Consider the following 72089-nt stretch of genomic DNA (forward strand, 5'->3'; position numbering starts at 1 on the left):
GAGGGGGACCTTACTTGTGTATGTGCAAGTATACCAGTCAAATGCCTCTTAAATGAAAGAAAGATGCTCATCCAAATTAGAGAAAGTTACCACATGTCTGGGTTTTACTGCCAGCTCATGCCTTTCAAAATCCTAAATGGGAGACTTGATTAAAATTGAAATGAAATGTTTGTTTGTTTGAATGTGGTAGAGTAGTAAAAATATCTCTCTATAGAGATAAGCTATGTCTATCTACTGTATAAAAGATTTGACTTTAGCTGGCTTGTATGAGGCCCAAGCTTGAGGCTTTTTGATTGATTAATTAATATTATTGACTCTGGGAGATGACTCCACTGGGGATTAATTACAGGGTATTTTTGTGTTCTGTACAAAGCCCAGAATTGAGGCTGACTCTACTTAGGGAGACTCTATTTGTGTGCCTTGTACAAAGCCCAAGGTTGTGGCTAACTGCTGAGGATAATTGAATGAATGACTCTATTTTATGTGCCTTGTACAAAGCCCAAGGTTGTGGCTGACTCTAGCTAGGGAAAACATTATTTTCTGCCTTGTACAAAGCCCAAGGTTGTGGCAGACTCTAAAATAAACTGAGTATGGATGACTCTATGGGGAAAAGATCCTAGGTGTTAGGAATCTTTGACACATGAAAATATAGTTTATCTGCCTTGTACAAAGCCCAAGGTTGTGGCTACTAAATGATGAAGAACTCACTGGGGAGACTCTATTATCTGCCTTGTACAATGCCCAAGGTTGAGGCTGACTCTTAACAGGGGAGTTTTATTGTTTGGGTGCCTTGTATGAAGCCCAAGGTTGAGGCTAACTGTTTTTGTTGGTTTTGACTCTACTGAGGAGGTTTTATTTATTAAAAGACTGTTTTTTCTTTGGAAGCTAACCCTTTCCAGGGATTTTGACTCAGCTGGAGAAATTATTTGGTAAAAGACTGATTTTATCATGTTTTTTTTTGGAGGCTGACCCTTTCCAGGGATTTTGACTCTTTTGGGGAAATTATCTCCTAAGAGAAATGAATCTTTATTTTTTGACATTTTTATTAATTGACTTTGGAGGCTAACCCTTTCCAGGGATTTATTGAAAATGAAAGAATGTGTGGAAGCTAACCCTTTCCAGGGATTTTGTTAAAATGAATGGCAGAAAGATTATCTAATGGAGACTTCTTGTTTAAAGCCCAAGATGAAGGCTGACACATGCTGAGGAGAAAATAAACATAGATCCTAGACTCTGCTAAGGAAGATTGATGAAGATAAGGGTGACAGAGACTGTCCATGTCTCTCATTCCAAAAATGTACTCAATGCAGAATTGAGACAAACTTAGCTTGTTTAAGGTCTGGTTTAAATTGGAAGAAACTCACCAGGGTAGGCTAAAAGGTGACTAAAGACCTGTTCCTATGTTTATAAGAAACCTGATGGGTCCTTGTATACAAGCTCAAGAGGAAGCTGGAAATGCTTTTAAGAAGCCTGTGGGTCCTTGTACAAAGCCCAAGAGGAGGCTAATCGAGGGTCCTTGTTATAGCACAAGAGAAAGCTTATGTAGTTTTGAACTTATTTTGGCTCTAAGCAAATGGGTAAGAGGTTTCACCGGGAATAATTCCTCTTTGGGTGGATGTGTCCTATTATTTGGATTCTAAGGTTTTTACCAAGATGTTTCACCGGGAATAATTCATCTTGGGGGTTTGAACTACAGATCTCTAATTAAGAAAGAGCCTTCACCGGGAAGACATTCTCAATCCTAGGCCATATTCCTATAATATATATATAGTTTAACTGTCCTAGGGTTTATACTCAAACGTAGTTCTAAACTAATATATATGCACAGTTTATATTTGACAGTAATTTAAATAAAGACTGTAAATTGAAAGCTTGTAAAGCCTAACCTGGATGGAGTGGAGGCCATTGAAGAAGTATGTACAGAGCCTCAATAGTAATTTTTGTTGTTTTGTTGATAACAGTTGAATATATATATGATAAACAGTTAATGGTTTTTGAAAACAGAAGAAGTGAAGATGGACAAAGGTCACATAGGTATCTGAAGAGTTTCACCGGGAATAATGCCCTTCAAATACCAGAAGAATGTTTTGAAAACAGAAAGAAGATTTTGAAAATACAGTTTTGAAAACAAGCTAAGAAGAGAAGGTTTTTGGGACTTACACTATATTAGAGGCCCAGTACTTTACAGTACTGGTGTAAAAGCAATTTGAAAAATGATTTGGAATGATGCAAGGTTTTGTTGTTTGAAAACCTTAATCATCCGTTTAATCAGAGATTGAAAATAGTTTTGAATATTGACAAAAGTCAACTTAATTAAGGCAAAGATGAAATCTATACCCAATTAAGACCTAAATAATTAGGGTTTTATCATAAAATTATTCACAAAGTAATTAGGTTAAAACAAAATGAAAATATATATTTTAAAGTATTTAAGAAAATATTTAAAACATACTATTTTAAACCTAATTAAAATACATGAAATAAATAATATTTTTATGATTTTTTTGATTATTCACAAAGTAGGTATATTAAATAGCAAGTGTGTGAAAAATGAAGTGAAAATGATTTAATTTGATAAGTTTATTAATTGTGTGAAGTTTGTATAAAAAAAAGAATGAAAATGGATGCTAAAAAAATTGGTTTGGCCCTAGAGAGGTTCGAACCCACGCCCTTCATGATCACATTTCAAAACTTAACCAACTGAGCTGCGCGCGCAGCTTGTTAACTATATACACTCAATATATTATATTTTCAGATAAGCCAGGAAATTCAAATTTTACGCGCGCCATGTTCATCTTCTTCCTCGAGCTTCAGATTTTTCAAATTCCTAACTCTCTGGTTTCTCAACTAAATGGCATGATGTAAACATCAATCTCACTCGTTTTTGGACAAGGAACATGATTATGGGCTCAGAATTCATTTATTCTAAGTGTAACTAACGAATTTCATTATGAACACGAAGAACACATAAACCCTAATTTTAAAATTAAATGATGCACAAGATGAATAAATGAATGATGATAGAGGGTTTTCAATCCTCTGATGATGCTGAACAAGATAGAATCGAGCTTTACCACAAAGAGTGCTTAAATTAAAGAGGTGGAGTTCAGAAACTTACCTCTGAAAATGGAGGTCGTGAGGATGATGGAGAGCACCTGGGCTTGAATGAATGATCTCAATAGCTTCCTTGAGACTCAATGATGCTAACTGAATGCTTATTGGAGCTTGAATCCTCCTGAATTGCTCTATGGACCTCCCTCGATTTCAGCTTCAAGTGAACATGGAGGTTGTTGAATTTGGAGTTACAGATGAGCTGCAGCCATCTGGTTAGCTTCACTATGACCTGAGGAATGTGCCTGGATGATTGGCTTGGCTCAGAACCTCCTGAATTACTCCATGGACCTCCAACTGCAAATGCTCCAAAGTGAGAGCAACAATGGTGTTCCTCCACTTACAGAAGTGATCCAGGTGCTTGGATCACCTCAAATGACCTCCCTTGAGATGTTAGAATGTTCACTTCCCAAAGATGAGCTCTGGTTTGAAGAAATCGATTCTTCTTGCCAAAGAACTTTGAAAAACAATGAACATGAGAAGAGAAAGAGAAAGCAAGGAATATGGTTGCTTTGGTGTGTTTTTCTACTGAAGTATGCTCTCCTATTTATAGGCAAATGTCTCAGTACTGAGTGAGAGTGTGAGCTTGCTTAATGGGAGAGTTTTGGTTTCTTAGCCATGAAGAAATTCAAAGAATCTCCAAAATGCAATGATGCATTTTCGGGCTAGCTTCCCCTATCCATTGATTCCATCTGATCTTAGGGGACATTTCAGATGCAAAGTGAGCTCCAATTGGTTGATGAGAAGATTCCTTGGGTGATTCATCAATTTGCCATAAATTCACAAAAGTAATCATTACATAATCACATGTTCTTGTTATTAGAATCTTCTTCAATTCTTATGGCATGGTGAAAATGAATGCATGGCATGGTTTCAGATGTGTTATGGGTCGTGTAGCATCCATAAGAGAGGTTATTTGCACAAAATTTGCAAAGTCCAAAAGTGTCCATGACCTATAATTTTACTTTATGAGGCCAACTTTGAACAAGCATAACTCTTAGCTCAAATTGAATTTGGAGAAGGTTGAACACAATTTGGAAAGCCCTAAACATCTACTTCAAATCATTAGTTTATGTCTTCTTCAGAATCATTTGGGAAATTTGTGAAAAATGAGCCCAAAGTTGGATGAAAACTAGGTTAAAACACTAAGAAAAATTTCTAAGTGTTTATGACCTAAACTTCAAAATTTCCAAAACTTCATAAATGATTGATCTTTTGAAAAAAGTTCCTTTGTAAGATGTTGTTTTATTTTGCAAGATCTACAACTTTCATGTTGGAAGTTTTTTGAGTTGTGTAGGTGAAATTTTGAGTTCTCACTATGCCCTCAAAAACCCTAATTCCCGACTTTTTGCTCCTTGATGAATTTCTTTGAATTTCTTTGGTCAAATGACTTTGACATCCATATATTGATGATATTGATCTTTGAAAGTCATTTTTTGACCAAAAATCTTAAAAGTCAATGATGATCCCACACAGTTGACTTTTCCTGACAAAGTGAATTTTTGGGCTTTTGTGTAGAAACAAGATCTTTTCCTCAAATGAATGATGTAAATGGATTATATTGAGGTAGTAGAGATTCTTGAATCATGTCTTGAGTTTTGGATCCATGCCCTGATTAAAAGTCAACTATCTTGGTGAATTAGGTCAAAAACCCTAATTGTCGACCAGAGGACAATGATGAGTGTAGACTTTGAACTGAGGTGTAATGTCCAGTGGATCTTGTCATAAGAGTTATTTGAAGATGATTAATGTCTTTGAATGGTCTCTTGGGGCTTTTTTAGGGTTTCCCAAAGGTGATCCCTGATTTTAGTCCTTGATAGGCTCTAAACCCTAGTCTGTTGATCTGAGTAATCCTGTACTTAGATGACTGGGTGTCTTAATCAATCATAGGTGTAATAATGAGGCTTTTGAGTCTTATGATTGTATTAGAGACTAATCCCACTATTGATTGATCCTTTGCCTGAGTTTTCTTGTTTTTGAACACCCTCGATTGAATGCCAGACTGCCCTGGGTACTTACTTTGACTTGATGAAAATCCTGAAGATATGTCATCTCAGGGGGGTCAAAAATTAGGGTATGACACAGTAGGCTGTCTAGTTGGGTTTTTAATAAAAGTATCTTAGAGTGAATTATATATAATCTTAATGTCAAAACACTTTATTCAGCAGAGTCATAAAAGAGAAGGTTTTAGAAGGATCTGACCGTTTTGAAGATCTACTTTTCTTTCTGTCTTTTCTAAGAAGAACCTTCTTTGCATGTTGTAATTTTGTCTATCGTTTCTTTACTGCTTTAGAACCTCCATTCTAACGAGTCTTTTTGAATTTTTATCTGATGTCTTGAGCATCCTCAAGGTTTCTTGTTGATCCACAAGTTTTTCTTGTGAAATTTGGACAATGTCTTTGTTCCACTTAGTTTCTGATAACACTGAGAGTAGGAGTATGGATTTGTTTTCTACTCAGTATGATTTTTCTCCTTCTGGATTGTCATACCCCAAAATTTTCCCATCATATTTTGGCTCACATGACTTTCAACTGCTCAAGACTATGCAAGAATCGGGCACAATTACCTGTCTCCTAAACAACAAGCCTCCAACTAAGGTTTTCTCTCTCTTCAGGTAAAATCAACTTCTGATATCTCAAGTGGACTTCATGGTCTCTCACATGCCTCAAAGAATCCTCATGCCAACTTTCAAGCTCTGATTCACAAGATTGCTCAGTCAACTGCTCAAGTAAACAACGGTCGACTAGTTTGACCTAAAAGTCAATTGTGGTCAAAATACAGTCAAAATTCTTGATTTTTGGTAAACATCCTTATTTTGAAGTAACATTAATCATTTGATCAAGGATTGATCATGATTCATCAAGGAAAGCTCAAAAATCAACAAAACTAATAGTTGCTAAATTAGGGTTTTGTAACAGAAAGTCAACTGAACTTTGACTGATCATATCTCCCAAATGCTTTATCAGAAATTCCCCAACCAAAGCTCATTCTCAAGTAAATTCAATTCTATATAACTTTGATGTTGGGCCCAAGGTCAAGAAATGCTTCCACATAAGCGATATAAGCCAAAACATTACAGGTCCTTCTAGAAGATCGCATAAAGCAGTGTTTTGTCAGGAGCCATATCTTCGAAATAAAATCCTCAAATGCAAAATATGTTCCAAAGTGGATTTTAGAGGAAATCTTGGAATTTCCCAAAAGTCCTAGAACACTTCCATACAATAAAAAATGAGAGAGATATGCTTGGTACAAGTTGGGTAAAATTCAAGAGATGCACAAAAACCTAATTGAGTAATTTTGGATTTTTGAACCAATGGGCCTAAGTTTTGGATTTCAAGCAAGCATATGACCCAAATAAGGACCTATAAAACCATTCTCATATTTTTGGCATTTTTATTTTTATTTATTTAAATTTTATTCATTTAAATGCAAAATAAATAAGATAAAATATCAAAGATAATGAATTAAATTGTGGGGCTTTATTTTGGATCATATAAAGGCCCAAAAAACACCTTGAAGACCATGGAATTTCGTTGGTACTTGGTTTGGAATTTTTATTTTATTATTTGTTGATTTTTATTCAAATTAAATCAAGGAAAAATAAAATAAAATCAAATTAATGCATGATTTGATTTTTCCAATCATAAGATCATTCTTGGGGCTCAAGCAAATCAAATATATTGATTGGAAAGAGATTGAACCAAATATAGTATGATCTTATGCAAAATTTAATCAAATTTTTTCTCAATATTTTCTCCAATCAAAGATTTGATTTTTCTCCAAACTTTCAACCCTAGTTGGTCCATTATTTATATTCCATACCATTCACATGAAAAGAGGACGAAATTTGGCAAGGCATTAGGGTTTACAAGTCACAAAAAAATCAAAGAAAGAAGGAGAAACTCGTGTGCACTATCCAAGCAAGTTCCAGAGGCAACCAGTCATTCTAATCCACTCTAAAGGTAATAGAGAGTAAGTATACATTGTTGGTTAAGCCATGTAACGTTTGGAGCATTCATATCATACTTTACATATTCATCAAAGTTCTGATTTTTATATCTCATAAACCATCATGCTTTAATGCGATTTAACGATTTGCTTGAGTTTATGGAGTGTTTTAGTGAAGAATAGAACCGTCATCCACGGAATTTGAAGCCAAAACCGTGAGACACCATTACTATGGCAAAAGAAGGTTTTGACTTTGTTTTCTATGTTCCACGCGTTTTCAAGCCAAACTAATGCCACCAATGAATTCAGAGCGTGATTTTACATGGATCTAGGCAGCCTTGTTTTTTGTTTTATGTTGATTTTTGCAGGTTTTAAAAGTGCAGAATTTTCCATGGGAAAATTCGCAGCAAAATTCACAACAAAATCCGCATGAGAGAGGGAGGAAGATGATGAACAATAACGCTGACTAGGTTGACTTCACGTGTGGCGCCTTCACGCGTTTTGATTCGCCCATCCTTTCCAATGCTGGGGCCTACGGTTGACTACTTTGAAATCCAAATAGATACGTACGATGATGATATAATTGTATGGCTTCAGTTTATTATCAGCAACATGGATACGACGCAATTGGCAAAACAATGTTACTGGTAACCCTTAGGACCTAGGTTCAATACCCAGCGTCCCTTACTTTTTTTTTTCACTTTTTTCTTTCAACTATCTTTCTAAATTTAAGACGAGGGTTTTAATTAACCAATTATTTTTTTCAACATTTATTTTAATTTTAATTTTAATTTGATTAGAACTAATTTTCTTCACTTAATTATTTTCATTAAAAATCACTAAAAATACAAATATAATTGTTTTCTTTTTATGTATTTAATTTTTGACATAGTTTTTATTAACTTTAATAAATTAGGATTGAAACAAATTTTAGGGTAAAATTGGTTAGACATTAGGATTAGATAATTGTTTTAGTTAATTAATTAAGTAGAATTAATTTTAATATTAACTTAGAATTAGGTTATTTTAATAAATAATTTTATTTAGGTTTCAATTAATCAAAATCTTTTACTAACCCTAATTTCCTCACCGTGATTCTCTTCTCACCTCAAACTCACTATGAATGTCGCATGGTTTTTCAATTTCCGCCTTTTTATTTTAAGTATTTATTTTAGTATTTATTTAAATTCTAGAAGGTGTATAGGTTGCAAATTTTTGGATGTAATAGTAATTAGGGATTTACTTTCCCGCACTTTAAATTTCCGCATCGCCTTACAGGTTTTTATTGTAATCCCCTAATCCCGAAGCCCTGTAATAGCGTAGGACATTTACATTTTCGCACTTTATTTTTCTATATGATATTAACTACGTGGTTAGTAAAGTAGGGAGTGACAACAAGTAATCGAATTTAGTTCACTAAACTGCAAGATAAAATACTCGAACTGAATCACATGATTGCTGCACACACACACCTTTAGGGTAATCCCTCTTATTGCTGCCTTTCGAATAAAATAGTCAAGTCCCTCGAGCGTAGGGATACCTTAGCTTGCTGCCTTCGATTCAAAATTACCATGTCCCTCCGATAAAAGATCATAGTCCCTTCGAGTTGCATACGATAAATATGATCTCCTCCCTCGATTAAATGGTGATAGTCCCTTCGATTGCTAAGGTATCGTTACTGTTGCCTAAATGACTATTATATCCTTCCCCGAGACTACCTGCCCTCTTTATGGTAGGGACAGTCTTATGGCGAACGATAATCCTCGATGACCCTTTTCAAATCCAATAAAAGGACTACCTGCCATCTTTATGGTATGTATAGTCCTTTCAAACGAAGAACTTAAAAAACAAGAAAGATCCTTTCTTAGGGTAGGCGCTCTTGATTGCTTGCTCAAATATTCAAAACTTCAAAATTATTTTTCACACCTCTTTTCAAATTACTTTCAAAACAAGGCTACACTTATTTACAAGCTAAAGTCCTTAACAAAGTTTTTCAATTCACACACGACACTTTTCAAACAATTCAAACAAACAAGTGAGCTAAGCAATTAAGAGCCCATGGATAACCATGGATACAAAGGTTGCTTACACCTTCCCTTTGCATAACCTACCCCCCGAACTCAAAATCTTTCAAAGGTCTTTCCTGTTATTTTTGCCTTTCCTAGTTGGATAAAATAAAAGTCGGTGGCGACTCTTGCTTAACCGCGACTGAAAATTCTAGTAACACACGGTCGATGTCAAACTAGATGTTATGACATCCATAAATATGCAGCACAAACAGTAATAACAAAACAGCATAAAGCAGTAAAGAACACAGAATTGTTTACCCAGTTCGGTTCAAACAACCTACTCTGGGGGCTATCAAGCCAGGGATGAAGTCCACTATCATTAGTATCAATTTAAAGATAAACTCCCCCGTTTACAACTTCTCACTTAATCACTACCCAATGACCCTTCTACCTAGGTTCTACCTAGATATGGAATATCTCCATTCCACTCCCCCTCAATCACAACAGTGATTACACATAAACAATAAACAATTACAGATAAAAGACACATTTCAAAAACACACATTGATCTGCTTAAAAGCTTCAATCAAGAGACACATATTCGTGCTTAAAAGCTTAGAGTGACACAAAAAAAACACACACTAATTCCAACGCAATCATCAAAGATAATAGCGTGAATCACACGAGACAGTTACAGAACAATAGTTCTTCACAATACACAATCTTCAGTCTGCGTTCCAAATTAGGATTGCAGTTCTTTTTATATGCAGTCTTGGGCCTTGGGCTTTTTAAGAAACACATTAGGATTAACATAGTTAACCTAATTCACACGCCAACTGTCTGTTACACAATGTGCTGTCAGTAGGATCTTTTGAAGGAAATTTGCAGCACTCAATAAAAAGTTTCCTAAACAGATAAAAGTGATAAATCAGGAAACACAATTAATAAACAATAACAGCTCCTGCTGTCACACATGGATGTCATGACATCGATCATGATATTCACTACAAAACCTGTATTAGCTCCTCACATATATGCAACCTGCATATACACAATCAACCAGGTATGTTTTACCAATAATGCAGCCAACATGCAAACACCTTCAATCTCCCCCTTTGGCAATTTTTTGGCTAAAACATCCTGTCACACCATACCAGAGAAAAACTTGTAGCGGATAACCAAAACACAAAAACACAAGCTAATACAAACAAATAACATACATCACCAGTATGCACACAGTGCTCAGACAAAAATAGACAGACAGCCACAAGAGTAGCACAAGCACAAACAGATCAACACAAAGATAAGCAACTAGAATTGTTGATCACACACAACCACCATTCTTGTTGTTCTGGGGTGACACATAATACTTCTCCCCTTGTTTGGCCACAAATGTTGCCAAAACCAACAGAAGTGTCTTCTCCACCTGTATTTTTTTATGACTCTATGGTTCTTCAAGGATGCAGAGTCCCGACTTGCTTTGCAAGTTCTCAAAGTGTGTAGCATCAAGAGCTTTTGTGAAGATGTCATTGATTTTGTTAGAATCATTCTCGTCACTCTTGTTAGAATCATCTTCAATATGCATCATATGTACCATTTGCATACTTGCGTCATTCAGAGTTCTTTCAGGGTTACCCCCTTCTGAGTGAGTGTGTGGGCAAGGTATTGTTTCAAGAGAGATGAACCGAGATTGTTGAGGCATCTCAACATTGTGAGTTATCTCTAAACCTGTTTCTGAGGTAAAATTGCACTCTGTGATCATACTAGGGATATTATGGTGGGATGTCATATGATAGTTCTCCTGGATATCTAGCTTGTTGGCAATATCTGGATCAGTAGTTGAATTTTGTACGAGGTTCCTTTTGTCCTCCACCTTGATTTTGATGTAGTAAGGCATAGTTACGACATTCCACTCTATATTCTGGTGAGTTACACCAAGGTATGTCCAGCTTAATTTAAACCAAATCAACAGATTAGTAGAAATCATACCTGTCATCAGCTCAGCATCTTCAACTGTGATTACAAGAATCCTGCTCTCCTTGCTTACTTGATCTTTCAAGTGTGACTGTGAGTCTAGAGCTCTTTCCATCGAGAATCTTGAGAATTAGTCTATCTCTAGAATATTCTTTCTCAGGGGATCCTGACTGTTGATGGATACCTTCCTTGGGGCAATATTTGGAGCAGTGATATCCCTTTGAATGATTCTTTGAATATTTACTGAGGAACATTCATCAATCTCGGATGCTTTGTTCGTCTCAATTTGCACAATTGAGCTCTTAGCCAATTTTGATGCTAAGACATCTGTATTAACATTGACATGATCTGCTGAGTGAGTCAACTCACTTCCTTCTACAATATCCTTTATGACTATTTTGTTCTTGTTTGTGGCTGAGAAACCTACATCCTTTTTGTGATATTTGTTTCGCCTGGATTTCCTTTTTCAGGAGTTTCCTGCTTTCTTTACAGCCTTCTCTTCAGGTATGTGATGGCTTGAGTGATTAGCTTTCACCCATGGCTTTTGTTGCGATGGCTTCTCTTTAGTCAAGTTTTCTTGATGAGGTGTACTTCTATAGGAAGATTCCTGAGTCTCAGGGCAAGTGAACCTCAGGTGACCTAAATTACCACATTGATAGCACCTTTTGGTTGAGATAGGAGTGTGTTGAGCCTCTTGTTTTGCCTTCTTTCCCCTTTTTGTGTCTTGCACCTCTCCTTCTAGATCAACAATGTTCATCATGAGTTTTACTCTTTCTTCTTGTAACAGTGCATAATCATTTTCATACATTGTTAATCTCTTGCTCAATTCTCCATTTAGTACACACATCTCAGAGTATCCAGTAGCTAGTTCTTCGCTGGTGAGTTTTTCAATGAAGATCTCATCATCAGACTCATCCATTTCTTCTATCAGGACTCTTGTTCTGGGAGTAGGAGCTTCCGATTTAATGGTCCTTTCTTGATCTTTTTCTTCATTGATCCTTTTGATCATGGGATAAGTAGTTAGAGACTTGGAATTTGTTGGCTCCCATAGATAACAATTATTTTCAGGCCTGACTCCTTTCATGACTTCTTCATTTTCTTTGTTGGTAACAATGCACTCTTCTTTAGTGAATCTGACATACATTCCTTCATCACACAGATGGCTGATGCTTATAAGGTTTGTGGCCAGTCCTTGCACAAGTAGAACATTATGTAAGTAAGGAACACCCTGACCTTCTATCATGCCAATACCTTTGATTTCCCTTACATCTCCATCACCAAGAGTCACATAGTTGGATCCCTCAGGTTTGAGGTTTACTAGTGAGTTCGTGCTACCAGTCATATGGTTTGAGCAGCCACTGTCAAGGTACCAATCTTCTTTGGTGGGCATTCTTAGAGCGGTGTGTGCTATTAGAGCAACATTCTTAGCTATCCCAGATTGCTTCCTGATACAAGTATCATGATCATGTTTGACTTGTTAAGTTTGGTCTGGATATCCAAATAGTCTGAAACAAAATGGCTTTATGTGACCAAATCTTCCACAGTGATGAAACCTCCATTTCTGGAACCTTTTCTGTTAGTGCGTCCTTCTTATGTTTCCTTGATGTTGTGACATTTGGATTGACATCTGGTTAGTCACACACGTCTTGGATTCTATCCTCCTGAGTTCAGAGATTAATTCCTCTTTAGCCATAAATCCCACTCCAGGTATGTCTCCTGATCTTTGTCCAGATTCCAAAATTTCTTCTAGAGTATCAGATCCTTTGTTTAGCATTTTGAATGACTTGGTCATTTGATCAAGTTTGTGGTTCAACATGCTTACTTCACTACTGAGGGAGTCTATGGTTGCAAGATGTTTAATCTTCTCAGTTTCTAGCTCTCTTATGATCACCTCTTGCTTCTCCACTTGTTTGCAGACTTCAACATTCTCCCTACACAAATTCTTGTACGAGGCAGCTAGTTCATCAAAGGTTAGCTCATCATCACTGGACTCATCATCAGATTCATAGATTCTTGTTGAAACTGTGACATGCTTTGCAGTTTCTTTTTCTGAATCTGAATCTGAGTCCTTTCTTTTGCTCCTTGTGGTAGGTAGGACATTCAGCTCTAATGTGTCCGAATCCTTCACATCCATGACATTGAACCCCTTTCCCTAGATAGGGCTTCTCCTCAGTTTTGAACCTTTTGCTTGAGTCATATGTCTGACTGATGTCATAGGAAGTGTTCATGACATTGGGTCTGGACTTCTGATCAACCCTTTTAATAAGTCTGTCGAATTGTTTTCCAAGCATGGCTATGGCGTCTGATAAATTCTCATCACTTACACCATTGCTTTCTTTTGAATTATCACCTGTGTTGGTGATAAATGCAATGCTTTTTTTCTTCTTTTCAATAGGCTCACAGATGCTTGACTCAAAGGTTTGGAGAGAACCAAGAAGTTCGTCCAGCTTCATGTTGCTGATGTCTTGAGCTTCCTCTATGGCAGTTACCTTCATATCAAATCGCTTAGGCAGTGATATGAGGATCTTCCTTACCAGTTTTTCTTCAGTCATTTTCTCACCTAAGGCTGCAGAGTTGTTTGAAATCTTGCGGACATTCATGTAAAACTCATAAATGGTTTCATCCTCTTTCATCTTGAGATTTTCAAACTTAGTGGTAAGTATTTGAAGTCTCGACATCTTTACCTTGGACGTGCCTTCATGTGCTGTTTTAAGAATATCCCAAGCTTCTTTAGCCAGCTCACAGTGTTGTACAAGTCTGAAGATGTTTTTGTCAATACCATTGAACAGTGCACTTAGGGCCTTGGAATTGCCCAACGCTAACTCTTCTTCAGATTTGCTCCATTGAGTTTCAGGAATTAGAACAGTGGTTCCTTCTTCCAGAATTTTCTCAGGATGTTTCCATCCACTTTCAACAGCTCTTCAGGCCTTGCTGTCTACTTAATGACTGCTACCATACGAGGTTTCCAGTGGTCATAGTTAGATCCATTCAGGATAGGTGGTCTATTTCCAAACACTAACAGTTCCTTCTCCATAGTACTAGAATTTTGTTATCCCTAGATCTCACCCAGATGTAAACAAGCAGAGTGCCTGCTCTGATGCCAATTGAAAATTCTAGTAACACACGCTCGATGTCAAACTGGATGTTATGACATCCATAAATACGCATCACAGACAGTAATAACAAAACAACATAAAATAGTAAAGAACATACAGAATTGTTTACCCAGTTCGGTTCAAATAACCTACTCTAGGGGCTACCAAGCCAGGGATGAAGTCCAATATCAGTAGTATCAATTCAAAGCTAAACTCCCCCGTTTACAACTTCTCACTTAATCAATACCCAATGACCCTTCTACCTAGGTTCTACCTAGATATGGAATATCTCCATTCCACTCCCCCTCAATCACAACAGTGATTACACATAAACAATAAACAATTACAGATAGAAGACACACTTCAAAAACAAACCTTGATCTGCTTAAAAGCTGAAATCAAGAGACACACACTCTTGCTTAAAAGCTTAGAGTGACACAACAAAAACACAAACTAATTCCAACGCAATCATCAAAGTTAATAGCGTGGATCGCACGAGACAGTTACAGAACATTAGTTCTTCATAATACACAATCTTCTATCTGCGTTCCAAATTAGGATTGCAGTTCTTTTTATATGCAGTCTTGGGCCTTGGGCTTTTTAAGAAACACATTAGGGTTAACAAAGTTAACCTAATTCACACGCCAACTGTCTGTTACACAATGTGCTGTCAGTAGGATCTTGTGGTTGTCGTTTTTTTTAGCTCCCCGTTTCACTTGGGAGGACGGCACGCTAGACCCTTCACGCGAAGTTTGGAAGGAGAATGCGCCCGTGGTGGGATGAATTTTGTTTCAGTTCTTCCGACGATATCACACGAACTTTCTTATTTGTCCTACGAGTAGGAAAGGGGAAAAAAGATCTCAACTAAACCCTAGGAGTTTGCTAAGTGTGGGAATTCACCTAGACTAGAAATTCTGGAGTCCGGGGGGTCGGTTATACATAGGGAAGTGTTTAAACACCCTACATATCTGTAGTACTCTACAAGAACCTTCTCTGTGTCTAAATGTGTTTGTGCTGCTAATGATTATTGGGAAAGTTTCTCCTTTGTATTAGGAGAAGGAATTGAATTGAATAAAAGAAAGACAGACAGACTGACTGACTATTTTTGGTATTTTATTAGCTCGCTGAGATTCCTTGTGAACCTCATGCCTACATATCCCTAATGGAAGTCAGAGTTTAATGTAGTTCGGGGAACTAATTAATTATTAATTATTTTTGGGTGCCTTGCTTGAAGCTCAAAGTTGAAGCTTGAATTAAATCTCTGTTTACAGTAAAGAGGCATGAAGTCATCTTTATAGAGAGGTATTTCTACTATTCCACCACAAACATTAAAAGAGTGACAGAATAACTGAATTCATTTCATTCAAGAGGGGGACCTTACTTGTGTATGTGCAAGTATACCGGTCAAGTGCCTCTTAAATGAAAGAAAAATGCTCATCCAAATTAGGGAAAGTTACCACATGTCTGGGTTTTACTGCCAGCTCATGCCTTTCAAAATCCTAAATGGGAGACTTGATTAAAATGGAATGTAATGTTTGTTTGTTTGAATGTGGTGAGATAGAGGAAATATCTCTCTATAGAGATAAGCTATGTCTATCTACTGTATAAAAGATTTGATTTTTAACTAGCTTGTATGAGGCCCAAGCTTGAGGCTTTTTGATTAATGATTATGATTATGACTCTGGGAGAAAACTCCATTGGGGATTAATTTACAAGGGATTTTTATGTTCTGTACAAAGCCCAGAATTGAGGCTGACTCTACTTAGGGAAAATCTATTTTGATGGGTTTTATTTGGTGTTCTGTACAAAGCCCATAATTGAGGCTGACTCTAACTAGGGGAAATATTATTTTCTGCCTTGTATGAAGCCCAAGGCTGTGGCGGACTCTTAAATAAACTGAGTATGGATGACTCTATGGGAAAAGATCCTAGATGTTAGGAATCTTTGACACACGACATATGGTTTATCTGCCTTGTACAAAGCCCAAGGTTGTGGCTACTGAACAATGAAGGACTCACTGGGGAGACTCTATTATCTTCCTTGCACAATGCCCAAGGTTGAGGCTGACTATTAACAGGGGAGTTTTATTGTTTTGGTACCTTGTATGAAGCCCAAGGTTGAGGCTAACTGTTTTTGTTGGGTTTTGACTCTACTGAAGGATTTATTTATTAAAAGACTGATTTTTTGGAAGCTAACCCTTTCTAGGGATTTTGACTCAGCTGGTGAGTTTATCTTTTGAAAAGAATGATTTTTGGAAGCTAACCCTTTCCAGGGGTTTTATTCTTTTAAACAGGTTTTTATTAATTGACTTTGGAGGCTAACCCTTTCCAGGGGTTTTGACTCAGCTGGTGAGTTTATCTTTTGAAAAGAATGATTTTTGGAAGCTAACCCTTTCCAGGGATTTTATTCTTTTGGGGAAATTATCTCCTAAGAGAAATGAATCTTTGGTTTTTGAAGAAGTGATTTTGGAGGCTAACCCTTTCCAGGGGTTTTTATTAAGATGAAAGAATGATTTGGAGGCTAACCCTTTCCAGGGGTTTTTGTTAAAATGATTGGCAGAAAGATTATCTAGTGGAGACTTCTTGTTTAAAGCCCAAGATGAAGGCTGACTCTTGCTGAGGATAAGCAAACATGGATCCTAGACTCTGCTAAGGAAAATTGATGAAGATAAGGGTGACAGAGACTGTCCATGTCTCTCATTCCAAAAGGTGTACTCAATGTAAAATTGAGACAAACTTAGCTTGTTTAAAGTCTGGTTTAGATTGGAAGAAACTCACCAGGGTAGGTTAAAAGGTGACTAAAGACCTGTTCCTATGTTTATAAGAAACCTGGTGGGTCCTTGTATACAAGCTCAAGAGGAAGCTGGAAATGCTTTTAAGAAGCCTGTGGGTCCTTGTAAAAAGCCCACGAGGAGGCTAATCGAGGGTCCTTGTTATAGCACAAGAGAAAGCTATGTGGTTTTGAACTTATTATGGCTTTAAGCAAATGGGTAAGAGGTTTCACCGGGAATAATTCCTCTTTGGGTGGATGTGTCCTATTTTTTGGATTCTAAGGTTTTTGCCAAGATGTTTCACCGGGAATAATTCATCTTGGGGGTTTGAACTACAGATCTCTAATTAGGAAAGAGCCTTCACCGGGAAGACATTCTCAATCCTAGGTCATATTCCTATAATATATATATAGTTTAACTGTCCTAGGTTTTACACTCAAACGTAGTTCTAAACAAATATATGAACAGTTCTATATTTGACAGTAATTTAAATAAAGACTGTAAATTGAAAGCTTGTAAAGCCTAACCTGGATGGAGTGGAGGCCTTTGAAGAAGTATGTACAAAGCCTTACCAGTAATTGATGGATAACAGTTGAATATATAGGATAAACAGTTAATGGTTTTTGAAAACAGAAGAAGTGAAGATGGACATAGGTCACATAGGTATCTGAAGAGTTTCACCGGGAATAATGCCCTTCAAATACCAGAAGAATGTTTTGAAAAAAACAGGAAGAAGATTTTGAAAATACAGTTTTGAAAAACAAGCTAATAAGAGAAGAAGGTGTTGGGACTTACACTCTATTAGAGGCCCACTTAAAAATGATTTACTGTTTATGAGAAACAGTTGAAAACGATTGAAATGATATAAGGTTTTGTTGTTTGAAAACCTTAATCATCCGTTTAATTGGAGACTGAAAACAGTTTTGAACATTGACAAAAGTCAACTTAATTAAGGCAAATATGAAATCTATACCTAATTAAGACCTAAATAATTAGGGTTTTATCATAAAATTATTCACAAAGTAATTAGGTTAAAAATGAATATATATATATATATATATATATATATATATATATATATATATATTTTCAAAGCATTTAAGAAAACACTTAAAACATACTATTTTAAACCTAATAAAAATATATGAAATAAATAATATTTTTATGATTTTTTTTGATTATTCACAAAATAGATATATTAAATAGCAAGTGTGTGAAAAATGAGGTGAAAATGGATATTTTTGATAGGTTAGATAATTGTGTGAAGTTTGTGAATAAAACAAAGAAAAATAGTGGTAAAAAATTGGGTTTGTCTCCTCCAAGTTTTGAACACACGCCCTCTAAGTCACCAGCTCAAAATAACACCACTGGGCCAACGCGCACTTGGTGTTTATGATACACATCCAGTTCATTATATTTTCAAACAAGTGGCAAATCATGGAAAAATAAAAGAACCAAAAAGTCTGGGGCGAGGGGGATTCGAACCCCAGACTTGAGGCATGAGGAGACTAAGAGCGCATGTGAGGCCACTAGGGCAAGTTATTCATTCGTTTAGAAAACGCATATCATTAAAAATAAAATAAACTTTGCCCAGAGATTTGAATTTTGCGCGCCATGGCCATAGTCGTCTTCTTCCTCGAGCTCAAAGATTTTCAAATTCCTAACTCTCTGGTTTCTCAACTAAATGGCATGATGTAAACATCAATCTTGTTCTAAATTTCCTCACGAATCCAGATATGTAACTAACATTTATTTATATTAACTATAGCTACCTAATTTCTCAGAGAACTCTAAGAACACATGAACCCTAAATTTGAAATTAAATGACAAACAAGATGAATAAATGAATGATGATAGAGGGTTTTCAATCCTCTGATGATGCTGAACAAGATAGAATCGAGCTTTATCACAAAGAGTACTTAAATTAAAGAGATGGAGTTCAGAAACTTACCTCTGAAAATGGAGGTCGTGAGGATGATAGAGAGCACCTGGGCTTGTATGAATAATCCCAAAAGCTTCCTTGGGACTCAGTGATGCTAACTGAATGCTTATTGTAACTTCAATTCTCCTAAATTATTCTATGGACCTCCCTCGATTTGAGCTTCAAGTGGACATGGAGAGTGATGAATCTTGAGTTACAGATGAGCTGCAGCCATCTGAACAGCTTCACTATGACCTGAGGAACACGTCTGGATGCTTGGCTTTGTTGGAAACCTTCTGAATTGCTCTATGGACCTCCAACTACAACAGCTCCAAAGTGAGAGCAACAATGGCGTTCCTCCAATTACAGAAGTGATCCAGGTGCTTGGATCACCTCAAATGAACCCCTTTGAGATGTTAGAATGCTTACTTTCCAAAGATAAGCTCTGGTTTGAAGAAAACGATTCTTCTTGCCAAAGAACTTTGAAAAACCATAAGCATGAGAAGAGAAAGAGAAAGCAAGGAATATGGTTACTTTGGTGTGTTTTCTGAATGAGAAAGAGCCCTCTATTTATAGGCAATTGATTCAGAGCAATTGTGTATTGTGAGCTTGCTTAGTGAAGTGAGTTTGGTTTCTTAGCCATGAAGAAATTTCAAGGAATATCCAAGAGTGATCATTGCAATTTCGAGCCAGCCTCCCCATCCATTGATCCTATCTGATCTTAGGGAACATTTCTGATGCAGAGTGAGCTCTAATTGGTTGGTGAGAAGATTCCTTGGGTGATTCATCAATTTGCCATAAATTCCCAAATGTAATCATTACATAATCACATGTTTTTGTTTTGGGAATCTTCCTCAATTCTCATGTCATGATGGAAATGAATGCATGGCATGTTTTCAGATGTGTTATGGGTCGTGTAGCATCCATAAGTGAGGTCATGTGCACAAAATTTCAAAGTTCAAAAATGAGGCAAGACCTATAATTTCACTTCATGAGGCCAACTTTGAACAAGCATAACTCCTAGCTCAAAATGAATTTGGAGAAGGTTGAGCACAATTTGGAAAGCCCTAAACATCTACTTCAAATCATTAGTTTGGGAAAATTGTGAAAAATGAGCTCAAAGTTGGATGAAAACTAGGTTAAAACACTTAGAAAAATTTCTAAGTTTTTATAACCTAAAGCTTGAAAATTCCAAATCTCTTAAATGGTTGATCTTTTGAAAAAAGTTCCTATGTAAGATGTTGTTTTATTTTTCAAGATCTACAACTTTCATGTTGGAAGTTTTTTGAGTTGTGTAGGTGAAATTTTGAGTTCCCACAATGCCCTCAAAAACCCTAATTCCCGACTTTTTGCTCCTTGATGATTCTTCTTGAATTTCTTTGGTCAAATGACTTTAATATCCATATATTGATGATATTGATCTTTGAAAGTCATGGTTTGACCAAGAATCTTAAAAGTCAAAGGTGATCTCATACAGTTGACTTTTTCCAGATAAAGTGAGATTTTGGACTTTTGTGTGGAATTAAGATCTTCTCCTCAAATTAGTGATTTAAATGGGTTATATTGAGTTAGTAGAGGTTCTTGAATCATGTCTTGAGTTTTGGATCCATGCCCTGATTAAAAGTCAACCATCCTGGTGAATTAGGTCAAAAACCCTAATTGTCGACCAGATGAAAATGATGACTGTAGGCTTTGAATTGAGGTGTGATGTCCAGTGGATCTTGTCATATGAGCTATTTGAAGATGATTTATGTCTTTGAATGATCCCCTGGGGCTTTTTAGGGTTTCCCAAAGGTGATCCCTGATTTTAGTCCTTGATAGGCTCAAAAACCCTAGTCTTGTAACCTGAGTAAACCTGTACTCAGATGACTGGGTGTCTAATCAATCATAGGTGAATATAAAAATGAAGCTTTTGAGTCCTATGGTTGCGTTAGAGACTAATCCTTCTATTGATTGATCCTTTGCCTGAGTTTTCTTGTCTTTGAACATCCTTGATTGAATGCCAGATGAAGAAATGACTGCTCTGGGTACTTGTTTTGACCTGATGAAAATTCTGAAGATATGTCATCTCAAGGGGGTCAAAAATTAGGGTATGACAGATCTTCTGAAGGAAATTTGCAGCACTCAATAAATAGTTTCCTAAACACATAAAAGTGATAAATCAGGAAACACAATTAATAAACACTAACAGCTCCTGCTGTCACACATGGATGTCATGCCATCGATCATGACATTCACTACAAAACTTGTATTAGCTCCACACATATATGCAACCTGCATATACACAATCAACCAGGTATGTTTTACCAATAATGCAGCCAACATGCTGTAGCAACCTGCCCTAAAATTGAGACTTAGAGTCGCCACCTATTCTGAAGGGCGAATAGGAAACCCTACGCAGTTTAGAGATCGGGGTAAGTTATTATAATCAGGTTGAGGGAAGGTGTTAGGCACCCTCAACCCTTTCCTAAGGTTTGTTCTAAGGTAAAGGTTTTATGGCTAAAATTTAGAGGTTTAATAGCTAAGGAAATGAATAGGGCGAAAATTGAGATTTGAAAGTGAATTGAAATTGTGAGGGGGGAGACTCGCCTTGTTGCCAAGTGCCAACGTATCTCCTTAAGGAGAATCAGAGTCAACATAGTTCGGGCACAGGGTTGTACGCCGTGGAATTTGATATGAAATGGATTTAAGGCTTTTTGAATGGCCTATCGTAGTTTTGAGTTTTTTACAATTTGCAAGGCATTTTGAGTTGCCTTATTCGCATAATTGAAGGGATGAAAATCCGTAGTTTGACTTGAAGTGTTTTTGAAGTTTGGCGTACAACCCTGACTTTGATATGTCACCGTTAGATGCGATGGTCAATAGATTTAACCACTATAGTTAACGGATTAATGGGTATTGCTGGTTACTCTGATCGATAGATTCGATCGTCGCGGGCAGCAAATAAAAATGTATTTTAAAATTTGTATATTTTTTATCTCTTGTCTAATGCGACTAATAGATTTAGTCGGGTCGAGAAGAGAATTAAACAAAGGATTTTATCATTTTCATCTCTCGTCGTTGTGACTAATAGCTTTAGTCGGGTCGAGGAAAGAATTATTCGAGAGCTAATGCGACTAATAGATATAGTCGGTTCGAGGAGAAAATTAAATTAACAAAGAACAAACAATTAAATAATTTAAAGTTTTCAAAATTAATTAATTAAAATTTATTTATAAACTACAGGGGGGTGTATGTTGTAAAAGGTAGAAATTTGGGGTGTGCGAAGAGCAAGAGGCCAGACACATTAAGGTTTTGGTCCGTGTGATTGGCTGTAGCGATGGTGCATGGGATGTGGTGGGGTAGAGAGATCCAAGCCATGGATCTAGATCTAACGGCCTGCATGTGGCCTGGGAATGAGGGAGTATGGGAGGGACCACGCACTGGATCATGTCCGAGTGCGCCAACAGATGGCCATAGATTGGCCACGTGTTTATCATCCTACGGCGAGGGACCAATTAACCACCAAAACCCCACTTTCCTCTTTCATTTTTTTCAGATCTCTCTCTCTCTCTCCTCGTTTCTCACTCTTTTTTTTCTCTCTTCCATTCTCAACACACGCCCAGAACTCCCCTCAACAACTATTGTACCCCACCACGCCACTGCCCCTGAAGCCACCATCAAACCCAGTTTCCAGTTGAATATTCAACCGGTGAACTCATACTCGCCACCTTGTTAACCCAAAAAACCCAGATAATGATGAAGATCTTCAAGATCTTCATCTTCCCCAACCGCACCCTTCATCCTTAAACCCAGAAAAACAAACCTAAACACAAATCGTAGCCCAAACGGATGAAACATAACCCTAATCCTCATCCAAACCCTTAGAAAACCTAACCCTCGCCCTTAAATTTCCAGAAAAGCATGACATTCAAGCACGGAGAAAACACACGAGTTAGAGTAAAAACTAAGCTAAGTTTCGATCTCACCTTATTTCTTGTATTCAGGAACGTGTTAGCCCCTTCTGTTTGAGGGGCTAATGACTTTGCTTGAAAGCAGACGAACTGTTTTCGGGGTGAAAACCCACATTTATCGACTTGTGCCAGGGAACCAACAAACTTTTTTCCTAAGAGGAGAACCGCCATTTGTCGACTCTGAAGGGGATGAAACATCCCAGAAACAGACAAACTGTTTAAAGAAACTGCCATTTGTCGATCTCTTTAATGTTTTAACAGACAAACTGTCTTTCCTTGGGGAAAGACTGCCATTTGCCAATTGCTAGGGGAACAAACTGTCTTCTACCTGGAGAGACTGCCATTTGTTGACCCTGCCGTGAAAGAAAGTGAGCAAACTGTCTTCTGTCGAAAGAGACTGCCATTTGCTGACTTTGTTGAGGAATCTTTTAAGCGAAACGAACTGTCTTCATGAAGAAGGCTGCCATTCGTTATTTCTGTCCGAAAAAGTGAGTGAACTGTCTTTTGCTGAAAGAGACTGTCATTCATTGACTCCGCTGGGGATCATTTGTCGATCTGCTGGGGAGATTCCAAATTATTTTCTTTGACGAAAAGTGGCATCTCTTGACCCTGCTGGGGAAATACCAAACTGTTTTCTTTGACGAAGAGTGGCATCTCTTGACCCTGCTGGGGAAATACCAAACTGTTTTCCAGGAGGAAAAACTACCACTTGTCAATTATGTCGGGGAATCCACACTTCCTGGATAAGAGAACCGCTCATCGACCCTGTGGGGAATTCCAAAATGCAAAATAGACTATCTCATCTGAAGAAGACTGTCGAGTGTCGCTCTGCGGGAGAATCTCAATTGGGGAATTCCAAAAGTGAACAAACTATCTCTTTGAGGGAGACTACCATTTGTTGACTTGCTTGGGGAATTTGGGTGTATGAACCTTCTTCATGAAGAAGAAAACCCTTTCACAACTTTGCAGGGGAATCTTAAGTATATGCCCAAGTAATTTGGGTATTAACATGATCAAAACCTGGCTCGACTCTCTCATTACGCAAATATGGTGTGAGACAAAATGCATGAATACTACGATGATTTATGAAATGCAAAGTGAATGTGAATAGAATTGTCGTGGATGTAAAATCCTATGACTCGAATCTTGTTGATCAGAAGATGTCTTCTTCTTGTAGTTCGAACTCTGTTGGGGATACCTGGTTATCAGTTGTCCGCTGTCCGAAGTGAGTAATATGAATTGAAGTGAAGATCCGTCATCGGGAGATGTTCGCAAAGCGACCTCATGGGGAAATCTTGGTTTCCGGAGTCTCAACCGTTCTCGGAGTAGCTGTTTGCATTCTTCCTTTTGTTTGTAAACCTTAGAAAGAAATTTTCACCTCTATTTTTGCAAGTAAATTCATTTTATTTTATGAAAACATTTGTTTCAAGAAAATGACTGTTTAAACTTAAAATGCATTTCAAGAAACTGAATAAGACTCGATTACAAAGAAAAGCACAAGGCTCAAATCATTATTTATGAAATGGTAATCAGCCAAATGCTTGATTCCATGGAGTATTTACAAAGTTGGAAATTGGTAATTTTTCAGGAAAAGGGCTACGATGAAACGTGACGACCGTTATCTTTCCCTTCCACTCCGAGTTGCGCTATATTCGTGCTTCGTAGAAGATGACCTACTGCTGATGAATACTCCGCTATGGATCTTTGAATGATCAAGTTTGTCCTGAACACAGTTACTTGCCATATATCCCTAACTTTTGCGTAAACTACCCCTCTCGGGTTTTAAGTCTACCGGGATTGATTATTTATTTTTTATGTCTCTAACTTTTGCCTGAATCGCCCTTTCGGGTTTTCGATTCACCGAGACGCTCTTTTTTGCCTAAGTCGCTCTTTGCGAGTTTTCAACTTAGCGAGCTGTTCTTTTGTTTTTTATTTAGGCGAAGTATTTCTTGACTGCGTCGACGTTCACAGGACGGGTGAATTCTTCTCCATCCATAGTCGTGAGTATTAAGGCTCCTCCTGAGAAAGCTCCCTTGACCACGTAGGGGCCGTCATAATTGGGAGTCCATTTCCCTCTCGAATCTGTGAGAAAAGATTGAATCTTTTTGAGTACAAGGTCGCCTTCTTTGATCGTGCGAGGTCGCACCTTTTTGTCGAAAGCTTTCTTCATTCTTTGTTGATATAGCTGATCGTGGCATAAAGTTGTCATGCGCTTTTCTTCGATCAAGTTCAATTCATCGAATCTGCTTTGACACCACTCGGCTTCTGTTAATTTCGCCTCCATCAAGACTCTCATTGATGGAATCTCAACCTCTATAGGTAGGACTGCCTCCATGCCATATACAAGGGAGAAAGGAGTTGCTCCAGTCGAAGTACGTACTGATGTACGCTAACCATGAAGAGCATACGGGAGCATTTCATGCCAATCTTTGTAAGTGATGACCATCTTCTGAACGATTTTCTTGATGTTTTTGTTAGCTGCTTCTACAGCTCCATTCATCTTTGGTCTGTAAGGAGATGAGTTGTTATGCTCAATCTTGAATTCTTCACAAAGTTCCTTCATCATTTTGTTATTCAAATTTGACCCATTGTCAGTGATTATCTTGCTAGGAATGCCGTAGCGACAGATGATGTGATTCTTGATAAACCTGACGACAACTTGTCTTGTAACGTTTGCATATGAAGCTGCTTCAACCCATTTGGTGAAATAGTCTATGGCTACCAAGATGAAGCGATGTCCGTTGGACGCTTTTGGCTCGATCATGAAGGATAGAAAAACACTTAGAAAGGGGGGGTTTGAATAAGTGTATCTTTAAAAACTTGACAGATAAAAATAAATTGCACAGTTATTTTTATCCTGGTTCGTTGTTAACTAAACTACTCCAGTCCACCCCCACAGAGATGATTTACCTCAACTGAGGATTTAATCCACTAATCGCACGGATTACAATGGTTTTCCACTTAGTCAGCAACTAAGTCTTCCAGAGTCTTCTGATCACACACTGATCACTCCAGGAACAACTGCTTAGATACCCTCTAAGACTTTTCTAGAGTCTACTGATCAACACGATCACTCTAGTTACAATCTGCTTAGTTCACTCCTAAGACTTCCTAGAGTATTCTGATCCACACGATCACTCTAGTTCCTTACAACTTAATGTAATCAATCTAAGAGTATTACAAATGCTTCTTAAAAGCGATAATCACAACTGTGATATTTCTCTTAATCGTTTAAGCTTAATCTCACTAATATATTACAACAGCAATGTAGTGAGCTTTGATGAAGATGAAGATTCTGAGTTTTGATTTGAACAGAGTTTCAGCAAGTTAATTTGAATTATATTGTTCAGAATCGTTAACCTTGCTTCTCATCAGAACTTCATATTTATAGGCGTTGGAGAAGATGACCGTTGAATGCATTTAATGCTTTGCGTGTTCCGTACAGCATCGCATTTAATGTTATACGCTTTTGTCAACTACCTCGAGCCTTGTTCACGCTGTGTCTACTGACGTAGCCTTTAGTAGCTTTTAACGTTCCTTTTGTCAGTCAGCGTAGCTTGCCACTTGTACTTTCTTCTGATCTGATGTTTGTGAATACGACGTTTGAATATCATCAGAGTCAAACAGCTTGGTGCATAGCATCTTCTGATCTTCTGACCTTGAAGTGCTTCTGAGCGTGATACCATCAGAACTTCAGTGCTTCTGTTCTCTTGTTCTTCTGATGCTTCCATAGACCCATGTTCTGACTCTTTATATATATATTTCCTGAAAAGGAAATTGCATTGGATTAGAGTACCATATTATCTTAAGCAAAATTCATATTATTGTTATCATCAAAACTAAGATAATTGATCAGAACAAATCTTGTTCTAACAATCTCCCCCTTTTTGATGATGACAAAAACATATATAAATGATATGAATTTGCGATCAGAAAGAATAGACGGCAAAAGACAAATTACACAGCTATAGCATAAGCATATGAATATGTCTCCCCCTGAGATTAACAATCTCCCCCTGAGATAAATAATCTCCCCAGAAATAAATACTCGAAGAACTTTAATAAAAGACTTCCCTGATTATTTCGGTAGAGACGATCATATAAGCTTCTGTCTTTAGAGAATTCATAGCTTCTGACTTCTGCTTCCATAGGACAGCTTCAGAACTAGAATTTCTTTAGATCCCTAGAACACTCACAGCTTCTGATTCCTGCTTCCATCTAGGACAGCTTCAGAACTTGAATTTCTTTGATCTTCTGAACATTCACAGCTTCTGATTTCTGCTTCCATTCAGGACAGCTTCAGAACTTGAATTTCTTTGATCTTCTGAACATTCACAGCTTCTGATTTCTGCTTCCATCTAGGACAGCTTCAGAACTTGAGTTTTCTGGATCTTTAGAACATTCGCAGCTTTGAATTTCTACCAACCTCACTTCATGCTAGATTTGTATCAGAACATTGTTGAATGTACCAGAGCATCATCTGAGCATCTCTACATCCTGAAATGTTACAGAACAAAAAAACTAAACGACAAAAGTCAGCATGAACGAGTTAGAACATAAAATATATGTTTGAACACATTATATGTATCAGAGCCATAACATTATATGTATCAGAGCAAACAATATATCAGAGCAAATAGAATTTTGTTAAATCAGATAGACAAATATGGATCAAATTCTATTATCAGTGCTTCTGATTCATTCTTCCTTCTTGCTTCTGATCTCTGAAGCTTGACAGCACTCGGCTTGCTTCAGTTTCCATGGTTTTGCTTCTTGTGTTTGCTTTGAAGATTCTCTTCACTTCTTTATACCTGCAAAACACTTAAACCATATAGAACTTGCAGTTCTTGTTAGTAAATGTGTGGGAGCTTTACCCAGCAACTGATAGATTTAATCAAATCATTTATCATTTATCTTCTCCCCCTTTTTGTCATAACATCAAAAAGAATATTTCAAAAGATTTAGATGCAAAAAACGACAAATAAAATCACTGGAATGTAAAAGCAAAGAAACTTTTCATTGATAACCAAAAGATATTACAAGAAGTTCCTATGTTTAACAAGATGAGAAACATTCCTAGCAAATACATAAAAAGTCATCCCAAGAGGAAATGACTACAAAAATTAAAAACAGCACCCTAGCAGGACACGCTCTGTGTCAACCCATCAAGAATCCCTGTGGACTCTTGTCTTCCAGACTAGAACCTCCACTGTAGGAGAGATCCAAGTGACCAAAGAGGAAGAGAGGGACAGTTCACAGACAGAGAGCTAATGTTGCAAACGGGGCTTTCCCTTAACATAGAAGTTAAGAATATCATTCTTAACCTCCTCCCATAACTCAAGAAAGTCTTCTGTCTTTGGGTGAAAGTTGATAACAACATCAAAGAAGAGTTCTGACTTGAGAGGTATTAGGAGAGCCATCCCGAGATATGCAGAGATCTGTCGCCTTTGAGTCATAGATCTTCAACAGGCTTAGGGTGAACGCTAGGTTTGAGCTAGGATTTTTTATTTTTTTTTTAAAAAAAATTTGAGCAAGAGACGAAAACGGAAGAGAGAGAGAGAAAAACTCGATGAAGAAAGCAAAGAGATAGAGAGAGATGAGAGGGAAAGAGAAGAGTTTGAAGAGTATTTAAAAGAAAATAATATGAAACGAATGATGAATAGCATTTAATGTTACGTGACGTGAGGAGAGATAATAAAGACAAATGAGGTGACTAGCACAGTTACCTATGGTCGGTGTCCCTTCAACTGCACGCACGTTTATCCACGAATAGTAACGACAGGTTTACCATCCCGAGATAAAACGTAACAGCTGTTTTGCTTTAGAAGAGGTTCTGAATCAACTTAGACAATGAAACGTTAGTAATAACCGAATCATAATTTCTAAAAGATTTCAATCAGAACTTCTGATATAAAAAATAATCCATTTTCATTTCAGAAGATACTCATACATGAGAACTTCTCATCTTCTCATTCTGGGCATAAATCCATACTAATGTTCTTCAGAATGAACTTAAACCTATCTTCAGCCAGGGGTTTTGTAAAGATATCAGCCCATTGATGGTCTGTATCAACAAAGTTCAAAGATATAACACCCTTCTGAACATAGTCCCTTATGAAATGATGTTTAATCTCAATATGTTTAGCTTTTGAATGAAGAATAGGATTCTTAGATAAACATATAGCAGAAGTATTATCACAGAATATAGGAATGTTACTCTCAAATATCTGATAATCTTCTAACTGACTCTTCATCCAGAGCATCTGTGTACTACAACCAGCAGCAGCGACATATTCTGCTTCTGTTGTTGATAGAGCAATAGTCGCTTGCTTCTTGCTATACCAAGAGATCAAATGACTTCCAAGAAATTGGCAACTTCCTGAAGTACTTTTTCGTTCAATTCTGTCTCCAGCATAGTCAGCATCGCAGAATCCTACTAAGTTGTATTCTTTAGATTTTCTGTAAACTAAGCCAACATTAGTAGTACCTTTCAGATACCTTAGAATTCTCTTAACAGCAGTTAAATGAGATTCTCTAGGATCTGATTGGAATCTAGCACACAAACAAACACTGAACAGAATGTCAGGTCTAGAAGCAGTCAGATATAGAAGAGATCCAATCATACCTCTGTATAACTTCTGATCTACCTTCTTACTTACCTCATCCTTACCTAGGATGCATGTTGGATGCATAGGAGTTTTGGCTTCTTTGCAGTCTAGAAGATTAAACTTCTTCAGAAGTTCCTTCACATACTTGGTTTGATGAACATACGTTCCTTCTGATGTTTGATTTATTTGTATTCCAAGGAAATACTTGAGTTCTCCCATCATGCTCATTTCAAACTCAGCCTGCATAGACTTAGCAAACTCCTTTCCAAGTGTAGCAATAGATGTTCCAAAAATAATATCATCTACATATATTTGACAAATTAAAATATCCCTTTTAAAGGTTTTACAAAAGAGAGTAGTGTCCACTTTTCCTCTAGTGAAACCATTATCCAGAAGGAAAGAACTTAAGCGTTCATACCAAGCTCTGGGAGCCTGTTTCAATCCATACAATGATTTCTTAAGTTTAAAAACATGATTAGGAGACATAGAGTCTTCAAAACCAGGAGGTTGATGGACATAAACTTCTTCATCTATATAACCATTTAAGAAGGCACTCTTGACATCCATCTGATAAAGAGTGATGTTATGTTGAGTGGCAAATGAAATTAATAGACGAATAGATTCTAACCTGGCCACTGGTGCAAAGGTTTCTGTACAATCAATCCCTTCTTGATGACTATAACCCTGAGCCACCAGTCTGGCTTTGTTCCTTACCACTTCACCTTTCTCACTGAGCTTGTTTCTGAAGACCCATTTTGTACCAATTATATTGAATCCATCTGGTCTAGGAACAAGATCCCAAACATCATTCCTTGTAAACTGATTCAGTTCTTCTTGCATAGCAATTATCCAGTCTGGATCTTCTAGAGCATGATCAACAGAAGTTGGCTCGATCAAAGATACAAGACCTAATTGACAGTCTGCATTGTTCTTAAGGAATGCTCTTGTTCTGATTGGATCATCCTTCTTTCCAAGAATGACATCTTCTGAATGACCAGAGATGAGTCTGGATGATCTTCTGACAGATGGTTCTTCAGAAATACTTAGATCCTCCAGAGAAGCTGATACTTGATCTTCAGATTCTTTGCTTCTGAGAAGCTCTGCTTCTGATGCGTTGCTTCTTGGCTCAACAACTTCTGATATATCAATATCACAATCTGCAAAATTATCAAACTGCTTTGGTTTTTCAGAACCAAGCTTATCATCAAACCTGATATTGATTGATTCTTCTACAATCAATGTTTCAGTATTGTATACTCTGTAGCCTTTTGAGCGTTCAGAATATCCAAGAAGGAAACATTTTTGTGCTTTGGAATCAAACTTACCAAGATGATCTTTAGTGTTCAGAATAAAGCATACACATCCAAAAGGATGGAAATATGAAATGTTGGGCTTTCTATTCTTCCACAATTCATAAGGAGTCTTATTTAGAATAGGTCTGATAGAGATTCTATTCTGAATATAGCATGCAGTGTTTATTGCTTCTGCCCAGAAATGCTTAGCCATATTGGTTTCATTGATCATGGTTCTGGCCATTTCTTGCAGAGTCCTATTCTTTCGTTCTACAACCCCATTTTGCTGTGGAGTTCTAGGACAAGAGAAATCATGGGCAATACCATTTTCTTTGAAGAATTCTTCAAAGGATCTGTTCTCAAATTCACCACCATGATCACTTCTGACCTTTATGATTTTACACTCTTTTTCAGATTGAATCTGAATGCAGAAATCAAAGAACACTGAATGAGTCTCATCCTTGTGTTTCAAGAATTTTACCCATGTCCAGCGACTATAATCATCTACGATGACTAATCCATATTTCTTCCCTCTGACAGATGCTGTTTTGACTGGGCCAAACAGATCAATGTGCAAGAGTTCTAAAGGCCTTGAGGTAGAAACAACATTCTTGGACTTGAATGCAGGTTTGGAGAACTTGCCCTTCTGACATGCTTCACAAAGAGCATCTGATTTGAATTTCAGATTAGGGAGTCCTCTGACCAGATTCAGTTTGTTAATCTGAGAGATCTTTCTCAAACTAGCATGACCTAATCTTCTGTGCCAGACCCACTGCTCTTCAGAAACAGACATAAGACAAGTCACCTTCTGACTCATAAGATCTTGCAGATCTGTCTTATAAATGTTGTTCTTCCTCTTGCCTGTAAATAGGATTGAACCATCCTTCTGATTTACAGCCTTGCAAGACTCTTGATTAAAGATTATATCATAACCATTGTCACTCAATTGACTGATAGATAAGAGGTTATGTGTTAATCCTTCTACAAGAAGTACATTAGAAATGGAAGGAGAGTTACCAGACTTTATAGTTCCAGAGCCAATTATCTTGCCCTTCTGATCTCCTCCAAACTTGACTTCTCCTCCAGACTTAAGCACCAGGTCTTGGAACATAGACCTTCTTCCTGTCATGTGTCGCGAGCATCCAGAGTCCAGGTACCATGACATGTTGTGCTTTGTCCTTTTTGCAGTCAAGGATATCTGCAATAGGAATAATCTTATCCTTAGGTACCCACATTTTCTTGGGTCCTTTCTTGTTAGATTTTCTCAAGTTCTGATTGAACTTGGGTTTAACATTGTAAGCAATAGGAGGAACAGCATGATAATTTTTAATGTGAGTTTCATGATATTTCCTAGGTTGTGTCACATGCTGTTTGGTGTGTGTTAAGTGAAAACTTTGAGCATGTGAAGTGTGCCTAATATCATGGGAGTGGCCATACTTGAACTGATCATACAATGGCTTGTATGTGAGTTTCATTTCATCAACAGGTTCAAGTTTGTATGGGGTTTTACCCTCAAAACCAATGCCAACTCTTTTGTTTCCAGACACAGCATATATCATAGAAGCTAGCTGACTTCTGCCAATACTTCTAGATAAGAACTTCCTGAAACTTAAATCATATTCTTTCAGAATATGGTTTAGACTAGGAGTGGATTTTTCTGAATCAGAAGGAGATCCAACATTATTGGATAATTTTAAAAGTTTTTCTTTTAATTCAGAATTTTCCAACTCAAGCTTCTTTGTTTCAAATTCAAATAGCTTTTTCAGCTTTTTGTATTTGAGACTAATCTGAGACTTGAGTTCCAGAAGTTCAGTTAGACCGGAAACTAACTCATCTCTAGTAAGTTCAGAAAATACCTCTTCAGAATCTGATTCTGATGTAGATTCTGATTCGTCATCTTCTGTCGCCATCAGCGCACAGTTAGCCTGCTCATCTTCAGAGTCTGAATCATCTTCTGACTCATCCCAGGTTGCCATAAGACTTTTCTTCTTATGAAACTTCTTCTTGGGATTTTCCTTCTGAAGATTTGGACATTCATTCTTGTAGTGTCCAGGCTCATTGCATTCATAGCACATGACTTTCTTCTTGTCAAATCTTCTGTCATCAGAAGATTCTCCACGTTCAAATTTCTTTGAACTTCTGAAGCCTCTGAACTTCCTTTGCTTGGTCTTCCAGAGTTGATTCAGCCTTCTGGAGATTAAGGACAGTTCATCTTCTTCTTCAGATTCTGATTCTTCAGGATCTTCTTCTCTAGCCTGAAAAGCGTTAATGCATTTCTTGATATTGGATTTTAATGCAATAGACTTACCTTTCTTTTGAGGCTCATTTGCGTCCAGCTCTATTTCATGACTTCTCAAGGCACTGATAAGCTCTTCCAGAGAAACTTCATTCAGATTCTTTGCAATCTTGAATGCAGTCACCATAGGACCCCATCTTCTGGGTAAGCTTCTGATGATCTTCTTTACATGATCAGCCTTGGTGTATCCCTTGTCAAGAACTCTCAATCCAGCAGTAAGAGTTTGAAATCTTGAAAACATCTTTTCAATGTCTTCATCATCCTCCATCTTGAAGGCTTCATACTTCTGGATTAAAGCTAGAGCTTTAGTCTCCTTGACTTGAGCATTTCCTTCATGAGTCATTTTCAAGGACTCATATATGTCATAAGCCGTTTCCCTGTTAGATATCTTCTTATATTCAGCATGAGAGATAGCATTCAGCAAAACAGTTCTGCATTTATGATGATTCCTGAAAAGCTTTTTCTGATCATCATCCATTTCTTGCCTTGTCAGCTTTACGCCTCTGGCATTTACTGGATGTTTGTAACCATCCATCAGAAGATCCCATAGATCACCATCTAGACCAAGAAAGTAACTTTCCAGTTTATCTTTCCAGTATTCAAAGTTTTCACCATCAAATACCGGCGGTCTAGTATAACCATTGTTACCGTTGTATTGCTCAGCAGAGCCAGATGTAGATGCAGGTGTAGGTGTAGACTTTTCACTTTCATCAACCATCTTTTACTGAAGCGTTTTTCTCTTCCTGAATCTTTTCTAAACACGGTTAAGTGCTTGCACCTTAGAACCGGCGCTCTGATGCCAATTGAAGGATAGAAAAACACTTAGAAAGGGGGGGTTTGAATAAGTGTATCTTTAAAAACTTGACAGATAAAAATAAATTGCACAGTTATTTTTATCCTGGTTCGTTGTTAACTAAACTACTCCAGTCCACCCCCGCAGAGATGATTTACCTCAACTGAGGATTTAATCCACTAATCGCACGGATTACAATGGTTTTCCACTTAGTCAGCAACTAAGTCTTCCAGAGTCTTCTGATCACACACTGATCACTCCAGGAACAACTGCTTAGATACCCTCTAAGACTTTTCTAGAGTCTACTGATCAACACGATCACTCTAGTTACAATCTGCTTAGTTCACTCCTAAGACTTCCTAGAGTATTCTGATCCACACGATCACTCTAGTTCCTTACAACTTAATGTAATCAATCTAAGAGTATTACAAATGCTTCTTAAAAGCGATAATCACAACTGTGATATTTCTCTTAATCGTTTAAGCTTAATCTCACTAATATATTACAACAGCAATGTAGTGAGCTTTGATGAAGATGAAGATTCTGAGTTTTGATTTGAACAGAGTTTCAGCAAGTTAATTTGAATTATATTGTTCAGAATCGTTAACCTTGCTTCTCATCAGAACTTCATATTTATAGGCGTTGGAGAAGATGACCGTTGAATGCATTTAATGCTTTGCGTGTTCCGTACAGCATCGCATTTAATGTTATACGCTTTTGTCAACTACCTCGAGCCTTGTTCACGCTGTGTCTACTGACGTAGCCTTTAGTAGCTTTTAACGTTCCTTTTGTCAGTCAGCGTAGCTTGCCACTTGTACTTTCTTCTGATCTGATGTTTGTGAATACGACGTTTGAATATCATCAGAGTCAAACAGCTTGGTGCATAGCATCTTCTGATCTTCTGACCTTGAAGTGCTTCTGAGCGTGATACCATCAGAACTTCAGTGCTTCTGTTCTCTTGTTCTTCTGATGCTTCCATAGACCCATGTTCTGATTCTGCTTCGACCATCTTCTGATGTCTTGCCAGACCATGTTCTGATGTTGCATGCTGAACCCTTTGAGACAAAGCTTCTGAGCGCTGAATTATGCGTACTCTTTATATATATATTTCCTGAAAGGGAAATTGCATTGGATTAGAGTACCATATTATCTTAAGCAAATTCATATTATTGTTATCATCAAAACTAAGATAATTGATCAGAACAAATCTTGTTCTAACAGATCATTCCAATCATGTCGATTCCCCACATGGAGAAAGGCCAAGGGGAAGAGAGTATGTTGAGAAGAGATGGTGGCACATGAATTCTATCGGCGTAGATCTGACATTTGTGACACCTCTTTGCGTACTGGTAGCAATCTGACTCCATCGTCACCCAATAATATCCTGCTCTCAGTATTTTCCTTGTCATGGTATGCCCATTAGTGTGAGTACCGAAGGAACCTTCATGTATTTCTCTCATGAGTACTTCTGCTTCTTTTTTGTCAACGCATCTGAGCAGAACCATGTCGAAGTTTCTCTTGTATAGAACATCTTCATTCAGGAAGAATCTACAAGCTAACCTTCTCAAAGTCTTTCTATCTTTCTTTGACGCCCCAATAGGGTACTCTTGCTTTTGAAGAAAGTTCTTGATGTCGTGATACCACGGTTTGTCGTGGAAAAGCGTAGTCATGGCTCTTTGATAAGTTGCCCCTGCGTTCATTAGTCCAAAAGGCATAACACGATAGCAGAACGTGCCCCAGGGGGTGATGAAAGTTGTTTTCTCCATGTCTTCAGGTGTCATTTTGATTTGGTTGTATCCTGAAAATCCGTCCATGAATGAGAAAACTTTGGATTCTGCTGTACTGTCTACCAACATATCAATATGTGGTAAAGGAAAATCATCCTTAGGGCTAGCTTTGTTCAAATCTCTGTAGTCGACGCACATGCGGACTTTTCCGTCTTTCTTAGGAACGGGAACAATGTTAGCTAGCCACTGAGGGTATTTTGAAGTGACGAGGAAACCTGCGTTGATCTGCTTTTGAACTTCCTCTTTGATTTTCATGGCCATCTCCGGATGAGTTCTTCTTAATTTTTGCTTGACCGGAGGGCATTCTGCTTTTAATGGCAAGTGATGCTCCACTATACTGGTATCTAACCCTGGCATATCTTGATAAGACCAAGCGAAGACATCTGAGAATTCTTTGAGCAGTTGTATCAAACTCTCTCTGATCTCTGAACTGAGCGAAGCTCCAATCTTAACTTCTTTTCTGTTTCCATCGGAACCAAGGTTAATGATCTCTAGAGGCTCAATGTATGGCTGAATGGCCTCTTCCTTTTGTTGAAGTAATCGTGAAACTTCCTTTGATATTTCTTCGTCTTCTTCTTCCTCTACCTCGAATACAGGAAACTCAAAGCTTGGAGAAGTCATACGATCGCACGTTTCAACGGGGTATTTTATGATTAATCTGCATATGTGTGATGATTTTATTTAGACAACGAGGGAAGACTCGGTGTATGCAGTTAATGGAATTTTTTATGTTTTTTAAGGGTGTTTTTTAGGATTACCAATTTCCGAAAAAAAAGAAAAGGAAAAACTAACGACGGAACAAAATGACATTTTTATTTATTGCTAGTCATTTCTTGAAACAAAGACCCTATAAAACAAAACTCTATTGCTTTGGGCGAAGCAAAGAGGGACATTTTCCTAAGAAATAGTAAAATGCAAAGCCCTATGAAACATCTCTTCACCCTGGGCTATGGTGAGAGGACAAAATAACGGTGAAAGTTCCTACTTAGGAGTGCGAACAACAGTTGTAACTTCAACAGCTGTACAATAGTGGCGAACCCCATTGTGCACTAAGTAATCTGGAACCTTAGGCTTAAGCTGGCCTGTGGTAGGTCTTGATTTACCAACCACTGTCTTTGCAACACTCAGACGATCTTCTTCTACTTCAGCAGACTGAGCGGTGTGAGCATACCCATTTCCAAGTGGAGTATGTCGGACTTTCTTTTGAGGAAACTTCCAATCTTCTGAATGGAGAGACTCGTTGTCGGAGACACTTTCGAGATCATCCTCTTCTGTATTTTGGTCTTGCTCTTCTCCCAAGATGGCATTGACTAGATATGTGAACTCTAAATCAGTAGCCTCGGAAGGTGATTTGGGGATATAATCCTCAATGATGACTTCACCAGATGCTGATGATGAATAGCAAGGGTTATATATCTCTTTTGGCTGAGTAAGGTACTCGTGATCAATGTTCCATCCCGTTGGAACAATATCTTCCAAAGAGGTTTTTGAACTTTCAGGAGCGGAGTATTTCACCATGTAGTCGAATTTTCCGCTTGGTTCTCCTAATGTATCCCAGGTTTCTTCAGGGATAGGAGGAACTTCTTCTGATGAACCATGACTTTTGGTGGTGAAGCTGCTAGTAACTTCATCACTGCTTGGTTGAGTCTTACTTTCAGATCCTTTAGTCGGATAACAGCAAGGTAAATCAGACTCTGATAGGGCTATGTATCCTGCCTCGTTAAGGTAGGACATACATTCCACTTCAAAATTCTCATCGGTGTCTTCCGTACCGATGGTATTGACTGCTTGTTGAACAGGTTGAAGAAAACCTCCACTATGGAAAGTTTCTTGAATTGGAAGAACTACCTCAATTCCTGGAATAGTCTTCGATGATGTTGGAAAGATTCCAACTCCTGTTTTGTTCTTGTTATTGGTAGGAATGTTAATGTGCCCCCAACCACTGGTAGTGCCATCCTTTATAACTTGGATTGCATCTTTGTAGGAAGAAATAGACGCTGCTTTCTCCTTTCCTTTTTCCTTATCCAAGGAAAGTGCTTGGAACTTAGTTCCAACGACTTCTTTTGGTTCTATGTCGGAGAATGATGACAGGTTGCTGACGATCAGAGCTCGTTCTCCACATACGGTTACCAATTTGTCATTTCTTATGAACTTCAGTTTCTGATGAAGTGTTGAAGTAATTGCCCCAGCCTCATGAATCCACGGGCGACCTAGCAAATAACTGTATTGTGTTGGAATGTCCATGACCTGGAAAGTGATTTTGAACGTCTGAGGTCCAATAGTTATGGGAAGATCTACTTCTCCAAAAACTGACTTCCTTGATCCATCAAATGCTTTGACGATGACATGACTTTTTCTTAGAGGGTAATCTTCGAAAGATAATCTTGACAATTTTGATTTCGGCATGACGTTGAGAGAGGATCCGTTGTCTATTAGGACTCCTGTGAGTGTATCACCCATGCAGCCAACTGAGATGTGAAGTGGAAGATTGTGGTCTACTCCTTCTTCAGGAAGATCTTCGTCACAGAAACTTAGGTTAGTTCCCGCGGAGATGTTGGCAACGATGTTGTTGAATTGGCTTATTGTGACGCTAGGTTCTACAAAAGCTTGTTCCAAAACTTTCTGTAGAGCTTCCCTATGAGCTTCAGAACTCAATAGCAGGGAAAGGACAGAAATCCTAGACGGAGTATGTAGTAATTGATCTACAATGTTGTATTCACTCCTCTGGATTAACTTCAAGATCTCATCATTTTCTTTCGCTTGAACAGCATTGGTTGGATGATTGTCTTGCCTATGTGGTACTTCCTCCGAAGGTTTTTCCATATTTTCTGTTGTTCTGTTGAAGACTCGTCCACTTCTGGTGACTCGACTAACATCAGCAATGTTGACAACAGACGGTAATGGTATTTCCTTACCATTTTCAATGAATGTAGCATTGTACTTGTATGGTATAGCCTTGCTGGACTCATACGGTACAGGACCTGGTAAGTAGATGACTAGTGGAGCAACTGCTGTCTTCCTGCTACCATACTTAACTTGCATTGGTTCAACTTGATTAATTTGAGGAGATACGGTAAAGACTTCATCATCTTCTCTGTTGGCAAGAACTGTAATGGTATTATCATCCATCAGTTTCTGGATGTCGTTGCGAACACGCAAACATCCTTGTGAATTTCTTCGACAAATTCTGCATCTACTGTAAGGATGGAAATCGCATGTGAAGTAGTTGTGAGGTGGTACATGGCCGTACCCAGCTTGTTTAGCGTGCATCTTGACAAGATTTTCCCCTATTTGACGAATGTCGTAGATTTGAATGACGTTAGGGTGTTGATCTATTAGATTTACTGAAGCTTCTTTATGCTGCGGCAAAGGATTTGCTTGGACGTTTTGATTAGTATCTTTGAAGGATAGCATTCCGCTCTTCACTAATCGTTGGACGTCAATCTTGACAAAGAAACAGTTCTCAATATTGTGACCTGGTGCCCCCTAATGATAGGGACAGGATTGGTCAGCCTTATACCATGGTGAGGAACTGTTTGTAGGATTTGGAGGACTCCTTGTCTGAATGAGTCCTTTTTCCAGTAATGTTGGAAATAATTCCGCATACGGCATTGATACTGGGTCAAAGGCAGGATACCTTGCAGACCGATTGTTGTAATTTGGAGGTCGAACCTGCTGCTGAGGTTGCTGCGACCTTTGTTGAATTTGTTGTTGCGGGACCTGAGGTTGATAAGCTGGCGCTGAGTTAACAACCGGAGTTATTGTAGCAACTTGAGGTGAAAATCTCTTCTTTGTTTTGTGCAAGACATTGCTGACATCTTGATCCTTTTTCTTCTGGAAAGAACTTCCATACTTCCTTGGACCAATAGAAGATTCTGGTTCTTTGTTCAAGCGTCCTTCCCGAACTGCTTCTTCTAAACGTACACCCATGTTTACCATCTCGGTAAAGTCACTTGGTGCACTTGCAACCATTCGTCCGTAGTAAAATGGACTCAAAGTTTTGAGATACATTTTTGTCATTTCTTTCTCTTCAAGTGGTGGACATATTTGTGCAGCAACTTCCCGCCATCTTTGAGCGTATTCCTTGAAGCTTTCCCTATCCTTTTGAGTCATGGCCCGGAGTTGATCTCTATTGGGAGCCATATCCAGATTGTACTTATACTGTTTGACGAAGGCCTCTCCGAGGTCTCGAAAAGTACGAATCTCTGAACTGTCCAAGTTCATGTACCATTTGAGTGCAGCACCCGTCAGGCTGTCTTGAAAATAATGAATGAGTAATTGTTGATTATCAGTCTGAGTTGACATTCTTCGAGCGTACATTACGAGGTGACTTTGTGGGCATGAATTCCCTTTGTACTTCTCGAAATCTGGTACTTTAAATTTGTGAAGAATCTTAACATTTGGAACCAGACAGAGGTCTGCAGCATTCTTTCCAAATAGATCTTGTCCTCGAAGAGTCTTGAGTTCCTTCTGCATTTGCAGAAACTGTTCCTGGAACTCGTCCAATCTTTCATACACGCCAGCATCCTCACTGGGAGCGTGATGATATACTTGTCCGCCCTGTGGAGGAAAAGTATGCATAATGGGCTGTGGAGAAGCCATGACAGCAGATCTTGGAATCTCAACATTCTGTTGTGCGAAACCCATCGCCGTTGCTCTTGGAACTTCAATTTCCAGAGGTTTGTAACCCTCCGGTGGACGCATATCCATGGTAGCTCTTGGAACTTCAGAAACTAGGGGTATGTACCCTTCTGGAATAAAGTTATACGGCATGCCCCAAGGTCGATCGGGCGGCATGGTATACTGAGGAATAGGAGTAGAAACAATCTCGGAAACCACAGTCCTTTGTGGTTCTTCTGGCGTTGGTCGATTCTGTGCAACTACCAGGGCTTCTACCATGCTATTGAGCCTTTCAATAGCATCTTTGAGAGTATTAACCTCTTCTCTGAGTTCTCCATTCTCTTGCTCAAAGTCTTCCATTCTTTTCTTGCGACTTGAACGAGTGTTGTATGGATGAGACAGCTTGAAAGTCTTGGTTCACCTCCTTCTCCTCCTCTCTTTCTGGAGAAAGGAAAGTGACTATTAGATCCGCGACAATTCTCGTGTCAGTGCGTACGACTAAAGCGATGTATGATATGCAATTAAGTTAATATTTTTCAAGGAAACACCATAATTACGTTATGAAACATCAAACTTTTATTAATTAAGCGAAAACGCCGTTTTTACACACTTTGAAAAGGGAAATACAAAGAAACTGAGAGAAAGGACTCTAAAATTTTGACGAAGAGCCGACTTCACGTTCTAACATCTTCTTATGTTTCTTGAGCTGAGTGTTTTCTGATGTGAGTTGATCGATGATCCAGGAAGCAGGAGGGATATGATGAGAAAGTGACGTTTGTGACACTTGTCGATCGAGCACTTCAAGTAACTCATCCTTCCTTCTTAGGATGTTATGAATCTCAACGTTTTCCGTGTTGACGATTCTATACTTGTTCCTCCAAGCATTCCTTTCCTGGCATACCTTGTTTAATGCCGCTTGTAGTTTTTCAACATCGGTGGAGAAAAGGTATTTTGGTTCCCTTAGGGGAATGGGTTCTTGATGCTGATATGGCATCCTGAGCTTGAATGCTCTGACGCGTACCCATTGAAGGTAAGGATCTAGGGAGATGCAAAGATGTTTTCCTAACAATCTTCTCCCTTTGCTGTGAACAAGACACCAGGCTTGGACAATTTCCTTCTTCAGCATGTTGCCATGATCGTCGATGTTCTTGAAGAACAGACCCTCCAATTGGATGGTACTTGGTATATTTTTCATGGGATAGCCGTATTGACGACGGGCTAAAGCTGGATTGTAACTGATTCCTCCCTTAGTTCCAATAAGGGGTATGTTGGGAAAACTTCCGCAACTGAAGATGATCTTGGTTTCGTCGTTGTCAGGACTACACCATTCAATGTCCGTATGAGTGAGGGACATGATTTTCTATGACCAGTAAAGGCCATCCCTCATATTCCAGAAAGTGCTAGACTTTGGCAGGTGCGAAACGAACCATTCGTATAACAACGGTACGCAGCATGTGATTAATCCTCCTCGCTGCAGGTTTCTTGAATGCACAGAGTGATAAGCATCCGCAAGCAAGGTTGGAACTGGATTTCCAATTAAGAAGATCTTAATTGCATTGATGTCGACGAGATCGTTAATGTTAGGGAACAAAAACAATCCGTAGATAAGCAAAGCCAAGATTTCCTCAAAAGCGCCCATATCTTGGATGCTGACGAAGTACCGAGCTTGATCAAACAGGAATTTGGAAGGTAATCCTTGAATTCCTCCTCTACTCACCATATGAGTTCTGATGTCGACTACGTTCAAAGGAGTAGTTGCAGCAATGATAATGTCGTCAGGATTCTTTTCCAAACCGGAGTACGGATCTTGCGCGTACACGGGTATTCCAATCAGACGAGAGTACTCCTCCAACGTAGGCATGTGATGATAATCTGGAAAGGTGAAGCAGTGATACGTTGGATCGTAAAACTGTACCAAGGTGGGAAGGATCCCATCCACAATGTTGGTATTGAGCAAAGGCAGAAGTTTTCCATACTTCTCCTTGAAAACCTGGGGGTTGACCACCAGTTTTCCGAGCTTTCCCAGTTCCTCGACCTGGGGAATCTTGAAGGTGTATTTCCTAGCTCTCTTTCTTCTGTAATCCATGGTATAGATCCTTAAGTCCTTTCTCCGTTTCTCTCTTTCTATGAAGTTCAAAACGTTCGTTATTTAGTTTCCTTGAAAAAAGACTCGAAAAAGACTCTTTTGTTTTTAGTTGTTATTAATGAATGATGTATGAATGCATGAATGCACACCCAAGAGTTTTAAACAAACATGGCGTTGAAGGGTATAGTGGTCCTGAAGTCAAAACGCAAACCTCGCCCCAATGGTAAACTAAGGATAAGGATTTTAGTACCTGTAGAACGGGTTCTAGGGGTCTCAGAGTTTTTGCTCAACCTTAAAGATACGTTGATTGGTATCTATAAGAGAGTTTTCTCTGAGTGTAGTATCTGCGTGACAATTACTTCCGTAATCACCGCTCTACGTCCTAAAAAAGGCTTTAAGTAGGGTTAATGTGTTTCTAGGTCCTCCTGGTACAAATCAGTCTCGGAATGCATTGGCGCAGTTAATCACAACCAGCCAGGCAAATCCCAAGAGTAGACTTGGAAACCAAGATAAGAGGGTCTTCACCGGGAAGACATCCTCCATCCTATCTTATGTTGCACTCAAATCCGGGTATAGGATTTCTCACCACAAGGGGGAATCAAGCCCTTTCCCGATACAGAATAAACAAAATAAACAAATATAAATGCAACAAACACATGATATGACACAGAGGTTAGGCAAGACCTCTCTTGTTTGAGGGGGAATTTGGCATCCCTAATTCCTCATTGGGGCTGGACCAGCAACAGGTCAACCATTGGTTTGGATGAAAAACCAAGGTTTTTAACACTTATATCCCCAGTGGAGTCGCCATTTTTCTGTGGTTGTCGTTTTTTTTACCTCCCCGTTTCACTTGGGAGGACGGCACGCTAGACCCTTCACGCGAAATTTGGAAGGAGAATGCGGCCGTGGTGGGATGAATTTTGTTTCAGTTCTTCCTACGATATCACACGAACTTTTTTATTTGTCCTACGAGTAGGAAAGGGGAAAAAAGATCTCAACTAAACCCTAGGAGTTTGCTAAGTGTGGGGATTCACCTAGACTAGAAATTCTGGAGTCCGGGGGGTCGGTTATACATAGGGAAGTGTTTAAACACCCTACATATCTGTAGTACTCTACAGGAACCTTCTCTGTGTCTAAATGTGTTTGTGCTGCTAATGATTATTGGGAAAGTTTCTCCTTTTATTAGGAGAAGGAATTGAATTGAATAAAAGAAAGACAGACAGACAGACTGACTATTTTTGGTATTTTATTAGCTCGCTGAGATTCCTTGTGAACCTCATGCCTACATATCCCTAATGGAAGTCAGAGCTTAATGTAGTTCGGGGAACTAATTAATTATTAATTATTTTTGGGTGCCTTGCTTGAAGCTCAAAGTTGAAGCTTGAATTAAATCTCTGTTTACAGTAAAGAGGCATGAAGTCATCTTTATAGAGAGGTATTTCTACTATTCCACCACAAACATTAAAAGAGTGACAGAATAACTGAATTCATTTCATTCAAGAGGGGGACCTTACTTGTGTATGTGCAAGTATACCGGTCAAGTGCCTCTTAAATGAAAGAAAAATGCTCATCCAAATTAGGGAAAGTTACCACATGTCTGGGTTTTACTGCCAGCTCATGCCTTTCAAAATCCTAAATGGGAGACTTGATTAAAATGAAATGTAATGTTTGTTTGTTTGAATGTGGTGAGATAGAGGAAATATCTCTCTATAGAGATAAGCTATGTCTATCTACTGTATAAAAGATTTGATTTTTAACTGGCTTGTATGAGGCCCAAGCTTGAGGCTTTTTGATTAATGATTATGATTATGACTCTGGGAGAAAACTCCACTGGGGATTAATTTACAAGGGATTTTTATGTTCTGTACAAAGCCCTGAATTGAGGCTGACTCTACTTAGGGAAAATCTATTTTGATGGGTTTTATTTGGTGTTCTGTACAAAGCCCAGAATTGAGGCTGACTCTAACTAGGGGAAATATTATTTTCTGCCTTGTATGAAGCCCAAGGCTGTGGCGGACTCTTAAATAAACTGAGTATGGATGACTCTATGGGAAAAGATCCTAGATGTTAGGAATCTTTGACACACGACATATGGTTTATCTGCCTTGTACAAAGCCCAAGGTTGTGGCTACTGAACAATGAAGGACTCACTTGGGAGACTCTATTATCTGCCTTGCACAATGCCCAAGGTTGAGGCTGACTATTAACAGGGGAGTTTTATTGTTTTGGTGCCTTGTATGAAGCCCAAGGTTGAGGCTAACTGTTTTTGTTGGGTTTTGACTCTACTGAAGGATTTATTTATTAAAAGACTGATTTTTTGGAAGCTAACCCTTTCTAGGGATTTTGACTCAACTGGTGAGTTTATCTTTTGAAAAGAATGATTTTTGGAAGCTAACCCTTTCCAGGGGTTTTATTCTTTTAAACAGGTTTTTATTAATTGACTTTGGAGGCTAACCCTTTCCAGGGGTTTTGACTCAGCTGGTGAGTTTATCTTTTGAAAAGAATGATTTTTGGAAGCTAACCCTTTCCAGGGATTTTATTCTTTTGGGGAAATTATCTCCTAAGAGAAATGAATCTTTGGTTTTTGAAGAAGTGATTTTGGAGGCTAACCCTTTCCAGGGGTTTTTATTAAGATGAAAGAATGATTTGGAGGCTAACCCTTTCCAGGGGTTTTTGTTAAAATGATTGGCAGAAAGATTATCTAGTGGAGACTTCTTGTTTAAAGCCCAAGATGAAGGCTGACTCTTGCTGAGGATAAGCAAACATGGATCCTAGACTCTGCTAAGGAAAATTGATGAAGATAAGGGTGACAGAGACTGTCCATGTCTCTCATTCCAAAAGGTGTACTCAATGTAAAATTGAGACAAACTTAGCTTGTTTAAAGTCTGGTTTAAATTGGAAGAAACTCACCAGGGTAGGTTAAAAGGTGACTAAAGACCTGTTCCTATGTTTATAAGAAACCTGGTGGGTCCTTGTATACAAGCTCAAGAGGAAGCTGGAAATGCTTTTAAGAAGCCTGTGGGTCCTTGTACAAAGCCCAAGAGGAGGCTAATCGAGGGTCCTTGTTATAGCACAAGAGAAAGCTATGTGGTTTTGAACTTATTATGGCTTTAAGCAAATGGGTAAGAGGTTTCACCGGGAATAATTCCTCTTTGGGTGGATGTGTCCTATTTTTTGGATTCTAAGGTTTTTGCCAAGATGTTTCACCGGGAATAATTCATCTTGGGGGTTTGAACTACAGATCTCTAATTAGGAAAGAGCCTTCACCGGGAAGACATTCTCAATCCTAGGTCATATTCCTATAATATATATAGAGTTTAACTGTCCTAGGTTTTACACTCAAACGTAGTTCTAAACAAATATATGAACAGTTCTATATTTGACAGTAATTTAAATAAAGACTGTAAATTGAAAGCTTGTAAAGCCTAACCTGGATGGAGTGGAGGCCTTTGAAGAAGTATGTACAAAGCCTTACCAGTAATTGATGGATAACAGTTGAATATATAGGATAAACAGTTAATGGTTTTTGAAAACAGAAGAAGTGAAGATGGACATAGGTCACATAGGTATCTGAAGAGTTTCACCGGGAATAATGCCCTTCAAATACCAAAAGAATGTTTTGAAAAAAACAGGAAGAAGATTTTGAAAATACAGTTTTGAAAAACAAGCTAATAAGAGAAGAAGGTGTTGGGACTTACACTCTATTAGAGGCCCACTTAAAAATGATTTACTGTTTATGAGAAACAGTTGAAAACGATTGAAATGATATAAGGTTTTGTTGTTTGAAAACCTTAATCATCCGTTTAATTGGAGACTGAAAACAGTTTTGAACATTGACAAAAGTCAACTTAATTAAGGCAAAGATGAAATCTATACCTAATTAAGACCTAAATAATTAGGGTTTTATCATAAAATTATTCACAAAGTAATTAGGTTAAAAAGGAATATATATATATATATATATATATATATATATATATATATATATATATATATATATATATATATATATATATATATATATTCAAAGCATTTAAGAAAACACTTAAAACATACTATTTTAAACCTAATAAAAATATATGAAATAAATAATATTTTTATGATTTTTTTTGATTATTCACAAAATAGATATATTAAATAGCAAGTGTGTGAAAAATGAGGTGAAAATGGATATTTTTGATAGGTTAGATAATTGTGTGAAGTTTGTGAATAAAACAAAGAAAAATAGTGGTAAAAAATTGGGTTTGTCTCCTCCAAGGTTTGAACACACGCCCTCTAAGTCACCAGCTCAAAATAACACCACTGGGCCAACGCGCACTTGGTGTTTATGATACACATCCAGTTCATTATATTTTCAAACAAGTGGCAAATCATGGAAAAATAAAAGAAACAAAAAGTCTGGGGCGAGGGGGATTCGAACCCCAGACTTGAGGCATGAGGAGACTAAGAGCGCATGTGAGGCCACTAGGGCAAGTTATTCATTCGTTTAGAAAACGCCTATCATTAAAAATAAAATAAACTTTGCCCAGAGATTTGAATTTTGCGTGCCATGGCCATAGTCGTCTTCTTCCTCGAGCTCAAAGATTTTCAAATTCCTAACTCTCTGGTTTCTCAACTAAATGGCATGATGTAAACATCAATCTTGTTCTAAATTTCCTCACGAATCCAGATATGTAACTAACATTTATTTATATTAACTATAGCTACCTAATTTCTCAGAGAACTCTAAGAACACATGAACCCTAAATTTGAAATTAAATGACAAACAAGATGAATAAATGAATGATGATAGAGGGTTTTCAATCCTCTGATGATGCTGAACAAGATAGAATCGAGCTTTATCACAAAGAGTACTTAAATTAAAGAGATGGAGTTCAGAAACTTACCTCTGAAAATGGAGGTCGTGAGGATGATAGAGAGCACCTGGGCTTGTATGAATGATCCCAAAAGCTTCCTTGGGACTCAGTGATGCTAACTGAATGCTTATTGTAACTTCAATTCTCCTGAATTGCTCTATGGACCTCCCTCGATTTGAGCTTTAAGTGGACATGGAGAGTGATGAATCTTGAGTTACAGATGAGCTGCAGCCATCTGAACAGCTTCACTATGACCTGAGGAACACGTCTGGATGCTTGGCTTTGTTGGAAACCTTCTGAATTGCTCTATGGACCTCCAACTGCAACAGCTCCAAAGTGAGAGCAACAATGGCGTTCCTCCACTTACAGAAGTGATCCAGGTGCTTGGATCACCTCAAATGAACCCCTTTGAGATGTTAGAATGCTTACTTTCCAAAGATAAGCTCTGGTTTGAAGAAAACGATTCTTCTTGCCAAAGAACTTTGAAAAACCATAAGCATGAGAAGAGAAAGAGAAAGCAAGGAATATGGTTGCTTTGGTGTGTTTTCTGAATGAGAAAGAGCCCTCTATTTATAAGCAATTGATTCAGAGCAATTGTGTATAGTGAGCTTGCTTAGTGAAGTGAGTTTGGTTTCTTAGCCATGAAGAAATTTCAAGGAATATCCAAGAGTGATCATTGCAATTTCGAGCCAGCCCCCCCATCCATTGATCCTATCTGATCTTAGGGAACATTTCTGATGCAGAGTGAGCTCTAATTGGTTGGTGAGAAGATTCCTTGGGTGATTCATCAATTTGCCATAAATTCCCAAATGTAATCATTACATAATCACATGTTCTTGTTTTGGGAATCTTCCTCAATTCTCATGTCATGATGGAAATGAATGCATGGCATGTTTTTAGATGTGTTATGGGTCGTGTAGCATCCATAAGTGAGGTCATGTGCACAAAATTTCAAAGTTAAAAAATGAGGCATGACCTATAATTTCACTTCACGAGGCCAACTTTGAACAAGCATAACTCCTAGCTCAAAATGAATTTGGAGAAGGTTGAGCACAATTTGGAAAGCCCTAAACATCTACTTCAAATCATTAGTTTGGGGTTTCTTCAGAATCATTTGGGAAAATTGTGAAAAATGAGCTCAAAGTTGGATGAAAACTAGGTTAAAACACTTAGAAAATTTTCTAAGTTTTTATAACCTAAAGCTTGAAAATTCCAAATCTCTTAAATGGTTGATCTTTTGAAAAAAGTTCCTATGTAAGATGTTGTTTTATTTTGCAAGATCTACAACTTTCATGTTGGAAGTTTTTTGAGTTGTGTAGGTGAAATTTTGAGTTCCCACAATGCCCTCAAAAACCCTAATTCCCGACTTTTTGCTCCTTGATGATTCTTCTTGAATTTCTTTGGTCAAATGACTTTAATATCCATATATTGATGATATTGATCTTTGAAAGTCATGGTTTGACCAAAAATCTTGAAAGTCAAAGGTGATCCCATACAGTTGACTTTTTCCAAATAAAGTGAGATTTTGGACTTTTGTGTGGAATTAAGATCTTCTCCTCAAATGAGTGATGTAAATGGGCTATATTGAGGTAGTAGAGGTTCTTGAATCATGTCTTGAGTTTTGGACCCATGCCCTGATTAAAAGTCAACCATCCTGGTGAATTAGGTCAAAAACCCTAATTGTCGACCAGATGAAAATGATGACTGTAGGCTTTGAATTGAGGTGTGATGTCTGTAGCAACCTGCCTAAAAATTTAGCTTTAGAGAGTCGCCACCTATTCTGAAGGGCGAATAGGAAACCCTACGTAGATACGAGATTCGGGGTAAGATACTATATTCAGGTCGAGGGAAGGTGTTAGGCACCCTCAACCCTTTCCTAAAGGCTAACATTTCAAAGATGCAGGTTTGTGGCAAAATATAAAGAAAAGTGACAAACAGAATAGGGTTAATAATTTTAATCATTGACATGATTAGGGTTTGAAGGAAGGGGACTCGCCTTGTTGCCAAGTGCCTACGTATCTCCTTAGGGAGAATCAGAGTCAACGTAGTTCGGGGCACAGGATTGTACGCCTTAGAATTGATTATAGAGATTGTGTGAAGTTGTTTTGAAATTGTTTTGAGGCTCTTCGAATTGCCTATCGCAGTTTGAATTTGATTTGAAAGGGCATTTTGAGTTGCCAGGATAAAAATCCTGTAGTATCGTGGTTTAGTGTATTTTAGACGTTTCGAGCGTACAACCCTGATTTGGCACAATTAACCGCAATGATCAATAGGTTTGATCACCATAGTTAAAAGATTGGGGTTTTGAACCATTACCAATTCAAATCGATTGATTCGATTATCACTAATAATGAATTAACGTATTTTATTATTTTATGAATTTGTATTTTTATACTGTTACCTCTCATAACCGATTAATACGATTACAAATAATAACAAATTGATAAGGTATGCTAATCATCATAACCAATAAGATGGTTAAAACCATTTAGCAAAATAATGTTTATTTTAATTTATAGGATTTGATTAATTAAATTAATCGATTATTAACCATCGCGACCAATAAATTTAGTCGAAACGAATAATAAATTGAATCCTAATATTTTGATACTTTGGGCAAATGGGATGGAGCAAACCCTAATATCTTAATGTATTTATAAGGGTTTTTTATTTTTTTTTTTTAACAATTAAGATTAAATCAATTAACTCGAATAATCGAGATAAAATAATCGGGAAAAAATATAATCCTATATCCTAATCCTAATTATATTCTAATCCTAATTTTTATGAATTAACCACACCAAATACAATTATCTATTAACTAATCTAAACAAATAAATAATACAATAAACAAAAGTTATATATAAAAGAATGAAAAAAACCTGGCAATTATCCTGTGTGGGTGATCTCTTGAAGATCCATGGTGGTCTTGCGCATCTGGGGCCTTAGATTTGAACCTGCGTTGAATCCAATGGTCGCTGATTGAAGATGCACGGTGAGACTCCACAGGTGTTGTGTACCGGATCTATGAACTTGTGTTTTATTAAAAAATATTGTCGGGAGTGGGAAACGAACCCACCCCCTCATAGACAAACCATTCGCCCCTCCTTTTACCATCAAGCCATTAGTGGTTCGTTGATATAAACGTAAACATGAAACATAATATACGTAAATATAACCATTAAAAAAGCTTCAAACGAAATTGGCGCCCGCCTGTACTGTTCATCATCGTCCTCGTTGGACTCCCTCCCCTGCAGATTTCGAAAATGGCTATAACGCCATATAAACACGTTATGAAACCTGTAATCGACCGAAATTTCTCCCCTGAACATCACCATGCCCTCAGTTCCGCCCAATTTTGTCTAATTTGCGAAATCCCAATTTGAATTTATGTAACCCTTGCAATGGCGGATTTTGGTACCTGCATCTAAAACACAATTAAACTATCCAGATAGAATCACACTATCAATACAAACACGAATATACGATTAATTCATGTGCAGAAGGCGTGTAAGCATGGAATCGAGTTCAAGAAATTTTTTCTCTTTTGTGAGCGTATGATTTACGATTCTGTGCAGGCTGAATAGAAGATGATGCTTGAGTTAGCTTCCAGAAACACCAAGGAATTGATTGGGATACTTAGAACCTCTTGAATCAACCTCCAACACTCAGAACAAAATTTGATTTTTTTTCTTTCCTTGAATTTTTCTTACGGTTTTGGAGGCAGAGTAGGGTCTGCAGCGGCCCCTCAAAATCCTCTTCTACGTCCCCTCTGCTTTTCTACTTATAGGTACCAAATTAGGTTAACAAAAAAACCAAATCAAATCTTCATGATTTGCATGATTGTGCCATGATTTGCATTCATATTGAAACTTTCCCTTTTTTTTGTCCTCAACCAAATATTAACATACACGATTTCCTCCTCAAAAATCATACTTTTAGCTTCTAGAAGGATTCTCCATATTTTTTGTGATTTTAAATTAATTATTACATTTTTAATGATTTTTTTTATTATCTAAATGAATTAAAATTCAAATAAATATTAATAAAAATCATAAAAATAAAATCATGGATGTAAAGGCCTCTCTTAAAGTCATGGGCATATTTAGAATCCAAATGATAAGCCCATTAGTCAAGAAAACCAAAATTACCTAATTAAGGCTTTGTGTATTTTGCCAAAATCGACCGACTTCTGAGCCTTTGAAGAGGAGATAAGACGGGCAAATTTTGGGGTATGACAGCTGCCCATGTTCAATCTTCTTAAACCTGAAGAATCAGATAGGCACGTCTGCCTATCGTGATCTAAAGGTAGAAGATGATTGGACACTAAAATGCCCTAAAATTTGCATTTGTCGAGAAGGACTTCTGAGGGAGATGGGCTTACAGATGCCACCCAGGGAAAATGTTCCTCCTTCTTCCTTCTCTCTTTTTTTTTGTAGGAGCTACGCATTCAGATCGTAGCGTGGCCTAAAAAGGCAACTTTGACTTTATGCAATGTTTATGATGCATGCGATGCATGATGCAGTGCGCTTCTCAAAATAAATGAGAGCCATGTATGTATATGCGTAATGTATGAATGAGGTTAGTTAGTTGAAATGATGCATGATTGTTAGTTACGTTAATCGAAGTATGTTAGTAATTCTGAAAAGAAAGATAGCACCTTTGATTGTTTGTTGATGATGTTTTGGAAGATATCACTGCCGAGGGACTAACGTGATAAACCCAATTGAAGAACGGTTTAAAAATCTTGTGTGCCTGAAAAAGCTCCTAGAAAGGATGGAATACGCTTTAAAGAAGACTGCCTGAAAAGGCTCCTGAAAAGGACTGCACCAACAGGGTTATTTGCGAGGGTTATCGCAAAATTTACCTGCACCAATAGGGTTATTTGCGAGGGTTATCGCAAAATTTACCTGTGCCAACAGGGTTATTTGCGAGGGTTATCGCAAAATTTACCTGCACCAATAGGATTATTTGCGAGGGTTATCGCAAAATTTACCTGCACCAACAGGGTTATTTGCGAGGGTCATCGCAAAATTTACCTGTACCAATAGGGTTATTTGCGAGGGTTATCGCAAAATTTACCTGCACCAACAGGGTTATTTGCCCTGGTTCGGACAAATTTTACCTGCACCAAAGGAATTACCTGCCATGGTTCTGACAAGCGTACCTGCATAAAAGTAATCGTTTGCTATAGTTCTAGCAAACATACCTGCATGAAAGAGATTCACCTGTTTGGAGACTCACGACTCGAGGGTCGGAGAAAATACACCTTTCACAACACGAGGGTTGGAAACTCACGACACGTGGGTCGGACAATACACCTATCACAACACGAGGGTTGGAGATTAGGCTTTTGTAGCGTGATTTGAATTTTGATGTAATAGTCAGACGGGAACTGACTACCAAACGAGAATTGGATTTGATGGTTTTCCAGTATGAGAACTGGACTTTGTAATGATTTGGATTGCCAATAGAAATTGGGCTTTTTGTATATGCTAATGCTAATGTGTATGTATGTATGCTAATGCCGATGCAACCCCGAGATTTTATCTCCTTAAACCTATTGAACTTGTTTAATCCATGCTTGCACCTACACCATGACTATGCTTATGTTGGCTTTGTAATGTGGATAATGCTTATGCATATACGTATGTTTTGTTGACGTAATGAGTGGAACGAAGTAATGTCTTCTGTTAGATTACCTGAAAAGGTCTTTTGAATGGATGTGAATGTTTGTCTTAAAGAAGACTGTCTGAAATGATTTTTCGACATGGTAGCAATTTGTCTTAGAGAAGACCACCTGTAAAGGCTCTTAGCGTAGATAGAAATTTGTCTTAAAGAAGATCACTTGAAAAAGTTCTTAGCAAGGGATGAAGAATGTCTTTAAAGATGACTACCTGAAAAGGTTGAAAGATGTCTTAAAGAAGACTACCTGAAGAGGTTCTTGAGAGGGATGACGAATTGTTTTTTTTTGAAAGGGACTACCTGAAAAGGTGCTTAGGACAAGAATGTCTCGAAGAAGGCTACCTGAAAAGGTGCTTAGAAAAGTAATGTCTTAAAGAAGGCTACCTGAAAGGTGCTTAGAAAAGTAATGTCTTAAAGAAGACTACCTGAAAAGGAACTTAGAAAGAAGGGAACGTCTTGAAAAAGACCACCTGAAAAGGAACTTAGAAAAGTAACGTCTTGAAGAAGACTACCTGAAAAGGTATTTAGAAAAAGAATGTCTTGAAGAAGACTACCTCAAAAGGTACTTAGAAAAAGAATGTCCTGAAAAAGACTACCTGAAAAGGTACTTAGAGAAGGAATGTCTAAAAAAGACTACCTGAAAAGGTGCTTAGAAAAAGAATGTCTTAAAAAGACTACCTGAAAAGGTGCTTAGAAAAAGAATGTCTTGAAGAAGACTACCTCAAGAGGTACTTAGAAAGGTAATGTCCTGAAGAAGACTGCCTGAAAAGGAACTTAGAAAAGAAATGTCTTGAAAACAGACTACCTAAAGAGGTTCTTGGAAATGGTGATAATTTGTCTTGCATAAGACAGCTTGAGGAAACTCCTAGAAAGGACCGTGAGATTTGTCTTAAAGAAGACCACATAAAGAGTTACGGTGTAATGTATCAACCAATGTATGTAATGCGTGATTTGTATGTATTTGTGTGATGCTCCAATGGTAGGTTATTAATAACCAAAGCGTATATAGTTCGATGGAGTTGCAGGTCTGTTTGCTAGGATGGGGTGTGATGCTAGCGCGATTTCCCAATACCTGTTTTGTTTGAACTTTGAAGATCGTAGTCAGGAGAAAGATTGATTCGAGGTTGTAAAGTGTGAAGACGCCTTTTCCTTTTGTTATGCGTCTTATGGATTTGCTATCCATTGCCCCAGTATTTTCGTGGAAAAATATGCTTATGAGGGAAGTGCCCCAGCAAATAGCTTTGTCATATGCTTCGATGTTTAGATTGAAGGGTGTGCCCTTGATCTCCATGATATGGAGGACTATCCATAGTGTTCTATCCTTTTGAATTTGAATTCTTCCCATGTTCGACATGCCCCTGTTTGTTATTGCTTCGAGGTGTGCCCTAAGTCGATTGAACCTTTAGGAAGAATTCCCCTAGTAAATAGGATGTTTGATTGCATGCTCCTGTTTAGGAAAACCCTCTGGACGTGGTTTCCCCATTCAAGAGTCTTTATCAAAAATGATCACCTTTGTGCTAAGTGTATACTCGTAGATGACGTTGTACCCTTTGAGAAGTAACTCTAATGTGATGTGTATGCAAGTTTTTTGAAATCGAAGTCCGTTATGAATTAGGACTGGGTGATTTAAGAAATGGATGCTTGAAGAAGCGTAGTGGTTAGAAATAGTTTTAACAAACATAGGAGTCAGTATAACAAATCCTGCTTAATATGCTTTCATGGTTAACCTTGCCTCAATTAGGACTTTTAAATGTTGTAACTTGGCCTGGTTCACAGTTTTAAGAAACAATGGATATAAGGCTCAAAGTTTATTTACCCCACCCCTTTCTCCTTGATGTTCTCCGAATCCTAAAAGTTCGCTTAATCCAATGGATGTGCTTTGTTTGCAAGAGATACGCTTTGGTTTTGATGTTGAGCAGAAGCCCTAGTAGAGATCCAAGCACTGATCAAAAGTGTTGTAAAGATCCAAGCGTTTATGAGAAGCTTCGATGATTTAGCAGTCACAAGATTATCCTTTGTATTTCTCCTTTGTTTTCCCCTTATTTTTTGCATGAACCAACCCTTTTGAGTTTGATCCATCGGGATGCCCTAAATTTTGCCTAAGTCATTTTTGTTTTCTTTTATGAAATTTTCCGTTTTGACTTAGCGGGCGCTTTTCTCCTTTTTCTTTTGAATACTCCTTTTGAGATTGATCCTTGGATATTGAATGTTGTGACTGCTATGTTGATTTTGATTTGCAAGCTTCGCCTTTGATACTTCCTCGATCTTGAATGATGTAATGAGGAAGAAGATTGTTGTAAATGTTATCTCCATTACTTCCTCATTCTTAGATGAATGTGAGGAAGAAGATGTGCTCGAACCTTTGCTTTGCTTGATCCTTATGCTTGAACCCTTGCTTGGATTGACTGATTCTCTTGACAACCAAAATACACCATTGAATTAATTGAAGTCTACCCTGCCCCTGGTTAAAATCAAGGTTTATTTGAAAAGTAGAAACAAACTCCAACTCCTGGCTCGAGGGGGTAACGAGGGATTAACATCCTTATATCTCCACTGTTTGGGAATGGAAACAATGCCTGTACATCCTCGGCTCGGTCTTACCTTGAAAGCATATATTTAGCTGGACTTAGTTTTTGTATTCGTCATTCTCCCTCAAATTTGTTAATAACCCTAAAAATAGAAGTGTGTGACTGGAAAGTCATGGTAGTGAGTGAATGAATTGACTCCAAAACCTGCATGGTTGTCCCATTAGAATTACTAATCCGAAGGTACAACTTTTATCTTGAGTAACACTTAGCGGTCGTAAGGGTTGAAATTGTGAGCACGGTAAACACCTATTGATCCTAGGGATAATCTCCTTTGTAGATCCACTGACCTTGTTTCACTCCTTAGATTCTTAAACTTGTAGAAGTGAGGGCAACCTCGAATTTTCTTTGGACATGTCAAACCTGGCGGGAATAAATCGTTAGCGGTGGGTTTTCGTCGTATCAGAACTTCATGAGTTTCCTTTGACTGAACCTCTTTTGCTTTTCCTAAGGATAGTATCACCTATGACCCTTTTTTTCTTGGTGTGGGGCTGACATATGTCGAATTCCCTCCATCGTAGTTATGCCTCTTTGTTCAGGATATTGCCCCAGTTGGACTAATCCTTGCCCCCCAGGTTATCGTAGAGCGTCCTCGAAAGTTTGATATGTTCTAAGATGAACCCCTTTATAACTAGATACATCTTGAGTGTATCTATGAGGGAACTCTTTGTTGAACTAATCCTTGCTCGATGACAACCTTCATTGTATTCATAATCCTGTTATGACAAGGCATGGACATGCGGCTGGCATGGCGAAAGGCATCTTTTTTTCTTTAGCAAGACTAAGATCTTTTATTCTCCTTGCTCCGTAGTCTACGATCCTTTGAATTTTTGGGAGTTTCGGGAAACCGGCTAGCATGGTTGGTATGGATGCGGGCGAAGATAGAAATGCAAATGTGAATGTATGAATGCATGAAAATGCAAATGCACGCGTAAGCGAGAGACTCCTTATATTGTAACTCCGTGTATGCAATGCAGACGTGTAACATATGATCCTAGGGATAGCCTTAGAGGCGACATTAGACCCTCTTGGAATCTTTACAGGGTAAATGTTATGACATGCTAAGGGAAAATCCCTTGGATTCGAGAGTATGCAGAAGATAGAGGCTAGTGACTGTTCAAGACAGTCACTCAATCTCATGGCCATCGAGAGGCCAATCAACGTGTACCAATGAATTTGTCCCTCGTGGGAAGGTTCTCTATGCGGAACACAACCTATCTAAGGACGATATGGACGAAGAGCAATCCCTACAGGCTAGGGATGTGATGTGTAAATGGAGATCCAAACCCTACAAGTTAGAGGGTGCGCGGGACTGAGCATGGAGTGACCGTTCAGGACGGTCACTAGATTTTATGGCCATCGAGAGGCCAATCAAACGCATGCTAATGAAGTTGTCCTTCGGGGAAGGACGCGTCGTCGTGAAAACACACGAGCGTGAAAGAAAATCCCTATAGGCTAGGGAGTGCGTAGGTGTAGGCACGAGGTGACCGTTCGAGACAGTCACTAGATCGCATGGCCATCGAGGGGCCAATTGACGTGCGTTAATGGAAATGTCCTTCGTGGGAAGGACGCGTCGTTGTAGATACAAGGATATAAAAGTAAAGTCCCTACGATCTAGAGACCACGTAGATGCGGGCGCGGAGTGACCGTTCATGACAGTCACTTAGTCTCATGGCTATCGAAAAGCCAATTGACGTGCGTAAGCGAAGATGTCCTTCGTGGGAAGGACACGTATTTGCAAGAATACAAGGATATAAAAATAAGATCCCTACAGGCTAGGGAACGCATAGGCGGTGATATCCTTCGTGGGAAAGGCATGGTCTTCAGAAATTAGAGTCCCTATATGCTAGGGACCACGTAGGGACACCTGCAAAATCGAAACGCATAGATATTCGAAGTATATAAATTGCAAACATATAAAGAGCACAGCGGCACAAAAGTCCTAGGTTCATAGGTTCGACGTAGCGGCTCTAGGGAGCCTACCCTTTTTTTTGGGAGTGTTCTAGAAGGTCTCATGGGGTCGTTCGTAGCCTCCGAGACTTTTTGTCTCTTCGGATTTTGGAACAACTCATTTTATCCATGAGGTTCGAATTTTTGGGGTAGGTTCCCGGAGAGATCAGCTAAGTATCCAGTCCAGCCCTCCACAAAGTCAAGCTTCGTTTCGGACCTTTCCAAATACCTAACCCACTCCGAGTGGAGTTATCAGCGAGACTCGTAAGGCGATTCATGTCCCCTTTTGGTCTCAAAGTTAACTCCCACACTTAGGGTTTTAACACTACATAATATATCCAGCAGTATATAAAAATATAATAGTTAACAAAAATATAAATATATTCACATAGACAGTTAAATATAAACATATTATAAATAATTAAATATTTTTAGACAAAAATGAATAAACAATTTTTAAGAAATAAAAAAAAATGTAAACCCTGAAAAAGGCGCGTTAGCCAAACCCTAAAAAGCTGCCAAACCTAAACCCTGCCAAAACCTAAAACCTATAGGAGCATAGTAATTCACCGAAATAGTTATCCCCAGCAGAGTCGCCAGCTGTAGCAACCTGCCTAAAAATTTAGCTTTAGAGAGTCGCCACCTATTCTGAAGGGCGAATAGGAAACCCTACGTAGATACGAGATTCGGGGTAAGATACTATATTCAGGTCGAGGGAAGGTGTTAGGCACCCTCAACCCTTTCCTAAAGGCTAACATTTCAAAGATGCAGGTTTGTGGCAAAATATAAAGCAAAGTGACAAACAGAATAGGGTTAATAATTTTAATCATTGACATGATTAGGGTTTGAAGGAAGGGGACTCGCCTTGTTGCCAAGTGCCTACGTATCTCCTTAGGGAGAATCAGAGTCAACGTAGTTCGGGGCACAGGATTGTACGCCTTAGAATTGATTATAGAGATTGTGTGAAGTTGTTTTGAAATTGTTTTGAGGCTCTTCGAATTGCCTATCGCAGTTTGAATTTGATTTGAAAGGGCATTTTGAGTTGCCCAGGATAAAAATCCTGTAGTATCGTGGTTTAGTGTATTTTAGACGTTTCGGGCGTACAACCCTGATTTGGCACAATTAACCGCAATGATCAATAGGTTTGATCACCATAGTTAAAAGATTCGGGTTTTGCACCATTACCAATTCAAATCGATTGATTCGATTATCACTAATAATGAATTAACGTATTTTATTATTTTATGAATTTGTATTTTTATACTGTTACCTCTCATAACCGATTAATACGATTACAAATAATAACAAATTGATAAGGTATGCTAATCATCATAACCAATAAGATGGTTAAAACCATTTAGCAAAATAATGTTTATTTTAATTTATAGGATTTGATTAATTAAATTAATCGATTATTAACCATCGCGACCAATAAATTTAGTCGAAACGAATAATAAATTGAATCCTAATATTTTGATACTTTGGGCAAATGGGATGGAGCAAACCCTAATATCTTAATGTATTTATAAGGGTTTTTTATTATTTCTTTTAACAATTAAGATTAAATCAATTAACTCGAATAATCGAGATAAAATAATCGGGAAAAAATATAATCCTATATCCTTATCCTAATTATATTCTAATCCTAATTTTTATGAATTAACCACACCAAATACAATTATCTATTAACTAATCTAAACAAATAAATAATACAATAAACAAAAGTTATATATAAAAGAATGAAAAAAACCTGGCAATTATCCTGTGTGGGTGATCTCTTGAAGATCCATGGTGGTCTTGCGCATCTGGGGCCTTAGATTTGAACCTGCGTTGAATCCAATGGTCACTTATTGAAGATGCACGGTGAGACTCCACAGGTGTTGTGTACCGGATCTATGAACTTGTGTTTTATTAAAAAATATTGTCGGGAGTGGGAAACGAACGCACCCCCTCATAGACAAACCATTCGCCCCTCCTTTTACCATCAAGCCATGAGTGGTTCGTTGATATAAACGTAAACATGAAACATAATATACGTAAATATAACCATTAAAAAAGCTTCAAACGAAATTGGCGCCCCCCTGTACTGTTCATCATCGTCCTCGTTGGACTCCCTCCCCTGCAGATTTCGAAAATGGCTATAACGCCATATAAACACGTTATGAAACCTGTAATCGACCGAAATTTCTCCCCTGAACATCACCATGCCCTCAGTTCCGCCCAATTTTGTCTAATTTGCGAAATCCCAATTTGAATTTATGAAACCCTTGCAATGGCGGATTTTGGTACCTGCATCTAAAACACAATTAAACTATCCAGATAGAATCACACTATCAATACAAACACGAACATACGATTAATTCATGTGCAGAAGGCGTGTAAGCATGGAATCGAGTTCAAGAAATTTTTTCTCTTTTGTGAGCATATGATTTACGATTCTGTGCAGGCTGAATAGAAGATGATGCTTGAGTTAGCTTCCAGAAACACCAAGGAATTGATTGGGATACTTAGAACCTCTTGAATCAACCTCCAACACTCAGAACAAAATTTGATTTTTTTCTTTCCTTGAATTTTTCTTACGGTTTTGGAGGCAGAGTAGGGTCTGCAACGGCCCCTCAAAATCCCCTTCTACGTCCCCTCTGCTTTTCTACTTATAGGTACCAAATTAGGTTAACAAAAAAACCAAATCAAATCTTCATGATTTGCATGATTGTGCCATGATTTGCATTCATATTGAAACTTTCCTTTTTTTTGTCCTCAACCAAATATTAACATACACGATTTCCTCCTCAAAAATCATACTTTTAGCTTCTAGAAGGATTCTCCATATTTTTTGTGATTTTAAATTAATTATTACATTTTTAATGATTTTTTTTATTATCTAAATGAATTAAAATTCAAATAAATATTAATAAAAATCATAAAAATAAAATCATGGATGTAAAGGCCTCTCTTAAAGTCATGGGCATATTTAGAATCCAAATGATAAGCCCATTAGTCAAGAAAACCAAAATTACCTAATTAAGGCTTTGTGTATTTTGCCAAAATCGACCGACTTCTGAGCCTTTGAAGAGGAGATAAGACGGGCAAATTTTGGGGTATGACAATGTCCAGTGGATCTTGTCATATGAGCTATTTGAAGATGATTGATGTCTTTGAATGATCCCCTGGGGCTTTTTAGGGTTTCCCAAAGGTGATCCCTGATTTTATTCCTTGATAGGCTCACAAACCCTAGTCTGGTAACCTGAGTAAACCTGTACTCAGATGACTGGGTGTCTAATCAATCATATGTGAATATAAAAATGAAGCTTTTGAGTCCTATGATTGTGTTAGAGACTAATCCTTCTATTGATTGATCCTTTGCCTGAGTTTTCTTGTCTTTGAACATCCTTGATTGAATGCCAGATGAAGAAATGACTGCTCTGGGTACTTGTTTTGACCTGATGAAAATTCTAAAGATATGTCATCTCAGGGGGGTCAAAAATTAGGGTATGACAGATCTTCTGAAGGAAATTTGCAGCACTCAATAAAAAGTTTCCTAAACACATAAAAGTGATAAATCAGGAAACACAATTAATAAACACTAACAGCTCCTGCTGTCACACATGGATGTCATTCCATCGATCATGACATTCACTACAAAACTTGTATTAGCTCCACACATATATGCAACCTGCATATACACAATCAACCAGGTATGTTTTACCAATAATGCAGCCAACATGCTGTATCAACCTGCCCTAAAATTGTGACTTAGAGTCGCCACCTATTCTGAAGGGCGAATAGGAAACCCTACGCAGTTTAGAGATCGGGGTAAGTTATTATAATCAGGTTGAGGGAAGGTGTTAGGCACCCTCAACCCTTTCCTAAGGTTTGTTCTAAGGTAAAGGTTTTATGGCTAAAATTTAGAGATTTAATAGCTAAGGAAATGAATAGGGCGAAAATTGAGATTTGAAAGTGAATTGAAATTGTGAGGGGGGAGACTCGCCTTGTTGCCAAGTGCCTACGTATCTCCTTAAGGAGAATCAGAGTCAACATAGTTCGGACACAGGGTTGTACGCCGTGGAATTTGATATGATATGGATTTAAGGCTTTTTGAATGGCCTATCGTAGTTTTGAGTTTTTTACAATTTGCAAGGCATTTTGAGTTGCCTTATTCGCATAATTGAAGGGATGAAAATCCGTAGTTTGACTTGAAGTGTTTTTGAAGTTTGGCGTACAACCCTGACTTTGATATGTCACCGTTAGATGCGATGGTCAATAGATTTAACCACTATAGTTAACGGATTAATGGGTATTGCTGGTTACTCTGATCGATATATTCGATCGTCGCGGGCAGCAAATAAAAATGTATTTTAAAATTTGTATATTTTTTATCTCTTGTCTAATGCGACTAATAGATTTAGTCGGGTCGAGAAGAGAATTAAACAAAGGATTTTATCATTTTCATCTCTCGTCGTTGCGACTAATAGCTTTAGTCGGGTCGAGGAAAGAATTATTCGAGAGCTAATGCGACTAATAGATATAGTCGATTCGAGGAGAAAAGGTAGAAATTTGGGGTGTGCGAAGAGCAAGAGGCCAGACCCATTAAGGTTTTGGTCCGTGTGATTGGCTGTAGCGATGGTGCATGGGATGTGGTGGGGTAGAGAGATCCAAGCCATGGATCTAGATCTAACGGCCTGCATGTGGCCTAGGAATGAGGGAGTATGGGAGGGACCACGCACTGGATCATGTCCGAGTGCGCCAACAGATGGCCATAGATTGGCCACGTGTTTATCATCCTACGGCGAGGGACCAATTAACCACCAAAACCCCACTTTCCTCTTTCATTTTTTTCAGATCTCTCTCTCTCCTCGTTTCTCACTCTTTTTTTTCTCTCTTCCATTCTCAACACACGCCCAGAACTCCCCTCAACAACTATTGTACCCCACCACGCCACTGCCCCCGAAGCCACCATCAAACCCAGTTTCCGGTTGAATATTCAACCGGTGAACTCATACTCGCCACCTTGTTAACCCAAAAAACCCAGATAATGATGAAGATCTTCAAGATCTTCATCTTCCCCAACCGCACCCTTCATCCTTAAACCCAGAAAAACAAACCTAAACACAAATCGTAGCCCAAACGGATGAAACATAACCCTAATCCTCATCCAAACCCTTAGAAAACCTAACTCTCGCCCTTAAATTTCCATAAAAGCATGACATTCAAGCACGGAGAAAACACACGAGTTAGAGTAAAAACTAAGCTAAGTTTCGATCTCACCTTATTTCTTGTATTCAGGAACGTGTTAGCTCCCTCCCTAATCTCTTTCTCTCCTTCTGTTTGCAGGTCCGAAGACGAAAATGCAAGCGTCAAGGGTTCGTGTTCGTAACGGCCTCAGTCTCCAGAAATTAGAAAAAAAAACCCCCCTCATCTGATTTTCTTTCTTCAATTTATAGCAATAGGGGATTTCATTGATTAGGAAATTAGAGATTTCAATTAGGTTAGTTTTGATTCGTTTGTAATATTAGTTAGAGATTGTAATTGATTATGTTCAATATATTCGATTTGATTGAGTTTAATTGTGGATTCTGAGATTTGATTGCAATCTGTTTGGAATTTGATTCTATTTCCGATTTGTTTGTGATTGCGTCTGGATTCAGTCCTTCACCCCTGGGCCTGAGAATTCGTTGCGTTAGATTAGGGTTTGGGTGTGGCTGCGGCGTCGAGAGGAAGGAGGAAGTGAACAGTGGTCGGGTTGGGTTTGACCCGGTCCACTACTTCTGGTCCACGTGTGAAAAACCGGCCCATTACTCAATCTGGTTCACTGCTGGCCCATTGCACGCCAAAAACGTTTTGGCCCACAGATAACAAAAACAATAACAGACAAAAAACCAAAAAAAAAAAGCTCAAATACCTTATTTAATTAATCTTAATAACCTACTGACAATAATTTTATTAAAAAGATATTAACAATAATTAATTATTCTACTATTAACACTAATTAGTAACGTTTAAATGATTCTAATAATAATAATTAACACCAACCATATTAACGCTAATGGTATTAACAATTGACAAGAACACTTATTTAATATCTCATAATCCTAATACTAATCTAAATTAATAGTTAAAAAACTTATATTTAGTAAATAGTAAAAGAAAATGATGCTAAAATAAAAAATAAAATAAATGGGCCAATGAACAAATTGGATTCCAAATGTTTGCTATTTACATCTCCATTTTATTTTAAACCAATTCATAAGGGAATTTTATAAGAGATCGAGTTTAATAATAGGTATATTAAACCCTATGGCTCTTAATTTTTAACCCCCTTAATAAATCATCAGATGTAAATTATATCGGGTAAATTTTGGGGTATGACACATGCAAACACCTTCAGCGACACTTCTAAAAGTCAGTTCTCCCACCGTATTACATGGATCTCTCTACACGGTTAAGTGTTTGATTCCAGGAATCAATAAAAGAGCCAAGCTCTAATACCAATTGAAGGTGGAGAAAAACACAAGAAAGGGGGGTTTGAATTATGTTCTTCATTATTTCTTTCCCTTCCTTATAAAACTTTTCTTTCTAGTTTGTCACACTCTTGGATATGCTTGGAAAGGTATGGCGGAAGACATGTAATAAATAGCTCTGCATAACTGAAGTGATACACAGTCATTTGGTTACTTATCTTTCTCAGAACTTATGACTTCTTTAGAGTTTTTCTGATGAGTATATGAATGGTAATTCTCAATTAAAGAAATGCTAGAAAGTAATAGACACATTCATTTTATCCTGGTTCACCTTCTCAATAAGGTTACTTCCAGTCCACCCTTCTCAGGTGATTTTTCCTTCTTCAAGGACTTAATCCACTATAATCAACCTTGATTACAATCACACAAGCAACCTGCTTGTGACTAACCATCTGCACAAGCTACCCGCAAGTGACTAACAACAGAAAATGAATCGTTCAGTGATCTTCACGAGATATTACATTCACTGACCTAGAAACCTCCAAGATTCTAACCCGACCTCCTGGCCCTCTCAAGTATCCACATCATAAGGATACATAAGGAATACCAATTCAATCAAAATTTGCTCTTCCGGAGATTTACAAGAATGCTTCTTACATAAGCAGATTACTCCTACATGTTTTAGGTACATATTGTTTGACACTCTGACAATTAACAACTTCTGGTGTCTAAACAATAATCAGAAGTTTTTAAGGGATAGACACAATATAGGCAACAACTATTGTGTTTTACATATTATTACAAAAGTTAGAATATCTTGTAGTCTTCTTGACTTCATCTTCTAGTTGAGATCTTCTCTTCTTTGTTTGATAAGAAGAATATTGGCTTCTTGATTTGGAATGCTTCTTCGATTGAATCTCCATCATTATTCTTCTGAAAGCAGATTAAGTGCAACAACTCTTGTTTCAGATTTCTTCTTGATTTAATCTTCATCTTCATCCTTTTATGATGATCATGATGCTATTGATGAGCGAGTAACACTTTCATGAACTTAGACTTAATTATTTCACCGTTGAGCAATAATTCCATATTCATAAAAATTTCTAAATCATTTTGATGTAGAGTGTATGATCATTTGTTTTGGTGTTTTCTTCTCATGTAATTCCAGCACTTATTACTCCTTTTGTGCAAATTGCATAACATGCATAATTTCCTTTTCTTCCTTGAGTTTTTCTCCACATAGGCTTATTATTTGTATAATGCTTTTGTTTACTCACTACACACTTCGTAAGTGCATTGCCTCTTACGTGTATTCTGGTGCACTGTATTGCCACACCCGTACTTCAAGTTCGAAGTTTGCTCTTTATATAGATTTGGTATAGTACCGTTGGAGCATAACCATTGAAAATAGGAATTAATGCTTTGTATATATTTCCACGGAAAATCTTATTTTTGGTGTAATAATTACTATTTGTGGCGTGTCTTCTATATTTTAATTTTTCAAAGACGTAGCCAAGATAGATATCATCATTGTCTTTACTTCGGGCACTATGATTGCATGCATGTGACTTGATCGGAACGTTTTACGATGTTCTTCTTTCTGATCATTGGATCTCATTTTCTTATTTTCTAATCTTCTTTCTTGTTGCTTTCATGATGTTTCAGATCTATTATTTTTGAACACGTCTGAAACTTCTGAAGTCTTCTGCTTTCTTTAGTCTTCGGAACTTCTGATTCATTAACTTTTGAATAATTCCCAACAGAGGATTTCTGATAGAGTCATTTGTTCAATCAATGAAACCATTTGTAACAAAATTGTTACTAACAAAATATATGTTTGTTATCATCAAAACCAGATTTTGAATATAGTTCTCAATCTTATTCTAACAAATGCGTCTTCTAGACGGCGGCTCCAGTCCTTCCTGTTTGGCTGCACCATTTTCTTTAAAACCTGTTTGATCTCTCTATTTGAGATCTCAACTTGCCTATTTGTATGTGGGTGATATGCAGTAGAGACTCTGTGCACAACTCCACACTTTCGGAGAAAAGCTTCTATGGTGCGGTTACAGAAATGAGTGCCTTGGTCACTTATGATAGCTCGCGGTATTCCAAACCAGTAAAAGATATTAGACCTGAAAAAATCTGCAACAACTCTAGAATCATTAGTCCTAGTGGGGATAACTTCCACTCACTTTGAAACATAATCAACAACAAGTAAAATGTACAGAAAACCAAATGATATAGGAGAGGGACCCATGATGTCGATTTCCCATACATAAAATACCTCACAGGAAAGCATAGGCTGCTGAGGAATTTCACTCTTACAAGTGATATTTGTACCTGCTATCTGGAACTCTCTACGAGTGCGGTAAACCTCATAGGCATCTTTAAAAAGAGTGGGCCAATAAAAACCAAAGTCTAGGACTTTTCTTGCAGTCCTTTGAGGGCCAAAGTGCCTACCGACTTGAGATGCATGAGAAAATTTAAAATGGATGCAATCTCATGGTCGGGGACACATCTCCTGATTACCTGATCACTACCAAACTTCCAAAGATATGGATCATACCAAACATAATATTTGACATCACTCTTAAGTTTGTGAATTTGTGTCCTGGATGCACCTGTAGGAAAAACACCAGCAACAAGATAATTAACAATATCACCAAACCAAGGAGTAATACCATGCACAAGCAAAAGCTTCTCATCAGGAAAGTCATCCTGCAAGGGGAAAAGATATTCATCTCTCTTTATCCTGCTCTAGTGATCAACCATTAAACTCTCGGCTTCGTTTATGTCTTTCATCTCTACATTAAACTCTTAGAGCAATAACAACCACTGAATCAATCTCGGTTTAGATTTGGGTTTCTTTAACAGATACTTTAAAGTTGCGTGGTTAGTAAAAACAATAACCTTGGAACCTAGCAAATATGATTTGAATTTATCAAGAGCAAAAACAATAGCTAGAAGTTCCTTTTCAATGGTAGTATAATTTAACTGTGCAGAATCTAAAGTCCTAGAAGCATAGTAAATAACATAGGCAGCCTTGTCAACTCTTTGTGAAAGGACAGCCCCAACAACATAATTAGAAGCATCACACATAATCTCATAAGGGAGGGTCCAGTCAGGGGGCTGGATGATGGGAGCAGTTGTCAATGCTTTCTTTAAGTAATCAAATACAATTTTGCAATTGTCATCAAAGTTGAAAGTGACATCATTGTTCAACAATTTTGACAGCGGAAGAGCTATCTTACTGAAATCCTTAATGAAGCGTGTCATACCCCAAAATTTGCCCATCATATTTAATCATATTTCAGTCCATTTGACTTTTCAAATGCTCAAAGATATACAAGAAGGAAGCATGCAGCCTCTCTCCTAAACAACAACCCTCAAACTAGGGTTTTGATCTTCTCAAAGTAAAATCAGTGTCTGATACCTCAAGTGGACTTCATGGTCTCTCACATGTTTCAAAGGGTCCTCATGCCAAGTTTCAAGCTCTGATTCAAAAGATCGCTCACTCAATGGCCCAAACGATCGATAATCGACTGTTAACCTAAAAAGTCAAACTATGGTCAAACCACATTCAAAACTTCTGTTTTTGGTCAACATCCTCATTATGAAGTATCATTCATCATTTGATCAATAATTGATCATGATTCATCAAGAAAAGCTCTAAAATCATCAAAAGCCTAAGTTACTAAATTAGGGTTTTTAGGTAAAAGTCAACGGAACTTTGACCAGTCATATCTCTCTCATACTTTCTCTGAAATCTCCCAACCAAAGCTTATTCTCAAGGAAATTCCATTCTCTACAACTTTTATGTTGGGCTCAAGGTCAAGAAATGCTTCCGCATAAGAGATATAAGTCAAAACATTACAGGTCCTTCTAGAAGCTCGCAAAAAGCTGTTTTCTTCCAAGAGCCATATCTTCAAGATCAAATCTCCAAATTAAAAATATGTTCCAAAGTGTCTTGTAGAAGACATCTTGGGCTTTCCAAAAAGTCCTAGAACATCTTCATATGATGAATATTGAAGGAGTTATATCTTGTTGAAGTTGAAAAAAATTAAGAAAGTACATAAAAGTCAATCTGAACAAATTTGATGATTTTGACAAATGGGCTTAAGTTTTGGTTTTGAAAAATTATCATGAGCTTATCCAAGGCCCATAATGCCATTCTTTATTTCTATTATTTTTTATTTATTTTATTTTGAAATTTATTCAATTAAATTCAAAATTTAATTAAATAAATAATAAGTAATATGAAAGATATGCATAGTTTTATATTTTTAATCAATCTTGGGCATATATTCAGATGCTAATCAGGGCAATTTCGTTGCTACAAGTTAGGGGGAGATTTTGTCCAAAATAAGAAGGAAATTATTGAAACTTCCAATCAAATTTTCTCATAAACCAAAATTGGATTTGATTTGATTCTTGGCAAAGATATTAAACCTAATTCACTCTCTTATATATTCTTAACAAATGCAAGGCAAAGGGGACGAAAATTGGAATCAAAGCACTAGTGTTCATTGCTTTCAAAGTTGCAAATAAATAGGGCACAAACAAAACCCTCATGGAGCGGCTCTGAACGCAGTCCAGTCGTCCTATATTCCTCCTCAAGTGATGTAAAGCGAGAACACACTCTCCATGAAGCCCCATAACGCACAAGGCCACGGTTTTGAAATCGTACAAGAAACCATGGAAAATCCGCATGAAATTCCGAAGCTGAATCCATAAGAAAATCCGCAGGTGATCTTGGAGAAGATGATGAACAGTGCAGGCTGACTCTTGACCGCACGCGTGGATGATTCATTCTCCCCTATTGGGCGATGAAGCGTGTGGTACAAGTGGTTGGAAGGAAGAGGCGTGTCCATAGAGTCCTGGGTTCGATCCCCAGGCCATTCAATTTTATTTTTCAAAATCATTTGAACACAGATTCAATGTGCCTAGCCTCACGTGCCCCACAATACACCTGCGCTTGATACCACTGGATTCTCACGTGATCTGATCCAAGAGCCCAGAATCTGCAAGTGCACCATGGACCCTCAGGGATCTCATCCATTGGATCAAATGCCCAGCTAAGTCTTTTTCTTTTCTTTTCAATTTTATTTATTTTGTCTTTATTTCTCTTATTTCTTTTTGAAAATTATTTTAAAAATTGTTGGTTTTAAATAAAACTTTGTAATTAGTTTTATTTATTATTATTATTATTATTAAAGTTGTTTTAATTGATTAAATAGTTTTTAGGTTAATTAATTAATTATATTTTTAGATTAGGTTTGTGATCAAAATAATTTTAAACGCTAATCCTAGTTTGAGTTTGTAACTTGCTGCATTCTATTAACTATGATTAACTTTTGTCCCATTCGGGGTTTGCCTTTCTGCCTATTCATTTGGGTGCCTAAATTATTACCATTTTAATTTTTGATATGTTACATTATAATTGTTGAGGGCTTTAAATGCACTAACATTTCTCTTCTTCATGCCAAATTTTCAGGGTTAATCAAAATCCTTCTGCCACGCGCCATCAATCAAAAAGCTAAGTTTCTGACTCTTTCTTTGTTTAATTTACTTTAATTATTTTGCCTTTTAATTTCAATTAATTTACCTTTGCCTTTCTGATAAATGAATTAGCAATACACTCACCCCTATTATTTTCGCTTTAATTTTCAGGGTCAATCGAAGGTTCAAGGAAGATCAGAACATTCAAGATTTTTTTGATTAATTATTGTTCCTTCTTATTCTTTGCCCTTTAATTCCCCATCCCCGCAAGTGTTTATTGTAATAGCATAGGGTTTAATTCCTGCCTTTAATTTCTGCAATTTTAAACTGCGTGGTTAGTAAAATAGGGAATGCAAGATTATTAACTGAACCTAGATCACTAACTTATAAGATAAATGTCATTGAAGTTAACCACGTGATTGTGTCACACACACACCTCTAGGGTAATCCCTCTTGTTGCCTTATACTGTTGCCTTAAATTGTTGCCTGTTGCCTCTAAGTGTACCGAATAGTCAAGTCCCTCGATTCCGAGGATACCTAAAGCAAAGGTTGCCTTAAAGTTATTGAAACTCCCTCGATGTTGCCTCGGTAAAACGATGATTTGTCTCCATTGCTAAGGTATCCTCGCATGATGCCTTAAATGACTATTATATCATTCCCTTAGACTATCTGTCCTCTTTATGGCATGGGACAGTCTTATGGCGAACGATCTCTCGATGACCCTTAATATCCAATTGAAGGACTTCCTACCCTTTATGGTATGGATAGACCCTTTCACCCGAAAGACTAAAAGAACAATTTTTTCAAACTTAGGGTAGTTGCTACTAATTGCTTGCTCTAAATTCAAAACTCTTTTCCCACTCTTTTCAAATCAAATTCAAAAAGACTACGCTTATTTACAAGCTAAAGTTCTTCTTCGAAAATCCTTTCAAACAATTCAAACATTTCAAACAAAGTGAGCTAAGCAATTAAGAGCCCATGGATAACCATGGATATAAAGGGTGCCTTACACCTTCCCTTTGTATAACTTACCCCCCGAACTCAAAATCTTTTAAAAGGTCTTTCCTGTTCTTTTAGCCTTTCCAATTGGATAAAATAAAAGTCGGTGGCGACTCTTGCTTAACCGCGACATTTCAAATAAAGTCAGTTCACCGTATGACAGAACTGACGACTCTGCTGGGGATGCTTTCGATTAAAAGAGGGGTTACCTTAGAGTTTAGGATTCACTTTAATTGTTTGATTTGTCTGCTTTATATTTCAAAGGCTGTTTTGGGTATTTACTTGTGTGAAAGATCCTAACCCGGATCTGAGAACCTTAGGTAAATGGCATGAGACCAAGGAGACTGCACAGCGTATACTGATGTGGTTGATCTGGTAGCCATCGTTAGTGTGACACAATTGTTTGTCCTGGTGTGCCTTGGGATCCGACTTGAGGAAACACTTGGCTGCTGCGTGGTGTCATTAAGCACTAATTTGCCCTAGAACCTTAGTTGAACTTGACTTTGGCCTATTAGAAAGTAGCGAGATGGCTGGCTTTGGTTCCGACTGAAGTTGGTTGATACTCGAAGCTACACTCATATGGACTGGACTTTCAAGACCTTCTCGGTCGGTGATTCGATTGCCGAACTGAGATAAGCGCCTTCGAGAAAGGTCAATGATATGAGCTCCCTAGAACCCGATCTTTATATAGGACAGGTTGAACCGACTTAACTTCAGTGGGGAGGGTACTTACCTACGAACTTCATGCATGCCTCTAAACCTAAGGACACTTGTGTTACTTGTTTGTGTTTGCTACTAACCTTTGTTTCCTAGCAGGTTTTGTTAAAGGAGCTGTTTACCCTTACTATCTCACGTTGTGCCTAATGAACTGCATTCGCATAACATTCATGACATCATGGCATCATAACATTGCATATTTAACTAACCCTTTCATGGATCTTAGGGATTTATGGCGCACAATTTCAGGTACTCTTAACAAGGACTAAACTCCTCCCAAGGGGCAAGAGGATTTATTTTCCTCTGGCCACATATCCTTCCAATTCAAAGACTCATTACCTATCAAGGGGCAAGAGGATTTATTTTCCTCTAGCCATATACTTTCAAATTCAGAAGTATCCCGAATCAAAGGCGATGACCCACCCGATATGGTGAGCTTGATTCTCAAAGAAGGAAGTTCAAAGACAAGAGTCAGAATTCTTCAAACAAATATGCGACCAAATCATTCTCTAAATGTGCTAACTATATTCCTTAAAGATCCTTGAAAATGATTGCATTTGCATTCACAACATCACATAGAACTAACTTTGCCTTTCAGGTTGACCAGCTGGTCAGACAAATACCATCAACAAATCAATCTCTATCAGATGAACATTCTGGAAGCTTGACCCCCAGACTTCTGCAACATTCCAATCAGATATACATTCCGGAAGCTCGAACCCCGGACATTCTGAAAGTTCCAATCAGATGAACATTCAGGAAGCTCGAACCCCGGACATTCTGAAACATTCTTATCAGATACATATTCCGGAAGCTCGAACCCCGGATACTCTAAATCTCTACACCAGTTCCACAACAATGACGCAAGCCAGATGCACCTAAGCGTCAATTCACCAAAATCAATATGTCGTCGGCTTAAACATTACAACATCTGTTGAAGATCAGATTGATTACTCTGAGGGATGCTCCTAAGAATTCTAACACCTCCACTCCTGGCTATAAACTCAATGCGAGGTGCGCATACCATTCCAACATTCCTGGACATTACACAAACAATTGCTGGACATTGAGGAATAA

Source organism: Vicia villosa, linkage group LG3, assembly GCF_029867415.1.
Source record: "Vicia villosa cultivar HV-30 ecotype Madison, WI linkage group LG3, Vvil1.0, whole genome shotgun sequence".
Lineage (NCBI taxonomy): Eukaryota > Viridiplantae > Streptophyta > Magnoliopsida > Fabales > Fabaceae > Vicia > Vicia villosa.